The sequence below is a fragment of the Trachypithecus francoisi genome, unplaced genomic scaffold (genome assembly GCF_009764315.1).
Source record: "Trachypithecus francoisi isolate TF-2019V2 unplaced genomic scaffold, Tfra_2.0 Contig00275_ERROPOS151986, whole genome shotgun sequence".
Lineage (NCBI taxonomy): Eukaryota > Metazoa > Chordata > Mammalia > Primates > Cercopithecidae > Trachypithecus > Trachypithecus francoisi.
In genome coordinates, this window is record NW_022680537.1 from 68,641 (window position 1) to 140,729 (window position 72,089).

The following is a 72,089-nucleotide window of genomic DNA, read 5'->3' on the forward strand; positions in this document are numbered from 1 at the left end:
CCTGCTGGCTGGGCAGTGAGGCCTGGTATGAGGGGAACCTCGGCGCTATGCTGTGGTGTGTGGACCTGTCGCGGGACCTCCTGGAGCCCCCGAGCCTGGCTGAGGCCAGCCTCATGCAGCTGAAGGTGACGGCGCTGACCAGCGCTCGGCTCTGTGTAAGGAGTGCAAAGATGGGGGTGCCAGGAGGGCACGGCTGCCCACCGGGCTCCTCTCACCACCCCACCTACCACCCCATTTCAGAAGGAGCTAGCCTCATGGGTCAGAAGGCCAGGAGCCTCCTTGGAGCTGAGCCCCGAGAGGCTGGCTGAAGCCATGGACTCTGGGCAGATAAGGATCTCAAGCGGGACTGTCGGGGACAGAGTGCCTTGGACTCAGATGCGGCCACAAGGCACGCCAGATGTTCAAAATGTTCACGGCCACCTCCAGCCTTGGAACAGCCAGCAGAAATGCAGCTGTAGCTCCCAGGCATGGTAGAAATGGATGGAATCAGGGTCATCTGGGTTCTCAGGGAGGAGCCTGGAGGCTGGAGGCTCTCAGACGAGGGACTGGGATAGAAGCTGTTTATCAGCTAGAAAGAGGTACTTCAATGTGTCCTCAGTCAACACAGCCACACGGGTGTGAGCTGGCTGGGTGTAAGTTCTGATTAGGCCAATGGGATCTTAGTTTGTTCATTCAATCATTATTTCCTTTTTATCTCTATATTCTATTTCAACCCTACTCCATCTTTTTTTCTTTCTTTCTCTCTCACTCCTTCTTTTTTCTTTGTCTCTCCTTCCTTCCTTCCTTTCTCTCTCTCTCTTTCCTTCCTTCCTTCTTTTCTTTTTCCTTCTCTCTCCCCTCTCTCCCTCCCTCCCTCCCTCCCTCCTTCCTTCCTTCCTTCCTTTCTTCCTTCCTTCCTTCTCTCTCTCCTCCCTCCTCTCTCTCTCTCTCTCTCTCTTTCTCTGTCTTACTGTGTTGCACAGGCTGGTCTCTAACTCATGGCCTCAAGCAGTCCCCCAGCCTCAGCCTCCCGAAGTTCTGGGATTATAGGTGTGAACCATCACACCCAGCCTCCTGTCTTGTATAATGCATGTCTTTTTGTTTCTATGATTTTGTTTTGCCAGGTGTATACCATTCGTGGGTGACATATTTTCCCCAATATTCTATTATAAAAATTTTCAAATATACAGAAAAGTAAAAAGAATTGTACATGAACATCCATGTACCTGCCACCTTTAACTATACTCACTTTAAATCATATCTATCCCACTATTCCTCTCTCCATCCATCAGTCCATCTTATCTTTTGGTGCATTTCAAAATAGATTGCAGATATCAGTACGTTTTCCCCCTGAATGCTTCAGGATGTGAATAATGGGCTCACTAATTAGAGCCCAATAATTATTCCCAGTACTTTTTTCTTTCAAGGTAAAACAATGAACTACACACATTGTAAATGTGCCCCTTGATGAACCTTGACCAAAACACACACTTGAGCAATCCAAATCCCTATCAAGATTTAAAACATGGCCAGGAGCGGTGGCTCATGCCTGTACTCTCAATACTTTGGGAGGCTGAGGCAGATGGATTACTGGAGGTCAGGAGTTCAAGAACAGCCTGGCCAACATCGTGAAACCCTGTCTCTACTAGACATACAAAATTAGCCGGGCATGGTGGCGTGCACCTGCAATCCCAGCTACTGGGGAGGCTGAGGCAAAAGAATCACTTGAACCTGGGAGGCGGAGGTTGCAGGTTGCAATGAGCCAAGATCATGCCATTGCCCTCTAGCCTGGGCAAAAAGAGCAAAACTCTGTCTCAAAAAAAAAAAAAAAAAAAAAAAAGAAAAAGAAAAAGAAAAAGAAAAAGAAAAAGAAAAGAAAAAGAAAAAGATTTAGAACATTTCCATCACTGCGAAGTTCTCTCCTGCCCATCTCCAATCAATCGAGAGAATGTTTTAAATTTACACAAAAGCATTGTATCAGCTATCTCACCCTACTTCTTATTTTTTCCACTGATATTAAGATCCACACAAAGTTTTGTTTTGGTTTTGTTTTTGTTTTTATACAGGGTCTCTCTCTGTCACCCAGGCTGGAGTGCAGTGGCATGATCACAGCTCACTGTAGCCTCGAACTCCTGAGCTCTAGCAATCCTCCCACCTAAGCCTCCCAAGTAGTTGGGATTACAGGAATGAGCCACCACGTCCAGCTAATTTTTAAAATGTTTTGTAGAGAAAGGGTCTCACTGTATTGCACAGGCTGGTGTCTCAAGAATTCTTGTGCCACTGGCTGCTGCATGGTTTACCTCTCCTGGAGTGAACCCCTGGGTGGCCTCTGTGTCTCCACCCTCCCAAACAATGCTACAGTGCACATGCTGATGTTTCTTTTTCTACTTTTTTATTTGTAATTTTTATTTATCTATTTATTATTATTATTTTAAGACAGAGTCTTGCTCTGTCGCCCAGGCTGGAGTGCAGTGGCATGATCTCAGCTCACTGTGACCTCCGCCTCCCAGGTTCTCCTGTTTCAGCCTCCCGAATTGCTGGGATTACAAGCACCCGCCAACACGCCCGGCTAATTTTTGTATTTTTAGTACAGATGAGGCTTCACCATGTTGGCCAGGCTGCTCTCGAACTCCTGGCCTCAGGTGAAACGCCCGCCTCAGCCTCCCAAAGTGCTGGGATTATAGACGTAAGCCACTGCACTCAGCTCTTTTTTTTTTTTTTTTTTTGAGATGGAGTCTCGCTCTGTCACCCAGGCTGGAGTGCAGTGGCCGGATCTCAGCTCACTGCAAGCTCTGCCTTCTGGGTTCATGCCATTGTCCTGCCTCAGCCTCCCAAGTAGCTGGGACTACAGGCACCCGCCACCTCGCCCGGCTAGTTGTTTGTATTTTTTAGTAGAGACGGGGTTTCACCGTGTTAGCCATAATGGTTTCGATCTCCTGACCTCGTGATCCGCCAGTCTCGCCCTCCCAAAGTGCTGGGATTACAGGCTTGAGCCACCGTGCCCGGCCTCATGTATTTCTATATACTATCACTACACAATTAGAAACTGAAATTTAAAATAAAACATTTACAACAGCACAGAATATAAAAATATGTTAATATTTTGTGTAAATACAAGATGTGCAGAATCCTTATAGGAAAACTATAAAACCCAACTGAAAGAAATCAAAGATATAAATAAAGGAAGAGACATGCTGTGTTGCTAGATAGGAAGATTTAGTATACTAAAAATGTCATTTAAAAAATTAACCTCCAGTTTTAATGCAATTGCACTCAGAGTTCCAACAGAAATTTTTGTAGACACAGATATGCTGATTCTATAATTTACACAGAAAGGCAAAAGAAGGAAGGAGAGTAGCCAAAACAATGTGGAAAATAAAAACTTGAATTGGAGAACTCACACTATGTTATTTCAAGAATTACTATAAATCTACAGTAACTATAAATCTATAGTAACATGTTTGTGTCTACAGTACAGACGCATATATCAGTGGAAAATAATAAATGGTACAGACCAGACCCATATAAACATGCCCAATAGATTTTTGAGGAATGTGCAAAGGCAATTCAATGGATCAAGGATAATGTTTTCAACAAATGATGCTGAAATCATCAATATGAACTGCTGCCAAAACCTTAAACCTTAAATGAAGATGAATTAAAAGTGGTTTATAATCTAAATATAAAACAAAACATTTAGAAGAAAACATAGGAGAAACCTTCATGACCTGATGTTAGGCAAAGAGTTCTTAGATATGATACTCAAAGCACAGTCTATAGAAGAGAAATAATTAACAGATTGGATTTTATCAAAGGTAAACGTTTTTTCTCTAAGATGTCATTAAAAGAATGAAAAGATTACTGGCCAGGCACAGTGGCTCACACCTGTAATCCAGCACTTTGGGAGGCCGAGGCAGGTGGATCACGAGGTCAGGAGATCAAGACCATCCTGGCTAACACAGTGAAACCCTGTCTGTACTAAAAATACAAAAAAAAAAAAAAAAATTAGCCAGGCGTGGTGGCAGGTCCCTGGAGTCCCAGCTACTCAGGAGACTGAGGCAGAAGAATGACGTGAACCCAGGAGGTGGAGCTTGCAGTGAGCCGAGATCACGCCAGTGCACTCCTGCCTGGGGGACAGAGTGAGACTCTGTCAAAAAAAAAAAAAAAAAAGAAAAAGAAAAAGAAAAAGAAAATATTTCCAACCACACATCCAACAAAGAGCTCATATTCAGAATATATTAAAAGAGAAATACTCTAACATCTCAATACTAAGTGTATTACTCTGTTCTCACACTGCTATAAAGATACTACCCGAGACTGGGTAATTTATGAAGGGTAATTTATAACTCGCAGTTCCACATGACTAGGGAGGCCTCAGGAAACTTATAATCATGGCAGAAGGTGAAGCAGGCACATCTTACATGGCAGTAGGTGAGAGAGGGCAAGCGTGGGAGAACACAGGAAAAACAACCATTTATAAAACCAGCAGATCTCATGAGAATTCACTCAGGATCATGAGAACACCATGGGGAAACCACCCCCATGACCTAATCGCCTCCCACAGGGTCTCTTCCTTGACACATGGGTATTACGGGGATTACAATTCAAGATGAGATCTGGGTGGGAACACAGCTAAACCATATCAAGAAAACAACACAGTTTAGAAAATGGATGAAAGAATTAAGCAGACACTTCATCCAAGAGGAGATAAGGATGATAAATAAGCACATGAAAAAATGCTCAGCATCATTTACCATTAGGATAATGTAGATTAAAATCATGATCAGCTATCACTACATGCCTATTAAAATGTCTAAATTTTTTTAAAAGCTGACAACATCAGGTGCTACTGAGGGTGCAGAACAACGTGAACTTTCATACATTGCTGATGGGAATACAAAATGGTCCAATCACTCTGAAGAAAAATAGCAGTTTCTTATAAAGCTACACATGCACTTACTACATGACCCAGCAATTCCACTCATGGGGACTTACCCGATAGAAATGAAACTTATATTTCTACACGCTCCTGTACATGAATGTTTATTGTGGCCCTACTCATAATTGCAAACTTGGAAAGAACTCAAATGTCCTTCAGAGAAAAGGGCTACTGATAAATGGAACAACCTAGTTAAGTATTGCATTATGCTGAGTAAATGAAGGCAGTCTTAAAAGATTACATACTGTTTGGTTTTGATTCCGCTGATATAACATCTTAGAATAGGCAAAAGTACTGTGATAGGAAACAGATCAGTGGTTGCCAGGTGTTAGGGGTTGGGGCAGGATGTAGCTACAAAAGGAAAGTGTGAGATTTGGGGGAGTGATAAAACTGTTCTCTATGCTATTGTGGTAGTGATTACACCCATCTACAGATATATTAAAACTCCTAAAACTCTATATCCATTCAAAAAGCCAATTTTACTGTAAAACAATTTTAAAAATTTGTTTAGGTTATATTTATAGATCTATAAAATTCACACTTATAGACTTACAGATCACATCTATATAGCTATATAAATGTCCAAAAACCAAAATTTGGAGCAGTTATTTTATTTCATCAACTATCCATAACATAAAAGACTGATTAACTCACATTTTTCTGATCAATAATAAGCTATTTTTACCTTTTTTGCTGAAATATTCAGTGGTATTTTTTAGTGTTAGATATTTAAATAAACATAAAATTGATTTATTGAAAATGTATTTACTGAAGCAGCAGAAACATAAAATTAAAGTGCCAGTGTCTTCATGTGATAGAAGTCTAACTCTGAGATTTATTCTTCTGTAGAAGAGAGACACAATAATGTCCCCCACACAAAAGCTTGACAGATCAAACTTTTCAAGGAAAAGAAGTTACGTGATGAACAGTTTCGCAATCATAGTTGCGTACAGCAGTACATTACCATGTTTATCAAGTCGCTGTGTTTGGGTAAAGAACATCCCAAGCAGAGGAAGACTGTAGGCAAGATTCCTCAGAAACCAAAAAGGCCATGGGCTGGATCCCCCAGATGGAGGGGCAAGATGATGCCAGAGGGTGTGGGAGGACTGGGCAGAGGTCCAATCACACAAGAGCCAGCTGACTCAGCTAATGGTCTATATTTCATCCTAAGAAGAGTAGGAAATTTTTTGACAATATTTTCAGTAACTTAATTAGATTTTTGTGTGGTTTATTTGGTAAAATATACAGAAGCATAAAATTTACCATTTTTAAGCATTCGGTTCAGTGACATTCAGTACATTCACATTTTTCTGCAACCATCACTACTATCCATCTCTCAAGCTTTTTATCTTCTTCTCATACTGAAAGTCCTTACAAATTAAACAATTGCTCTCAATTCTCTCTCCCCTCAACCCCCAGCAACCATCATTCTACTTTCTGTCTCTAAGAATTTGACTAGCAAGTACCTCATAGAAGTAGAATCCTATTTTTCCTTGGTGATTGGCTTATTTAACTTAGCATAATGTCTTCAACATTCATCCATGTTGTCAGAATTTCCATTTTATGACTGAATAATATTCATATCTCTGTGTGTGTGTATCACATTTTGTTTGTCTATCATCCATCAATGAACACTTGGGTTGCTTCTACTTTTTGTCAATTATAAATCATGCTGCTATGAGCATGGGTGTACAAACACCTGTTTGAGTCCTTTCTTTCACTTATTTGGGGTATCTACCCAGAAGTGGAATTGCTGAATCATAGGGAAATTCTACATTTAATTTTTTGAGGAACCTCCATAGCATTTTCCATGGTGACCAGATTTGTTTTTAGAAGATTATCCCAGCTATAGTTTGGCAAACAGACAGATGGGTCAGGAATGTTTACAAGGAGACACTCAAAAGGCGATTGCAGGAGCCTAGGTAAGAGATGATGGTGGTGGCTTGAAAAGCCAATAAACAGAGAGAGAAATAGACAAACTTGGGAAATATTCATGAGGTAAAAGTAACAGAACATGGACACGATATGAATTGTCCACGGATATGAATTGCCTGGGGAGAGGGATTATGTAAGGCATCATGAGCCATGTGACTTTATTCTTGGGTCAAACAGTAATGTCCAGTGACCATGTGAGCAGGGCAAACATAACACTAGGGGACGTCACTGGATGCTGCGTGACCATCCAGGCTACGGTTGGCTGCCTGGGGTATGCCATATACTGAGTCCTTAAGGAGATTGCAATCTAGTTAAATTTCAACATTTTCTTTACCAAACGCTATGAGTAAAAGGAAGAGTAGAAAGAAACCGACTTATTTTTGAAAACCTACAAGTAGGTACCACTTAGCCTTTCCCTTGTCAAGGTGCAGTGGGGCCCTGTGCACAGCTGCCCCCTGCCTCAGGGACCTCTGACCACATATCACAGAACATTTCTCAGAAAGAGGCACATTCACAAAGAAAGATAATTCCCAGAAGGGTTAGCAGGTTACCCAAGCTGTTGATGAAATAGGCCAGGTTGCCACAGTTGCCCAGCTGTGTGTGTTTGTTCCTCATTTGAATATGTACAAGCGTTGCCATCGTGCTATAGGAGGGATGGAGTAGGCGGAACTCTCAGCCACAGGGCAGGTCTCCCCCTCACCTTCCCACGTGCAGACTCTTGATCAGAGAGAGAGACCCAAGAAAGCAGCCATACACATATCCACACAAGGTCAGGCAGTGTGCAGCAAAGTTTATATGTCTATTTGTTTAATCTTCACAATGACTTCATGACATTATTCTGATAGCCTCATTTCCATCATTATAAAGATGAGAGAGGTGGAAGTTCAGAGACAGCAAGTTATTGCTCAAAATAACATACCTCGGTGGGGCAGCACCAGGTCCCCTGACCCCCAGGCCGTCCCTCTCACTCTGGCACTCTGCCAAATGACTGGTAATGAGAATAAATGCTCTGAAGGAAGATATGAAAAAAATTGCTTCCATTGAGGGTGTTCTGGGACACAGAGGAAGTGGGATCTTAAAAAGAAGGCTTTTCATTGGTGGAGTAGAAGAACAATAGCAGAGTGAGTGGTATTTGAGGGGAGTGGGGGAAGAGGATGCCTGGGCATTTCAGATCAGGGGCAGGAACTCAGATGGAGCTCTGTTGGCAGTGAGGAGCTTTTGAAGGACTTTGAGCAGGAGAGTGAAGTGAGGCAAATACTACTTAGAACCCCCTAAAAATATAACAAGGAATGATAGTCTCTGTTTCAGCTGAGGTCTGATAACAGATGTCATAATCCAAAGTGTGGGGTGAGAGCATCTTTTATGACTTACAAAGAAATTCACCAAAAATTGGGCTGTGACTCTTCATGCCTCACCCCTGCTGAGATGCTAACAGGTCAGACATAGAGAAGATTATTTTTAGGAGAAAGCTGTCAGCCTTTATAATGGGGTTGAGAGGTGAGGTTGTCAGGGCAAAAATGTATGTGTCTTGCCTGTGGCTAGACATGGGCCACATGGAGAGACATCTGCCTGGGTCTTCTTCCTCCCACCCATGAGAGCTGCCCCCAGTGGAGGGGGAGCTACCAGAAGTCTTGGGTGCCCAGGAGCTGAGGAGGGAACCATGCTGTGAGGCCAGTTTTAACCACCTGCCAAGTCTGAAAGTGCTAATTGAGTAAGCATTTCTGTCCCTAATTCCCCATCCCTCCCACTGAATCATGGGCAGCCTGGGGAGCAGGAGAGAAAGTGTAGTAACTCAGCCCCGTCCTAATGCAAGTAGACACCATGTAGTGGGAGAGGCAGGGAATTAGCTTTGTATCAGGGTCAAAGTTTTAGTGATTGTGGTGGTGAATTTTATCTGTCAACTTGGCTAGGTACCTTGGCCAGACACCAGTCTAAATGTGACTATGAAGATATATTTTGGATGAGACTAACATTTTAATCAGTAAACTTTAAGTAAACCAGATTACCCTGCATAATATGGGACGGCCTCATCCACTCCATTGAAGGCCTTAGGAGAAAAAGACTGAGGTCTCCCAAAAACAGGGACTTCTGCCTCCAGACTGCCTGAGAGCTCTGGGTCTCAGGCCTGCTGGCCTACCCTGTGGATTTCAGGCTTGCCAGCCTCCAAAACTGTGCAAGTCGATTCCTTAAAATATTAGGTTGGTGCAAAAGTAAAATTGCGGTTTTTGCCATTGAAAGTAATGGCAAGAAACACAATTATTTTTGCACCAACCTAATAAATCTCTCTCTCTCTACGTGTGTGTATGTCTTCCTATTGGTTCTGTTTCTCCAGAGCACCTTGATTATTACAATTATTATAGTGGCCTGTGTATTAACCACAGAACTAACACTTTTGTGATCAGAAGATTTTTTTTTTTTTTTAATCATCTAAGAATACAAGGACAGGCTGTGGGGTCTGCTTAAAATTTAAACCAAGGGCTGTGGAAGAATTAGCATCATAGAGTAGATTTGAATGGATGGGGGAAATGGATTTTTTTTTTAATCCTAATAGTTTATTGCATCAGAATAAAGGAAAATCCAATCAAATGAACTATTTAAAGGAGGATGGGGCAGAGATCCAGTTCAGGGGCCTGCTACAGTAGCCTACACGTGGCTCAGTAGAGATTTCTGCTTCAGCAGTGACAGCAAGAATGTAAAGGTGTGTAAAATGGAAGAAACCCTGGGGAGAATATCTGAGAGGGTATGACGGATTAGATATGAGCCATACAGTCAAAGAAGTTGAAGAGAGAGAGGGGAGTGATGATATCAAAGAGGTAAACTGGGAAGCCAGAAGCTCTAATGGAGCAGGGAACTGAGAGGATGACCAGGAGACAACATCCAACTAGCATGAGCAAGCAAAGGTCTGGAAAAGAAAAACAGGCCTCAGTATCATCAAGAAGGTGTTACAACGGGAAAGGCACAAATTGTTGAGGACTCAGAGGGGAAGGACTAGAGGTAGATACAGAGTGTATGGGGCCTGGGACTTTTAAAATGTGGGAAGGCATCTTTAAGAAAAGAATGCGGGCACAGTGGCTCAAGCCTGTAATCCCAGCACTTTGGGAGGCTGAGGCAGGTGGATCACCTGAGGTCAGGAGTTTGAGACCAGCCTGACCAACTTGGTGATATCCTGCCTCCACTAAAAACACAAAAATTTGCCAGGCATTGTGGCACATGCCTGTAATCCCAGCTACTCAGGAGGCTGAGGCAGGAGAATCGCTTGAACCTAGGAGGTGGAGGTTGCAGCGAGCCGAGATCATGCCACTGCACTCCAGCCTGGGTGAAAGAGTGAGACTCTGTCTCAAAAAGTAATAAATAATAAAAAAATTAAAATAGAAAAGAACGCATGCAAATACAACATGAAGTATAAATGTGAGTAATTACTTAAAATCAAAACAAGTTACACATTTTCACACAGTTGATAACTACAATCTATACCACAAGATTTTTAAAGATTGCATGATATTTTTAGGATAAATTTTCTGACATAGCTTATAATAGTTTTTTTCCCATATTTTTGGCTACACACTCCTGGAACCTCTTCACAGGACAAGAATTTTGACATAGTATCATTTTCTATTGATAGAATAGAAAGATAATTCAATTTTTTGGCATGGTTGATCAAAATTTGTTTAACTATTGGTAATTTACAAACATTTCCTTCAACATCATGATTGTACTTAGTAATGTCTAGCTCAGACAAAATCTGTAACTTCACCCACAGAGACACTCATAGGTGGTTGTGTGTATATTTCCACAAATACAGGAATTCTGAGAAATAATCTTTCTCTCAGTTTCCATCAAAATTTTTAAAATGTAATTGTATACATTTTACTTTAAGTACTTTAAGTATCCCTAATAGGCAAGACTATCTAGTCAAATTGTATACATCTCATGACTGGGAGGGTTTTCCAGGGACACGCAATTTAGCCTCATAAATCACAAGCCATGCTTCTTCTCTGGTAGTCACATACTTACAGAACCAGGTGCCCCGGGACACATTCACATCACCATAGGACTTTTGGCCCTACACCTTTGTGTCATGAGGTCAGTTGACTCAGCAGAGAGAAGGGAAAATGTAGCCTTCCACTCTGTGGTGCTAATTCCTCCACACCAGGTCAGTTGACAACAACTTCATTCACAGAAACGGCTGTAAAACATATAAATGGATCTGACTAAATTCATATGACCGTATTCTCAGCTCAACCTTCTTTAGCTGGATTCCAAAGGTGTTTTTGCTCACTTCACCACTTTCTGACAAGAAGAGAAGTGGAAGGGAGGAGATAAGTATCTTGCAAATATTGCAATGTCAGGTGACCATGTGAACACATCACCAGGCCTCCTCCCACAGCCTGGGAAGGAGGGTATGCAAGGAGGAGCCCTGAGGCTCCAGCTCCATTCATTTCATGGTAAATCTGTGACTCATTAGGACAGAACCTAGAGGTACAACCACACTTCAGAAATGAGAGACAGAAAGAGTACCATAATTAAATTCTAATTTAGAATTATCGTTTCTTTCAGGTAGGTTTAGAAAGTAGATTTTCCTTTCCTTTTAATTTATGCATCAACCATCCATTGACCCTTTGCTAGGCACTGAGGTTATACAAATAAACAAGAATAGGTTCCCTTTTATATGAGATACATAAACAAATACACTAGGGTGTGTTCAATGATGGAAGCCCCAAGGAGAGAACTGTGCTCATGGCCAGAGATGCCAGGGAGATCCAAGGAAGGCTTTCTAAGGCTGGTACTCCATTTGAATACTGAAGGGATCACACGAGTTTGCCAGATGGACAAGGAAGGTAAGTGCTTTCCAGGCAGAAAGCTAGGTGCAAATGAACTCAGGTGAGATGCAGCAGAGCAAGTTCAGGGAAGGGCAATTAGTGTGCAAAGCCCAGAATTTATGGTGCATGATGCGGCTTGCCTAGAGAGGAGCCCAGTGCAAAAAGAAAGGCATGATGAGGTAGGCAGTATGAGGACAGCTGGAACAGGGACCCCGCAGACAAGAGGTCCAGGGAAGACAGAGCTGCCTGAGCTAAATCAGTGATAGCAATCATGTGCAACAGCAATCAGGATTTGGTGATAACTGACTACATATTGAACTTGAGGAAGAGATAAGAGTTCAAATATAAAGATTTCTTTCAATCAGAACAGTAATAAAATCATTTTATTAGAGAAATTTTCAAGGACGAAGGAAGGGTAAGAGACTAGTATGATAAACTCCCATGTACCCATTACCCAGCTTCCATAAGGATCAACATCTTGTCAATCTTGTATACATATCATTCAAAATTAATTTATAAAACTCCAGTCATTATAAAAGTACAGCAACGTTACACTATACTAAATTTGGCCTGAAGATACCTCCATAATCGAGTTCTTATGTAACAAACTGCAACCTAACTGAACTACCTGAAAGCCTAACTAGGAATATACTCTTATAACAAATAACTGAGTCTCAGCCAAGCACATCAGGTGAGCTTCAGTCAATCACAGGTGGCTGACTGGGCATGGTTACTCATGCCTGTAATCACAGTTCTTTGGGAGGCCAAGTCAGGAGGTGTGCTTGAGTCTAGGAGTTCAAGACCAGCCTCAAAAAAACAAAAAAACAGATGGTCAACTGATCCAAATAGGGCAAGATACCGAGCTTCGTCTCTGAACTTTAATTCTGTTTTATGCCCATAAACACTTCCTGACAACATGACAGATTGGAGCTCTTAGCACCTGTTCTGGTTCTGAAAGTTGCCCAATTCTTGAATTGGTCTTTGTTCAAACTCTGTTAAACTTATCTAAGCATTTTAGTTTTAACAGTAACAATGTATGAATTAATACACTTTCTCAGGTAATTGAGGAAGAAGACATCCAGTGAATAGTGTGGGACAATTAGTTAACTATATAGTAAAATATTAAGTTAGATTCATACCTCATACTATATTTAAAAGGTAAAATAGGCAAAAATTCTTTAAATGCTGTTAAACATTAAAATAAAATACAGCTGAATATTAGATAACTAATTAGGTAATTAATTAGACAACTAATTTTATAGTTGGAAAGAACTTTCTAAGCATAAACTTAATAGAAAAATAATTGCAAAAAGATGTACAATTTTAACCAAATGACTTTTGTAAAACCTTCTGCATGTCAGTGGTAATGAAAAATAGTTGAGAGAAAAGTGGCAGACTAAAAATATGTGTATATATATTACAAAGAGTTTATTCCTTTGCATTATGAAGCACCCTTACAAATTAACAAGAAAAAGACAAATATGAATTTAACAATATAGCAAAGAACACGAACAATCCTTAACAGAAACTACTTAAATCACTTTAAAGTTAATCGCTATTTAAATATAGAAGAAAAAATCAATCTTCCTAATCAAATAAACTACAATGAAGCTGAAAGTCCATTGTTGCTTATCAAATAGACAAAATTTCCTTTTAAAGAGCATGCTTAGAGTTGATGAACTACTAGAAACTGGAAGCCTTATATACCAATTATGGGAGTAGAAAGTGCTACCATCTTTCTGGAGGTCAGTTTGACAGACAATTTCTACCAAGAGTTTTACAAATATTCAGGCATTAACCCATTAATTCTATTTCTAGTAATTATATATATATATATATTTATATTTGAGACAAAGTCTCACCTTTGTCCCCCAGGCTGGAGCACAATGGCACGATCTCGGTTCACAGCAACCTCTGCATCCCGGATTCAAGCAATTCTCTTGCTTCAGCCTCCCAAGAAGCAGAGATTATAGGCATCTGCCACCACACCAGCTAATTTTTGTATTTTTAGTAGAGATGGGGTTTCAACATGTTGGCCAGACTGGTCTCGAACTTCTGACCTCAGGTGATCTGCCTCGGTCTCCCAAAGTGTTGGGATTACAGGCATGAGCCACGGTGCCTGGCCCATTTCTAGCAATACCTGCCCTCACACTTCCACCCATCTTCCTGGGATGCTCTTGCCAGGCTTGCCCCCTGCACTCTCAGACCTCCACTCAACTACCACCTTCTGTCCCCTTCATCTAAACTCAGTCCCACGTCACTCCATGACCTCATTTCATTTGTTTTAATGCACACATATATATAATAATTACATTACATATATATGTTACTACCTGCAATTATAATGCAATTATAATACATGTTACTATTTGCAATTATAATACAATTATAATTGCATTACATATGTAAGTTACTATCTGCAATTATAATATAATTACATTACATTATAATTGCATATATATATGCAATAACATATATATATGTTACTACCCACAATTATAATTTACATTTATTTATTTATTATCTCTCCCTCCTTTTAAAAAATCTCATTAGCCACTGTACTTCCAAACTCTAGAAGCGTGGCTGGCACATAAAAGGTGATGAATCATGTGTTGGAAAAATGGATCTTGTGTGTAGAATTTTGTAATATTTCCCCTCCTAAGTGCAGGGTTTACTTTGATCTGGTTAAGTTTTATTTCTAACTGTTTATTTCTCTGCTCACTGTTCACTTGTAAATATTATTTTGAATATTACTTTGTTGTTAATCATATTAGACATTTCTCTCAGCTGTTGATCATGAAAAATGTAAGTACTCCCTATAGTTGTATCAAGGAGCAAAAAAAGTAAGTTTCTAATAAGCTGTAAAATATGCAAAAAATTAGTTATGTGTGTTGCCTATATCATATCTATGATTATATAGGTATGAATATATATATGTTATGGATTGAACTGTGTCCTCCCCACAATTCATATGTTGATGTTCTAAACCCTCGTGCCTTGGAATGTAACAGTATTTGCAGACTGGGTCTTTAAATAGGTGATTAAGTTAAAATCAATTCATTAGGATGGGCCCTAATTAACCTGACTGGCATCCTTATAAGAGGAGGGGATCAGGACACAAGAGAGATACCGGGGGTGTGCACACAGGGAAAAAATGCATGCAGAGAAACAGAGAAAAGGTGATTAACTAAAAGCCAAGGAGACAGGTCTCAGGAAAAACCCTCCCAACTCTGTCATCTGGAACTTCCAGGATCTGGAACTGTGAGAAAGTAAATTCACCTTGTTTAAGCCACCAAGTCTGTGAAGTTTTGTTGTGACAGGCTGAGCAGACCAGTATTAGACGTAAAATCAGGATAATACACGAAGGCCTGCTTCAGAAAAGAAATCAAAGGTCAGCATACTTAGGGAAGCAGTAGGAACCGTGAGAAAAGGACAAGGCTCCACAGTCCTGCCTTCTCTCTGCCCCATCCCATCCCTTGTTCACGTGGTCTGGGGAAGCTAGAAGCTGAGGGTTGGCTGCAAACTAACCAGATGTCCTTTATGCCGTCCCAGAGACAGTCCCAGCCTCTGCCCAAGCTTGGAACAGGGGAAAAGGGGGATTTGGAGAGCACATAAGAGGGATATTTTACAAATGTCTTAAGAAGCTAAAGGAGACTAAAAAACTGCGAGTGAAAAGTTATGCAATTAGGCTAAGGTGCTGTTAAACATTTCTGAAACTCACTGGGGAAAGAAGGATTTTAAAAGTATAGTTGGAAGGATTTCATAGGGGGAGACGTCATGATTATACCTCAGTGAGTGGAGACTCTTCAATTAACCAGTGACACCTATTGCATAGACTAAGGACTTTTTTTCCTACCAAACTGGAACACGAGAAGGAGACAGGGCAATTTGTAGGTAGTATATTACCTGCCATCACTCATGCTTTGCTTATTTTTTATACTCCACTAATATCCTCCCTTGCTGCAGCTGTCTGGGCTCTTTTGGTTTACATATTTCATGGGCATGTAGGCACTGGATACAAGGATTAAATTTGATGACAAATGAGAAAGTAGATTACAGTGGGGGGATTTTCACAAGTATGAAGCCACCACCCGACCTGCTGAAATTGCAAAGGCAGGAATTAATGGCATAGAAGATACCACCAAATATTCCTTGGTCACTTTTCATTTGTCCTTGGAAGAAGTTATCAGCTCCCTGACAACCTTATGCAAACGCATGAGCAATCTGGGTGATATTCACAGAACACTGAATGATATTGTCCAATCTGGAAGCATGGGAAGCGGCACTCATGAAGACTTAAATCAGTTTATCATACCCAGACCAAAAAGAAGGAAGCAGATAGGACACAGACATTGATTTAATATGAGAGGCTTTACATATGTTCCCTCCTTTAATCCTTACAACAACCCTCAATTTTCCTGAATTCTATTTTTAAAAAAAGTGAGGCTTCTAGAGGTTATTATTTGCCAAGGTCACCTAGCTGGTATATGACAATGTCAGGATTTTGATCCAGATCCATGTGACTTCAACCCTTGCTCTTTCCAATATACCCATTCTTTCTCCCTGAGTGTTTCTTTAGATGGAGACTTTTGCTTAACTGCAGCCTCCAACAGGCATGAGTAATTCACAGGGAGGACTTTTAAAGGAAGGGGTGGAAGGCAATGCCTCCTGAGTATTTGTATGTGAAAGGCATTCTGCTCAGCACTGCAAAGAACACAGAGAAAACCACCTAAAGGTGCTTAGAATCTCATGCAAGGGCTGATTTACATGTCGTTTTTCTTTGAAATATTTTTTTTATTGCTGTAAGGGCACTTAACATGAGACCTATCCTCAACAAATTTTAGGCGTACAATATATTATTGGTGATTATAAAAATATCATATGTCACAATTCTCAGGATGGCTATTATAAAAAAAAAATTTGTCACTCGAGACAACACAGATGAACGTGGAGGACATTATGTTCAGTCAAACAAGTCAGGTACGGAAATACAAATACCACACACTCTCACTACTTACATGGAGAATCTTAAAAGTTGAACAAATAGAAAAAGAGAGAGAAAAAGAGACTGGAGGTTAGAGGATTGGAGAGATGTTAGTCAAAGAACACAAAATTTCAGTCAGATGGGAGGAATAAGTTGTAGAGATCTATTGCCTATCATGGTGACTAGAGTTATATACTTGAAAATTGCTAAGAGTAGAATGTAAGCATTCTCACCACAAATAAAAAAAAAAGTAAACGTGAGGTAGGGCATATGTTAATTAGCTCAATTTAGCCATTCCACAATGTGTACATATATCAAAACATCATGTTGTACACCCAAATATATATATAATTTTTATTTGTCAATTAAAAATTAAATTAAACAAAAAAGCAAGTGTTGGCAAGGATGTGGAGAAATTGGAACCAGTGCATGCTGTTGGTAGGACCACAAAATGGTACAGCCACTATGGAAAACAGTGTGGAAGTTCGTCAAAGAGATAAAAATAAAACTACCACATGATTCAGCAATCTCACTTTTGGGTATATATCTGAAATAATTGAAATCAGGATCTAAAAAAGAGATATTATCACATCCGTGTTTATCACAGTGAGTAAGAAATTCACAATAGGCAAGATAAGAAAAGGACCCATATGTTCATTGACAGGTGAATGGATCAATAAATTGTGGTATATACATACAATGAAATACTATTCAGCTTTTAAAAAGTGAAAAATTCTGCAATATGCAACAATATGGATAAACACTGAGCGCATTATGCTAAGTGAAATAAGTTACACACAGAAAAACAAGTACTGCATGATTCCACCTCTATGAGTCATCCAAAATGGTAAAATTATTAAAATCAAAGACTAAAATCGTGGTTACCGGAGGCTTGGAGGAGAGGCAAATGAAATGTATTAATTGGTTTTTTTTGAGAGGATCATGGCAGGCAAGAGGCAGGACTAGTTTGCAGCTCCCACTCGGATGGACAGAGCAGTGTGTGGAGTCTCACATCGTGAACTTTTGCTCCAGAACTACTGCAGAAATAATTCAGGAAAGCCAAGAGAACCCACAGACCCTCTGAAGGAAGCAGATTGCTCCTGCAGGACCCAGGAGACACCCCAAATACTGTGAGTGCCCAAACTGTGGAAGTGAGAAAGGGAGATCGTCTGCCTCTGAACACACACCGTCACTAAAGAACTCAAAGGTCTACATCATGGAAGAAGATTCTGACCTTACCTGGGGCTGAGTCAATTTAGAGACACAAGTGAAATACAAGGGTAGAGGAAGCAGCGGGAAAAGTCCCGTGGGTTCTCTGCGTCCCCTGGGTAGCCACTTCCGCCTTGCCTCACAGGGGTCCTTGGGGAGGACTGCCAGAAAAGGACTGGGAAAAAGCCACAGGGAGAAGGAAATCTCCAGCTGAACTTTGTAATAATTCCAACCGAACGAGAAGTCTCCTGGCCAGAACTCAAAGGAGGGCATGAATCCTGTGTGTAGACTCCACAGGTGGGAAGCACAAAAGCCCTACTTGCTTTCATAGCTGGGAGGTGAGTAGCCTGGGGCTAGTTCTCAGCCCTGCTCACCCACTGCCTGGAAACAGACTCACTGCTGTTGGGGGGTGGGTACAGTGAGAGTGAGACCATCTTTTTGGGTTGCATGGGAGCTGGGTGAGGCCTGTGACTGCCGACTTTCCTCAACCTCCCTGACAACCTACATGACACAGCAGAGACAGCTATTATCCACCTAGGAACATAACTCTATTGACCTGGGAACCACACACCCATCCCCCACAGCAGCCACAGCAACACCCTCCCAAGGAGAGTCTGAGCTCAGACATACCTAGCCTTGCCTGCACCTGAGCTGAAGACAAAGGGCATATACTCTGGGGAGTTCTAGGGCCCTGCCCACCACCTGATCCTCCCTATACTACCACAGCTGATGTTTTCTTGAAAGTGCCACCTCCCTGCAGGAGGCCAACGAGCACAAAAATAGTGCATTAAACAACCCAAATTAAGGGCCTTCACAGAGTCCATTTCACCCCTGCCAGCTCCACCAGAGCAGATGCTGGTATCCACAGCTGAGAGACTCACGGATGGTTCACATCACAGGACTCTATATAGACAATACCAGTACCATTCCAGAGCCTGGTTGACCTGATGGGTGGCTAGATCCAGAAGACAGATTACAATCATCACAGATTTGCTCTCAGGAAGCCAAATCCCTAGGAAAAGGGGAAGTACTACATCAAGGGAACATCCCATGGGACAAAAGAATCTGAACAATAGCCTTGAGCCCTAGACCTTCCCTCTGACACAGCCTACCCAAATGAGAAGGAACCAGAAAACCAACCATGGTTATATGACAAAACAAGGTTCTTTAACACCCCCCCAAAAAACCACTCCAGGTCACCAGCAATGGATCCAAACCAAGAAGAAATCCCTGATTTACCTGTAAAAAGAATTCAGAAGGTCAGTTATTAGGCTAATCAGGGAGCCACCAGAGAAAGGCCAAAATAATCATTTTACAGTGACTCAAGATACCTTCAAAGAATTGGCTTACCAAAGATTAGCAAGTTAAGAGTTCACGGGAGACGTCTGCCATTAGAAAGGGCAGTATTAGACATCACTGCTGCTCGTTAGAATTTACCAAAACTTGAATGCATGGCAGCCACAAGAAATCTTGGCAGGAGGCATTGGAGACTTCAGGAGGAGATATGAAGAGACCTGAAGGGCAATTGCCAACATAGCTGCCAGGAAACACACCTGCAGGGAGGTCTATTGTTTAGCAACTTCATATAGTATTGAATGTTTAAGTGCTCCTATATTCAGGTAGAATAGCTGCTAAAATTGGGGAGTATGTGTGTATTCATACAGACAATATTGACAGAAACAATTGCCATAATACTAGGCAAAACAAAACCTAACAGGTTTCATTCTATGGTATGATCATAATTATCAAAAACAAAAGCACAGAACTATACAAATAACAGAGATAAGATGGAAATACACAAATCTTTGAATGGTGATTGCCTTGGCTGGTAGAACAATAAGTAGAGTTTTCTTCCTTTTCTGTGACATCCAAATTTTTTTGAATAATTATGTGCTTTTACAATAAAATAAACTTACTTTAAAGGGAGGAAATGTCCTTTGTTTGCTTTCTCTCTGTCTGGAAAACACACTATTTTCCTCTCAGGAGTTGTCTCACCTGCTGTTTTCTGGTATTCCATTTTCCATGACGCAAGCCAACACACAATGTTGAGCAAATGAAGAAAACATGAGGGAATTGGTGAGATAAGAGTTAGATTTGGGGGAATCCAAATGACTAAAATAAGCAGTTAATTCTTTATCATGTAGCCATTCTGCCTGGCAAACACTAGGTATGCCAATAAGTACTAACATAGTGCCTATCTTTTTTCAGTATTATTTTAAAATGTTATAACACCTGAGAAGCATTATGGAAACTGTTTTTTTTGAAGTAAAACTCAGGATACAATAATGAACAAAGGACTTCCAAGCTATCTCTAGGAGCAAGTTTTATACACAAATATATATAATTGTTTAATAACCTCATAATTTGTTCATAATTTACTCATAAATAACAAATATACACATAAGTATAATGTAAATATACTTATCCCAAATTAGTGATATTTGGGGAACATTTTGATGGTTCATGTGAAAATAGGACATGTTGAATTTGAAGTGGTTATAGGACACTAATGTATTTGTTAATTGTACTTAATATGCTAAAATGACTCTGAAGGTAGCTGTTTATTGCTTAAAAATAAATATGTCCATTACTTGCTAGAATAAGAGGTATCAATAGCAGTAGCAGCAGTATGTATTACATTTAAGAGTTGATGTAGGAATCAGATTGCCTCAACTCAAACCAAATTCCATAACTCCATGACCAAGCGTAAGTTACCAAATCCTTCAAGTCTCACTTTCCTGATTTGTAAAATAGAGTACTCAGAGGTTTGAAATGATTAAATGAAATAATTAATATTTATATAGTACCTCACCCATAAGAGGTCTTAATAAATGTTATCCATTAGTGTTATTGTCCTTACTATCAAACATGTACCAGTAGAACACAGGCTCAGTTTTTAAATCAGTCCTTTGCTATTGAAGCCACAAGATAGCTGCATCTGAGAGGATACTGCCAGGTACTGCCAGGAAACCATGTGCACCTGCAGGAGACCAGCATGTGTTGTAGCAGGAAGTTAGAACTCAGAATCTTAAGTTGCTAACCATATTAAAGAATTCCTTGTGCACTCAGTTTTCAATGATGGGAAGAGCAGCTTGAACATTTTGGGGGTGTTAGGTACAGAATGTAGATTTTCCAGCCCTGTGTCCTTTGGAATACAAGATGCTACTTGTTGTCAGTGTTGGAATGAAGGTTTATTTTGGCAAGGATGAGACTGTCTTCCTTCCAGATTCCTGGGAATTTAACATGCCAGATACTAGTGGGCTCAGCTCTCAGTGAAAAAGCACAAGAATGGCATCTGGTGGATCCCCATATCCTTTCCAAGAGACCCATTTACCCTCCCTCTCTAGCTCTAATTCTTTTATAGAATAGGATTTAAATAAAATGTTTCTGCATTCCCAAATATTTTAGTCTCTATGGTGTAGGAATTCCGATGCTGAGACCTCAGTATGAAAACTAGTCATATTTATGGGAAAATTCCCAAGGTATCTGGCACAAGCAAATGTAGAACCACTCGTTAGCAACATTTCCTCAAATAAGATTTTATGCAGTTTCCATAGTGTTAATAATCCCCACTGAAAGTTCACAATGAAAAATTATGAACTATATAAGGAAACAAACCACCAGGAAGATTATAAGTACAATATCAGAAAAAAACAGCATCATTCAAATTCAAATTAATAGAATGTTAAGAGGTTACTAAAATATGTATTTTTAAAATTATTAAAGAGATAGAAGAAGGCAAAATAACAACGAAGGAACAGGGCATAGTAAAAATAATCAGAGAAACTGGAAAGTGAAACAAATGGAATTTCTACAAATGAAAATATAGTTACCAAGATTAAGCTCAGTATAGAAACGAAATAGCATATTAAACTAAGGTAACAAAAGAATTACTGAACTGGAAGCTAGAACTAAAAAGAAGGTAAACAAACAGAATATGTAAAAGTTTTAGAGAGACATAGAAGATAGAATGAAAATTTTCAACATTTATCTAGAATGAGTAACAGAAAACAATAGTAGATAGAATAAGAGTAATACAAGTTCTTTGGAAGACAATGACTTGGAATTTGATTTTAAAAAGATATTCTAGAATTGAAAAATATGAAAAATATGAATTCTCAGTTTGATGAAGCATACTGATGACAAAGCAAGATATGCAAGCAGGATAAAGAAAAAAAAATTATCTAGACACATAATAGTAAAACTGCAGCACCTCAAGATGAAGATAACATCTTTTAAAAAAACCAATGAGAAAAAAATAGTTCCATGCAAAAGACCTACAATTAATATGGCAGCAGACCTCTCATCAGCAACAATAAAGACCAGAAGACAATGAAATAACTTTTAAATTCTGAGAGTAAAAGAAAATCAATCTTCTACATTAGACTAAACATTTTCTACTAAAAAGTCCATACATATATATGTGCTCTTTTAATACTTGAGGTGAAATAATAACAAATAATAATTTTCAGACACATTTTCATAAAGTTTACTATCAACAGATCCTTACTGACAGACCTCTAACTCAAAGACATACTTGGGTCAGAAAGGATTAAACCAAGAATTTAGGAGTGATATAGTAGGAAATAGTAATAACCAAAAAAGAAAAGAAAAAGCTAAGTATGTAAGTAAATCTCAATAGTATGGGCAAATACTACTACTGCTGCTAATAATAAAAGTGACTCATTTGGATTTGAATTAATAAAACTTAAATTTTATTAAATTTAGTGAAACTTAATTTTCATTAATTAATTTCTATTATTTTTATTAACTAAGTTTATTTTAAAATATAAGAAAGATCACCAAGCTTTAAGTCAACAGATCTTGGTTCTATTTGCTTGTGTAATCAGCTATGTGACTTTGAATACATTGTTTCCATTTGTAAAATGACATTCAGATAAGATGAACATTAAGTTTTCTTTGAAAATCTAAAATTCTTATTTTATTCATATCATATATTACTGTGCTGCTTGCTGGTCATGTTTTCCCACAAGAAAAGAATACAAGAACCCATGTAATAATTATAGGGAACCAAAGAAATATGTTTCTTTGGCTCAAATTCCTGGCTATTGAGCTACATGCATATTTGTTGCTTTCCAAAGAACATGTGTAACTGGGGCAAAATCCCCTTGAAATCCTCAAACTGATTCACAAGATTTATACCAACAGTATGACAGGGAACACTCACTTTTGATGTTGTTCCTGTTGAACATTTAATGAGAACTTGCAGCGTGCTGATTCACCACCAAAACCAATCTGCCCTCCAGTCACTTTACATGTTACATAAAACAGTGCTGCAGTGAAACTCTCCCGGGGCCTTACAGGAGCCAGAGATGCTTCCTACAATTACTAGGAAATTTTCATAAGGGAAAAAGACGTTGGAAAAAAGTAACCTATTCATTCTGTATTTATAGAGGGAAAAGAATATGAAATCTATTTTTCCCAAGAAGACAGAACAGAATGATTCTCTCTGTCCTAGAATGATCCTAGAATCAGATAGGAATGACTTCTGCTCTGAAGGAAGTTTGCAGTCTGAGGTCTGAGAATTATATTACGGATGAGCCCTTTCTTCAAATGCTCCTTTAACTTCTGTTAAGTTTCTTCAAGTTGGGAAACTATTTCTCTGGTCCTAATCTGCTTAAGAACTCCTTGAGTTATTGTTCTAATACTAAGTAAGAATGGTGTCAAAATGCCTTAGATTCTTATATACAAATTGCTGCAAACCCTGCTTCTATTCCACTATTCCATTATTTATAGGGGCACTTGATGGTCTATGTGCTGACTATATGCACAGACATTCCTCTGTCAACCCTTCTCTCTGCAGATGTCAACGACTGATGATTATCCCAATATACTCATACCTGAGTGCATGTGGTTCCATCTGCCTGGAATTTACTTTCTCCTTTCTTCAAAACGCAGCTCCTCTTTATTCTTAAAGATGCTGCTTCTTTCAAGAAACTGCCCCCTAACCTCTCTTAATCACACACTCTCAGATTCTTGCTCTTTTGTGCTCTCCTCAACCGAACATTATGCCTATATGGTAGACATCTCTAATAATCACCAACTTACTGAAATCCCCTCTCCTTCCCAGCACATTAAAGAGTGTATTTTTCCATTAGTTTGAAGTTAGGCAGGCTATGTGACTTACTTTGGCCAGTGATATGCGAGTGGAAATAATTAGCTTCACTTGCAGGCTAAAGAATTTAAGAAATGTAGGTGATTTTCACCCTTCTTTCCCTGCCTCTCACATCAACTGAGGTCACATGTTCCCTGAAGGTTCAGCACAGTGGAAGTTCCAGTGTCTTAATTTGCCAAGGTGCCACATGAAGAACAGTTGTCATGGAAAAATGCCTAGACCCACAGAGCTCTGATTATGTGTGAGCAAGAAATAAGCCTTTCCTTTGGTTAGCCAATAAAACACTGGGGCTGTTTATTGCAGCATATTCTAACCTTCCTGATTAATATAGTATCCCTGTAATAGAATTTACAGCATGTATCTATTTTCTTACCTGTCTTCTTGGGACCGTGAGCTTAGACATTCATTTATGTATTCCCCGCACCCAAGATAGTGACTGACTTATAGTAGCTGCTTAACAAATTTCTTGAATAGTGTGACAGTAGGAAGAGTAGCAAGAAGACTTACTGGATTTCTTATTATTTGGCATCTCATCACTTTGTACAGCTATAGTGTCAGGCCTGGTTAGCAGACTGACAACAATGTAGCAAAGAGTAGACTGTTTCCCTTAAATTAGGCCAAAAATGTCAAGCACTGCCAGCTGAGTTGCACAATTTTGTGCATGATCCAATTTTACCTTTGAGCCTCCATTCACCTGTAATTGACTGCAGAGACAAAAATCATCATAAACTTTGAAATTGTGTACAATAATCTTTGAAAAAGAAAAGCAGTCACAACTCGTTTGTGCCTTGACTACCAAGGAAGTCAAAACCAGGGAGTGCAAGCCTTCCAACATCTTTTCTTCCAAAACTGTCTCAGTTATTTTAGGTTGTTTGCAATTCCACATAAATTTCAGAATTGACTTATCAATTACACAAGAAAGAAAAAGCCTATTGGTATTCTGAATGGGATTGTGCCGAATCTATAAACCAATTAGAAGAAAATAATATCTTAATATTGATTCTTCTAATTTATGAATATGGTTTGCCTGTTTTATATCTTCTTTAATTCCTTAATGTTTTATAATTTTTTATGTAGAAGTCTTACAGAAATTTTATTTTCTGACTGAAAATTATCTGTAATAATTTTCTTTTTATCTTATTTAAATGAAAATGCACAATTTATTTCACCTCCCAATTTTTTGTTGCTAAAACTTGAACATATATTTTATTTTGTATATTGAAATTGTATCCCATGACCTGCTAAAAACACTTATTTCTGTAACTTAAAAATATTCCTTAGATTTTCTAAACACATGATTATGTCGTTTACAAATAAATACAGTTTTTCTTTTCTTCCTTTCCATTCTTTAAGCCTTTTATGTCTTTTTCTTTCCTTATGATACTAGCTAGGACTTTCAGAAAAATGTTAAATAGAAGTGATAAAGGTGGACATCCTTGCCTTCCTTCTGGTCTTTGAGGAAAGGCATACCATATCTCACCACTAAGTATGATGCTAACCATAGGTTTTTAGTAAATGCTTTTCACCAGATTAAGGAAGTACTCTTTATTCCTAATTTCCTGAGAGTTACTATCATGAAAAATATTGAATTTTCTCAAATGCCTTCTCTGAATCTATTGAAATGATTGGATTTTTTTATTTGTTAGGTAAATATGGTATATTTACTTGTTTTTAAATTTTAAAAATTTTGCATTCCTGAGACATACTTCCCTCTTTAATATGATGTTTTATTCTGTCTGTATTCTAAGTGATTTGATTTGCTTATATTTTCTTAAGGATTTTTGTGCATATGTCCATAGGAGATATTGACCTACAATATTCTTTCTTGTCCTTGTCTGATTTGGGTATCAGGATTGTGCTGACTTCATCAAATGAGGTGGGAAGTTTTCTAGTTCTTTTGTTAATATTTTATTTAAAATTTATGAAGTTCACTACTATTTCTTTCTTAAATGTTTGCTACATTGCATCAACAAACTTGGATTTTTCTTTGGGAGAAGGTTTTTGATCAAAAATTCAATTTCTGTAGTAGTTATGGGTTTTTCATACTTTTATTAACTCGTGTATCAGTTTTTATAATTTTAGTTTTTCAACAAATTTGTCAACTTCCTCTGAGTTTAATTTATGGGCATAAATTCACTCATAATGTACTCTTGTAATTCTCTTAATGTCCATAGAATCTGTAGTAATATCCTCTCCTTTATTCTTGATACTGGTATTTTTAATTTTCTTTATTTTTCCTAGGGTTTTATCAATTGTATTAATCTTTTCAAAGAGCTAACTTGTGTCTTTGTTAGGTTTCTCTGTTGTTTGCTTTATATTTTATTTATTTCTGTGAATCTTATTTTTTATTTCCTCCTACACAGGCAGGAGAGTACGGTCTGGAGGCAGGGAACCTAAGGCCATTCATGCTGACTTTCTAGAACTAAATCAAAAGGAAAAATCCCAACTTTCCACACCTAAGTAACAAAAGGACCAGAGGCTAGTCCCGCCTGTTGCCGCCTGTTTTTCTGCATGGCAGATGGAAAACTGAAAGTGTCTCTGATTGATTGCTTTCTACAACCAATCAAATTGATTGCCAGGCACTACTTCATTTGCATAGGGTGTATACCAAGTAAACAATGGGAAACATCAAGAGGGTATTTAAGCCCCAGAAAATTCTGTAACCCAGCTCTTGAGCCCCTATAGTTTGCCTGTTCCTCGTTTGTGGAATGTACTTTCATTTTCAATAAATTTCTGCTTTTGTTGCTTCATTCTTTCCTTGCTTTGTGTATTTTTTCCAATTCTTTGTTCAAGATGCCAAGAACCTGGACACCCTCCACCAGCAACACTACTTTTTCTGGGTTTGATTTGCTCATCTCTTTGAACTTTTCCAAATGGGAATTAAGATCACTGAACTTAAAACTTTTTCATTTTCTAATACAAGCATTTAAAGCTATAAACTTCCTTCTGGGTGTTGCCTTACTTGCATCCCACAGTTCACATATTTTATTTTTATTTTCATTTTCGCTCAGTTCAAAATTGTTTCTAACATTCCTTCTTCTTTAACCTATACATGATTTAGAAGTAGGTGTTGCTTAATTTCCAAATATTGGACTTTCTCAGATATGTTACTGTGATTGATTTCTAAGTAATCTTCCTTTTGATGAAAGAACATGTTCTGTATGATTTCAATGTTTTTAATCTTACTCAGACATTTAATTTTCAGCACGTAATCTATTTGGATATCTGTTCCAAGTGATGTAGTCTTATTTTGATGGATAATTGTTCTATAAATGACAATCTGTTTGTGGATGATAGCATTGTTCAAATATTCTACATCCTTACTGATTATTTCTCTACTTTTCCCACTAATTACTAAGAGTTGTGTTAAAAATCGCCAATTATGATTTCAGAGGTATCTATTTTTTCCTTTGAGTTCTGTCAGTTTAAGCTCTCATGTTTTGAAATTTGATGGTTGTCTGAATACATATTTGTAATTGCTATACTTCTTTGATGAATTAACCTTTTCTTCATTGTCCCTCTATACTTTTGGTAATACACCTTGTATATATGTCTACTTTTTCTGATATCAATATAGCCTTCTTATGATTACTATTTGCATAGTATATCTTTTTTCAATCCATTTACTTTCAACCTTTTTAGGATTAAAATACAACTCTTTTAGTAGTTTACAACTAAAATGCAGCATGTAGTTGGATCTTTCTTTTTTAACCAGTTTGACAATCTGTGCCTTTTAATTGGTATATTTGGCTTAAAATTCTTTTTCGCTATTTCTTTTCTTCTCATTTCTTCTTGTTTTTCTTTTTTCTTTTTTTTAAGACAGGTTCTCACTCTGTCCCCCAGGCCAAAGTGTAGTGGCATAATCACAGCTCACTGCAGCCTCGACCTCCCCAGGCTCAAGTGATCCTCCTGCCTCAGCCTTCCAAGTAGCTGGAACTAGAGGGATGCACCACCACAGCTGGCTAATTTTTGTATTTTTATGTAGAGACAGGGTCTTGCTATGTTGCCCAGGCTGGTCTTAAACTCCTGGGCTGAAACGATCTGCCCATTTCAGACCCACAAAGTGCTGTGATTACAGGCATTACACCCAGCCTTCTTTTTTTATTGGTTTGTTTCTCCTTTTCTGTCTTCTTTGGGTGAAATGGATTTTTTTTTTTAGGATTTCAATTCCTCTAACACTTTTTTTTTTGAGCTATACCTTTCTTGGTATTTTTTACCATTTACTTTGGTTTTACAATATATATCACTGATTTATCGCAGACTGTGTAGAGTTAATATTGTGCTCCCTTCTATAAAGGTAAGACACCTGCAAGAGTGTAGTTCTGTTTGCACCCCTCACACCATGTACTGTTGTCATATATTTTACATCAATATATAGAATGTTGTAAATTTTGCATTAAACTACTATTGTATTTTAAAGAATTAAACAGAGGAACAAAAAACACTTATTTATATCTACTTACTTATTTACCATTTTCTGTGCCCTTTATTTCCTGCTGTAGGTCTAACTTGCTATCTAGTGTTAATTCCTTGAGCATAAATAACCTCTGCATTAGTTTTAACAAACTATCAGGTGATAGGTGCACCAAAATCTCACAAATCACCACTAAAGAACTTACTTATGTAACCAAACACCACCTGTAACCAAAAACCAGTAGCTTAAAGCAACACAAATTTATTACCTTATACTTCCATGAGACAGAAGTCTGAAATGAGTCTCACTGGGCTAAAATGAATATGTCAGCCAGGCTGCGTTTCTATCTGGAGGCTCTGGGGCAGGAGTCCTTAACCCTTAGGCCACGGACTGGGACTGGTTCGTGGCCTGTTAGGAACTAGGCCACACAGCAGGAGGTGAGTGGCAGGAAAGTGAATGAAGTTTCATCTGTATTCATGGCCACTAACCATCGTTATTGCTCGCATTATGGCCTGAGCTCCGCCTCCTATCAGATCAGTAGTGGCATTCATTTCTCATAGGTGCCCAAACCCTATCGTGAGTGTGCATGTGAGATATCTAGGTTGCACATTCCTTATGAGAATCTAATGCCTGATGATCTATCACTGCCTCCCATCACCCCCAGATCAGATTGTCTAGTTGCAGGAAAACAAGCTCAGGACTTCTACTGATTTTACATTATGGTGAGTTATATAATTATTTCATTATATAGTACAATGTAATAATAACAGAAATAAAGTGCACAATAAATGTAATGTGCTTGAATTATCCTAAAACTTTCTCCTACCCTGACCCTGATCCACGAAAAATTGTCTTACACGAAACAGTCCCTGGTGCCAAAAAGATTGGCCACCATTGCTCTAGAAGACAAGCTTATTTAGTAAAGGTTTTATTTTAGATATTATACTTTTCAGTTCTAGAAACTAAATGGGTTCTTTTCTATAGTGCTAGCTTTTCTGCTGAAATTCCCAATCTGTTCAGTTATTATGATAGTCTTATCTTTTAAGTACCTAAATATTTTTATAACTTCAGAATCTTTGGCTGGGCGTGGTAGCTCATGCCTGTAATCCCAGCACTTTGGGAGGCCGAGGCGGGTAGATCACCTGAGGTTAGGAGTTCAAGACCAGCCTGACCAACATGGTGAAACCCCAAATCTACTAAAAATACAAAAGTAGCCAGGTGTGGTGGTACATGCGTGTAATCCCAGCTACTTAGGACACTGAGGCAGGAGAATCGCTTGAACCCAGGAAGCAGAGGTTGTGGTAAGCTGAGATCACGCCATTGCACTCCAGCCTGGGCAACTAGAGTGCAACTCCACCCCCCCAAAAAAAGAATTTTTTTTAATTAATTCTGATATATTGATCATCTTAATTTCTGTTCTTATTGACTGTTTTGTCTTTTGATTATGGGTTATAATTTTCAGCTTTTTTTACATATGTAGTTTTTCTAATTATTTTTGTTGTATATCGGTTATTGTGAAAGATACGTTTATCTAGCCATCAGTTTACTGGATGAAAACCTTGAACTTCTGGAGGCTTGGTATTATATTTTGCTATGGTGCTTCTTTTTGGAATTTTTTCTTAGTTATAGAAAGAATCTTTAGTCCTGATAAACCTGATACATAGCATTTACCCTTTTTTTCTTTCTTTCTTTCTTTCTTTCTTTCTTTCTTTCTCTCTCTCTCTCTCTCTTTCTTTCTTTCTTTCTTTTTTTTTTTTTTAAGATGTACTCTTGCTCTGTAGCCCAGGCTGGAATGCAATGGTATGATCTCAGCTCACTGTAACCTCTGCCTCCAGAGTTCAAGCAATTCTCCTACCTGAGCCTCCTAAGTAGCTAGGATTACAAGCGTTTGCCACCATGCTCAGCTAATTTTTAGATTTTTAGTACAGACAAGATTTCACCATGTCAGCCAGACTGGTCTCGAACTCCTGACCTCAAGTGATCCACCTGCCTCGGCCTCTCAAAGTGCTGGGATTACAGGCATAAGCCACTGCACCTGGTCGGCATTCACAATTTTTGTTTGCTTGTTTTGAGATGGACTTTCCCTCTGTCACACAGGCTGGAGTGCAGTGGCACAATCTCAGCTCACTGTAGCCTCTGCCTGGGTTCAAGTGATTCTCCTGTCTCAACCACCTGAGTAGCTGGGATTACAGGCATATACCACAAAGCCTGGCTAATTTTCATATTTTTAGTAGAGATAGGGTTTCACCACATTGGCCAGGCTGGTCTCTGACCTCAAGTGATCCACCCGTCTCAGACTCCCAAAGTGCTGGGATTATAGGCGTGAGTCACTACGCCCGGCCAGCATTCACTCCTAAGGCATTCCCTTCTGAAGTTTCAATGGAAAGCCTAAGGTGTTTACCAAGCCTCTATACTTCAATAGATTCAAACTTCAAACTGTTTCCCCTGTAATGAGTTGCAGTGTTCTGCTTTTTAGCACTTCTAGCTTTTGCTTTCTTTTCTGCTATTTGAAGCCTCTCCCATACATGTATAGTCACAGATTTGAAGGAAGCTCATATACATATTTAAAGACTCTCCCATCCATAGGTTTTCCTTTTCAGGACTTTTTCGTCTTCATTTATAGCTGTTCTGGAATCCCTAAGTTCTATTCTCTGAAACAGTAAGCCGATAACACCGCCACTTTCTTCTTGAATTCTCTCGGTCCCATGTCATGGGGACTGGTGAATACCTTTATGAACAAAGCTGTATCAATGAAGACTTCATCTAGTTTTATTCCCTTTTCTAAGCATCTAATCAAGCTCATGCCTCTTTTTGGATACTCTACAGTACCTTCAAATAGTTGGGACTTTTTCTTTTATATTTTATCCAGAGTTTATCATAGATATTCAGGAAAGGGAATTTTCCTAGACAGGCTACTCTGCCATTGCTGAAACTGAAATTCCTCCAATATTCTTTTAATAAGATATTTTCTACTTAAATCATCTGGGGTTGGTTTAGTTAGAAATTTTGCAACTAAAATCTGTGGCCAGATCTAGTACTGATGCAGGACTGATGTTTAAGGTTGATGTAAAAGTTATATATTTATAAACAAGTGTTTATTTCTTTAAAATGTAATTCCAATAAGTATTATCTTTTGGAATCACTGTTTAGCTATAGCTTTTAAATGCCCTTTTTTTTTTTTTTTTCTGAGATGGAGTCTCTCTCTGTTGCCAGGCTGGAATGTAGAGGTGTGATCTTGACACACTGCAACCTCTGCTTCCCAGGTTCAAGTGATTCTCCTGCCTCAGTGTCCTGAATAGCTGGGATTACAGGCTTGCACCACCATGCCTGGTTCATTTTTGTACTTTTAGTAGAGACAGGGTTTCACCATGTTGGCCAGGCTGGTCTTGAACTCCCGACCTCAGGTGATCCACTCACCTCAGCATCCCAAAGTGCTGGGATTACAGGCGTGAGTCACCGTACCCTGCCACTTATTTTAAATATTTATAAAAATGCATGAGTAAATGTACTTTCATGGCAGCTTATCCTTTTTTTATGCCAGAATTGTCAAACAGAGTTTAAAATAATGACAGAAACACTACTTTTCTGACAAGGTTTACATCAGTTAGGACTCTTGGTGACAAGTTATAGAAAAATCAGCTTAGACTCACACTGACCAGAAAAAAAAAAAAAAACTCTTGTCTCTCAGGATTCATGGTACAACTGAAGAATTAAATTGTCGTCAGCAGAGATGAATTTGAGCCTCAAAACAATTGAAGCCAGGTCAGTCAAGAGTCCAAGGACTCTGCCATGTTGGTCCACCTACTTCTTTCCAGCCATTGCCATTATTCACTCACCACCTGAGGAAACTTGCCTACCAGTAGCTGCTGATTGAGGAGAGACAGATTCTCTTCTTTGACACAATACAAAAATTCTGTAGATAGATTCTGATTACTTCATTTGGGTTATCCCTGCATTAGTCACTACAGAACAAAAAGGACAAGGTTGAGAAAAACCATCTCAAACAGATGTAAAAAGGAGATCGGGGGCCTTCCCAAGAGAGGGAGAAGGCAGGATAAATCCCTTAAATTTCTCCTTCAGGAATCATTTCTAAAGATTTACTAAATGCAGGAAGAAATAATTTGAGGTTTAGAAAATACACTTTGAAAAGTAGATAAGTTTTCTATCAAAATAAAACACAATACTTTTTGAGTGCTTAATATGCGCCCACACTGTATCATCTATGCCTAAATATTTATTTGTTATGTGAAACCTGCCTGGGGAAATCTGAAGTAGCTTAAGGAGCACAGGTTATGGCTACAACTGACCCAGGTTCCAGTCAGCTAAGCTGGGTAGGCACAATTATTAACGATTTGACTTTGAGCAAGCTAGATAATCTCTATCCTTACAAGCTCTTTACTTCTGTATACCAAAAGTGATTTTGTAGGGTTTCTGTGGAGACTGAAGAAAATGAGATAAATAAAACAGTAGAGGTACATAATAATGTTAGCTATTTTAAGTCATTGAGAGTCAGAGCCTGTTTACTTATACAATATCAACAAATTTACTTTCTGAACTTTAGAAAATAAAATCCATTATTTGACTTATTTGTACTCTGGAGGAAATAACATAGAATGAGAACAAAACAAAATGTCAATCTCCGTCTGGCTTTTTTTGCAATTACAAACCAGGACAAATGCAAATTCCAATAAATACTCATGGAAGGTCTTTGATAGCAATTTAATTACATTATTTATTAAGCATTTAATAGTGGGGCTTCACATAATTCTCATTCTGCTCCCCTTTCCTCCTCTTCTTCTTTTCCTCCTACTACTTCTTCTCCTTCCTCTGCTACTCATCCCAACTAAAAGTCATCTGAAGGCAAATTAGACTTAGGATATTCACCAGAATGACTTGGGAAGGTTGCCATAGATATCTCTTCCCCAGACCTTTAAACAAATTGATTACATTACATTACATCATTTACCCCAAGTTTAAGAGAAAATCTTAATTTATCTTGCTAGGTAGAAAATGTGGACACAAAGAAATTTCCTCACTACACAAGAGTCCTCCATCATTAATGCCTCCTTAATAAAAACTCTTCTTAAAGCCACTTTACTTCCAAAGGAAGCTGGAGTCATTCACTGAAAGGGCCATCAAAAGGCATCAGATCCCATTGCTTAGGGCAACGCTTATGCTGATAAGGTAGCTAAGGAAGCAGCTAGCATTCCAACTTCTGTCCCTCACGGCCAGCTTGTCTCCTTCTCATTGGCCACTCCTATTTACTCTCCAATTGAAGTTTCCACCTATCAATCCCTCTCCACTCAAGGCAGATGGTTCTTAGACCAGAAAAAAAAAAAAAAAAAATCTCCCTCCAGCCTCACAGGCCCATTCTATTCTGTCATCATTTCATGACCTCTTCCATGTAGGTTACAAGCTGTTAGCTCACCTATGAAACCTATTTCCTTTCCATCATGAAAATCTATCCCCAATCTGCCACTCTTGACTCCCTCTTGGAGTGGATAGATGATCTTTGCTGACAGGACACTCCAATACTTTCACCCTGATGAAGTCCTATTCTTTACTTTTATACTCATTCTTACTCTCGTTCCCATTCTTATGCCACACTCTACCTCTCCCCAGCTCTCTCCACCACACTATCCATCTCATTCACTCTCTCCTAGCTGTTTCTAATCCTTCTATCACAAACAATTGTTGGCTTTGCATTTCTCTTTCCTCCAAAATCACGGAGGCCTCGATTTACTCACTGCTGAAAAAGGAGGACTCTGTACATTTTTAAACAAAGAGTGTTGTTTTTACCTAAATCAATCTGGCTTGGTATATTAAAAAAAAAAAAAAAAATGGAAGGATAGAGCCCCAAAACTCACCAACCAAGCAAATAATTATGTTGAACCCCCTTGGACACTGTCTAATTGGATGTCCTGGGTACTCCCAATTCTTAAATCCTTTAATACTTATTTTTCTCCTTCTTTTTTTTGGACCTTGTGTTTTCCATTTAGTTTCTCAATTCATACAAAACTGCATCCAGGTCATCACCAATAATTCTATATGACAAATGCTCCTTCTAACAGCCCCACAATATCACCCCTTACCCCCAAATCTTTCTTCAGTTGAATCTCCCCCACCGTAGTTTCCCACACTGCCCCTAATTCCACTCGAAGCAGCCCTGAGAAACATCGCCCATTATCTCTCCATACCATCCCCCAAAAACTTCACATTCCAACACTTCACCACTATTTTGTTTTGTTTTTCTTATTACTATAAAAAACAGGAATGTCAGGTCTCTGAGCCCAAGCTAAACCATCATATCCCCTGTGAGGTGCACATATCCATCCAGATGGCCTGAAGCAACTGAAGATCCACAAAAGAAGTGAAAATAGCCTTAACTGATGACATTTCACCATTGTGATTTGTTCCTGCCCCGCCCTAACTAATTCGATATAGTCTCCCCCACCCTTAAGAAGGTACTTGATAATATTCTCCCCTGCCCTTAAGAATGTACTTTGTACGCCTATCCTAAACCTATAAGAACTAATGATAATCCCACCACCCTTTGCTGACTTCTTTTTTGGACTTAGCCTGCCTGTACCCAGGTGAAATAAACAGCCTTGTTGCGTACACACACACACACACACACCACACACACACACAAACAAATGTGTGTACATTACTGTTCCTACAGATGTGAAGGATAATTTAATAAATTCTACAGTTGAACTTCTATATTGTTTCCAACACTTTACCATAATAATCAGCACCTGAAATAAACATATTTGTATACATTTTAATTAATATTTTATCAATAAAATTATTTACAATGAGAAAAAAAGAAAATGTGTTTTTACTATATTCAAAGAAAGTAAGTTGAAAAAAAAAAAGAGATAATATAAAAGCACAGAGACAAATTGTTTGTCCTGCCTGGAATGAACACTCAAGCTGTATTAAAAATGGAACCAGCATTTTTATATTGGGACATATTATTTTTCTAGGACATACAGTGTGAACAGTAGAGTGAAGGGCCAATGAATGAGGCTGTTCATCCAATCAAGGTCCATTGATCTTTAAATGATGAGATTTGGGAATCATAAATCTCACCAAGAAAATCAGGCCACCTCCCAAAATTGTGATGAGTATTATTAATGTATTCATTGCTCTTACGCATCTCCTTGTCTACATCTTTCTAATGTGGCCTCCTTCACCAGCTGGTTTCTAACTGCATCTCCAGGTTTGCCTTAAACTGTGTCATTTAGACTCCCTACACTTCACCAAACATCCTCTCCAGGGCCTTCCTTGATTCCTCCAAGTATTCCTGAATTGGCTAGGTTCTGCATCTTGCCAAAGCCCTTCATAACTGCACTGAACATGTGCATTATAATGATATGTTTATCTGCCTATCTACTGCTAGGCAAGGAGAAATTTGAGAGCAAAGCCTTCATGTAACTGTTTTCTAAAGACAGTTGTATCATGATATAATTAACACATAAAAATCTGCACATATTTCAAGTTCACAGTCTGGTCAATTTTGACTCACACACACACACACACAGACATGCACATATACACAAAACTATCACTAAAGTTAATATAATAAACAAATCCAGTACCCACAAAAGTTTCCTCATGCCCCTTTGTCCTTCCTCCCCCAGTCCCACCTATTCCTATAATCCCCAATCCCTAAACAATCACCAATCTGCTATCACTATGTTGCATTATCTAGAATCTTGTATGAATGGAATCATACAATATGTATACTTTTTTTTTGGTCTGCCACTTTTTACTCACTCAGCAGAATAATTTTGGAATTCATCCATGTTGTTGTATGTGTCAGTGGTGTATTCCCTTTGTAATGTTGAACAGTGTGGATACACCACAGTTTGCTTGTCTGTTCACTGTTGATGCCACTGGGGTTGTTTCCAGTTTGTGGCTATTAAAAAATAAGCTACTATGAACATTTCTGTACAAGCATTTGTATGGACATATGCTTTTATTTCTCTTGGGTAAATACCTATTCATGGGTCATATAGTAGCTACGCGTTTAACTTTTTAAAAAAACTTTAAAACTGTTTTCGATACTGTATATTTCCACCAAGAATATATGAGAGTTCCAGTTGCTCCTCATCCTCATTAACACTTGATAGAGTCCATTCTTTCAGATACCTAATAGACATCCTGATGGGTATGCAGTGCTATCTTACTATTGTTTTAATTAACATTTCTGTAATAACTAAGGATGTTAAGCATTCTTGTGCATGTCTTTTGATGAGCATGTGTAAGCCTTTCTGTTGGAATTGCTTGGCCAGGAAGGATGTACTAGGTCAGCCCTAGAAGATATTATCAAACAGTTTTTAATTTTTATTTATTTATTTATTTTTTGAGATGGACACTTGCTCTTTCACCCAGGCTGGAATGCAGTGGCACAATCTCCGCTCACTGCAACCGCATTCTTCTGCCTCAGCCTCCTGAGTAGCTGGGACTACAGGTGCCCTCCACCACGCCCGGCTAATTTTTTTTTTTTTTTTTTTTGTATTTTTAGTAGAGACAGGGTTTCCCCATGTTAGCCAGGCTGGTCTTGATCTCCTGACCTTGTGATCCGCCTGCCTCATCCGGCTCATACCATATAAAACCCCCACTAGCAGCGTATGACAGTTCAAGTTGTTCTTCATCAACACTCGGAATTATATGCTTTTCTTATTTAGCCATTCTGGTACATATTGTATGATTCCATTTATATAAAATTCTAGAAAATGCAAGCTACAGGAGTATCACACTGAGGTTTTAATTTGCATTTCCTTGATAATTAATGAAAATAAGCTATTTTTCAAATGCTTATTTGTCACTTAGCTATACATGATTGACATGCCTGTTCAAGTCTATTGCTCATGTTTTTATTAGGTTGTCTGTCTTCTTATTTTTATTTGCAGGAGCTCTTAATATGTGAGATTTAATTCTTATGTCAGATATTTGAATTGCAAATATTTTCCCCATTCTGAATGGCTTCTTCATCCTCCTAATAGTGCCTTTTGATGAACAGAAGTATCTAATCTTGTTACAGTTAAGTTTCTCAATTTTTTTTTTTTTTTTTTATGGTTAGTGCTTTTTGAGTTCTGTTCAAGAAACTTACTCCCAGTTTATTAGGATTTTTTTTCCTTCCAGAATATTTATTATCATTCACATTCAGATCTGCAACTCATCTGGAGCTGATTTGTGGCACCTTTTTATTATTTGTCATTTGCCATATTCCATCTTATTAAAAAACAGTATTTCTGATTGTTCCTTTTGTGTTAAGCCCTAGTATGGCTCAATATGGTGACCACTGATCCTGTCTTTATTCAAAATTTTGCTATTTTGTTCAGAGTGCATTTTTGCATTATTTTTTATTTTTAACACATTGTATCAAAATTATTTATCTTGATCGGTACGTTTATGGAGCCACAAATACTTGGTACCCAAGGCAAGTCCCTCACTCACTTCACTCTAGTCCCTGCCATGCCTTAATACCTGAACTGAAGCACCTGGATCTTCCTACAATCAGGCCACTATCCCCTTGCTTCAGAATAGCTATATGGATTGCTTCTAGAAGCCTCAGACACTCATAAGACTAGAGATCTTATTCTCTTCCTAAGTCAATAGAAATACTCTAGTAGCCTGAACTTGTTCACCATAATAATAATGAACTGCCTTGCAAAGATCCTGTATGCTCCCCACCCACCTTTTGCAGGGAAGAAACTGGCATCCCAAAGCGACTTACCCTTTGAAGGCCCATCCAGAGGATTTTCTAGTCCCTTTCTCTGAAAAGCAGAAAAGAAAAATAAAAGAATATATTAACTCTTCAGTGAGTCATCTTACAATGAACAGCATTGGATTGGACTAAATACCTCTGAGTGAGGCCGCGTGCAGTGGCTCACGCGTGTAATCCCAGAACTTTGGGAGGCCGAGGTGGGTGGATCACCTGAGGTCAAGAGTTCAAGACCAGCCTGGCCAATATGGTGAAACTGCGTATCTACTAAAAATACAAAAATTAGCCGGGTGTGGTGGCAGGTGTCTGCAATCCCAGCTACTCAGGAGGCTGATGCAGGAGAATCGCTTGAACCCGGGAGGTGGAGATTGCAGTGAGCCAAGATTGCGCCACTGCACTCCAGCCTGGGTGACAGAGTGAGACTCCATCTCAAAAAACAAACAAACAAAAAATACCTCTGAGTGTCCAGGTCTCATCTGTATAGTGGCAGCATCAAGGAGTGCTCACAACTAAGGCAGTGACAAAAATGAAGATTGGAGCAGCCACTTTCAGAGAAGGTCCTTCACTGCTCAAGTCTACTGACAGTCCACACTACAATCAGTACCAGTTATCTAAAAGAAGAAATTAGGAAGGCAAAGCAAGCCTAACATGCATCACCCTCGGAACATACAGCAGATTAAATTCTTCCACTGTTGCAGCCTAGGAATTTAATTTGTGCCTGGAGCTAAGGCGCTGAAAGACGAGTAAATATTTATGTTGAGATGGACCTGCCTTCCTAACACAAAATCATACACTCAGAAAAAGAGGAGGATATAATACACATTTAATTTCTTATCTACCCTCTAGCATTTGGTCTTTTAAGCTCTCCACCTCAACTTCACAATCAGCTTAGTACATACCTACTCATCGATTTGAATGGTGGCCCGGGGCTATGGGATTTGCAGATAGCAAGACAGTGTTTTGGTCACTCTAATGCTAAGGATTGTTTTTGCTGTGGCTTTTTCTTGCAGCAATTTCATTTCATTTCTGTCAGTACACCTGATTAAACACAAAGTCTCCCATGGCATGCCAGGTAATGGCCAGTACACAAAAGTAGCTAATAGCTCCAGGTCAGTCCTTGCTTTCACTGGACTGGTTGCCCTTCCTCTCAAATCACCAGTTCCAATCCTCTGATTCTGATGCTTGTACACACAGTTTCAAAGACCACCCTTTCTTTTGCTTTTCAACAAAGACTGAATTTTCATTCCAGCCCTATCACTATTCGATTGAGTGTCCTTAGGAAAATCACTTTACTACCATCTATGCCAGCAGTTCTCAACACAGGCTGCTCATTAACATACTGTTGCCTGAGCCTCAGCCCCAGCCTCAGAAGTTCCAGTTCAATTGGCCCATGGTTAGGATATCATACCTAGGTGATTATAATGGGCAGTCAGAGTTAAGAACCACAAAACCTGTAGTTCCTAATCACCTGAGAGGTGGTTAAAATATATATTTCTAGCTCACCCTCCTTCCCCACTCCCTGAGTCTGATTTAGGTTACTCAATTAGAGACCAAGCATTTTCCATTTTAATGAAGCTGAAACTGGTGGTCCAGGTAACAGTCTTTGAGTAATACTGATTTTATAAAAGAGGTGGCTGTATGATATGATCTTTCGGGTCCATCTCAGTGTTAATGTTTGATCATTTGGAGTTGCTGCCCTTCAGAAGGAGTGGATAATCCCAATGCTTTGTACCTGTTTAGTCTTAAGAAAGATAGGTTTTCTTTATCTTAAGATAAAGGACATGTCTGTTTCTTTGTTTTTTTTTGTTTTTGTTTTTGTTTTTGTTTTTGTTTTGCTGACTACCTTTTGTAAAATTCCTTATATTGGTTTGAACCTCGAGAGTGTGCCAACAGACAACACAAGGTGTGGAGCAACAGGATGTTTTAATGAGAGCCTGTGTGCAGGCAGGCTGAGGCCTAAAATGGCATCAGTCCCAAGTGAGGAGGGGCAAAGGTTTTATAGTCTCGTGTAAACAGGAAGTATCCTAGTGTGATGTAAACAGGAAGTGTCCTAGTCTGATGTAGTTGTACCTGGATGGCCTCTTTCTAAATCTTCAGGGTTACGTGTCTTCCGGCCAGACTAGGTGTCTTCTGGCCGGCTCTCTTCCTGCTTCTGCTATCTCGCTGTCAGCATGCTGCTGGTGCAAGTAGCCTTGTTTCTTGGGACTGGGCCTGAGAAGGGAGAAGTTACTCATCTCCTTAAGCTTTCAGGCCCCAGGGAGAATCTTATACCTTCCTCTCCCCAAAACTGGAAGAACTTGATGTCCGTGGATGAGCTCAACCTCTCCTCCTGTTCCCACACTCTCTTCTACTCTAGAGGTTTTGGAACCAGTACTATAGGCGATAGGATTTAAGAAGCACTGAACACCATGGGACTTAGCACCAAGCTGCTTCCTTTGTTCACCCCCATCCTAGACTAACATTGCTGCCCCAGTTACTGCACTTTCATCCTGACGACTCAAGATCAAGTCCTCCCACCTTCGACCTTAATTATGTCATTGGACCCTGACATTGCTGCCTATGCCTGATTTATTTGAATCATTGTCTTCCAAACAGCTGAGATCCAGGCCATCTTGCCACCTTCCACAGCAGTATGTCATGCCATCTAGGGACTTCTTCTCTCAGAGCTGACCCAGTGCTTCATATCCCGGATTTCCACCACATGCTTGTTTCCCTTGCTAGGGCCTCTCTGATACTAAATGGGGGCCTAGATTACCTCCTATTATGGTCATCCTTGTTGGCTCCTGGGTCCACATATTGACCAGTAAGTCTGACTTCTTTCTGCTACCCACTCACTGCTGGTATTAGTTTCAGGTCCCTATGGTTCCCAGTTCACCATATTGCTGGACTTTGATGAACATTTGCTACTTACCTAGCACTGTGCTAACAAAATTGCATTCACTATCTCATTTATCCTCATAAAACCCAAATGAGCTACATATTAATTTAATCCTCATTTTACAAATGAGGAAACTGGGGCACTTAAAGTTGTTAAGATTACACAGACTGAAAACTAAACTCTCAGTACACTGCAAACATAATGAGACAAAAATAAGCACACTGGCACCTTCCAGCTGCTGAAACCAAGTCTGGCTTTGTGATATCGTGAGGTTAGGAGTTCGCTTTCAGAATCCTGGCTTTTTAGAATCTTTCTCCCCACCACATAGATAGCTGAAAGCATGTGCCTTCAAGATCTGGCTTCATCACAACCCACCTCACCAATACTTGCTTGGAGAAAGGACTCATTTAATAATTTTCAATATATTGAAGTCAATATGTTTGTTTTTCCACAAAGAATATTCACTCCAAGCCTAAAATCACAATGCAAAAAATATATATTTCTTATTTAAAGAATTTTAGCAAATAGATATCCTGCAAGACCGCAGGAAACCTTCAAATTTTATTATATAGGTGGCCAGCCCAATATGTGTGGTGAGATCTTGGCAAAGCCCAGGCAGGACAGAGATTAGAGAAAAACAGTTCAGGAGGGTTGGTTTGATACACAACAATTTTAATGATTGTATATAGTTACCTATTGCTACCAAAACAAATTACCACAAACACTCAAGTCAAGATCTCAGCAGGGCTGATTCCTCTAGGCTCTGGGAAAGAACCATCCCTTTGCGTTTCCCAGATTCTAGAGGCTGCCCACATTCCTTCACTCATGGCTGCAACACTCCAACCTCTGCTTCTATCCTCACATCTCCCCTAACTCTCCTGCCTCCCTGTTCCCCTATAAGGACACTATGATTATAGTGGGTCCACCCAGATAATCCAGGATGATCTCTTCATCTCAGGATCTTTAATTTAGCCACATCTGCAAAGTCATTTTTGCCATTTAAAGTTGCATATTCACAAAGAATGTGAACATCTTGGTGGTGGGGGGACATTATTTTGCCTACAACAGACTTAATGACTCAAATACAGGAGACAATCAAGGACAGAGGGGAAGAATGGAAAGTATCAGGATACTTTTGTTAATTCATATGACAATGACCGAAAGTCAACTGAAATTGGCTTACTTAGGCCAGAGAGGAGAATTTGGGGTCACCCATAGGCAAGCCTACAAAAGGGAAGAGTGGGAACACAGCCTCCAGGATAACTGGATATGGGCCTCCAATACTAACAACTCCCTGTTTCTTTTGTTTGGTCTGTCTTTTCTGCATCTTATTGCCAGCTGCTCCTCAATGCTGAACCATTAACAAAAGTAGATCTAAGTGTGCACCCTTCAGCTTCATGACCAGGGAAACATAGTGTCCTTCCTCTAGCTCCAGCAAGAAAAAATTTCAGCAAGTTCCATGATTGGCCAGAATTGCATCCTATACCCATCACTGATCACTAAGCCAACCAACAAAGTTGACTGAACATTGGGATTGATCTACGCAGGTCATTTGATGCCCCACAAGCACTGTGATTTACAGCCCTCACCAGAACCACCATGTTAGACATAAGAAACAGTTCCTCAAGTGAAAAAAGGACTTGGAAAATGATAAATGCCCACTAAGAGGATGGCAGGTGTTATCCAAACTTTTGCAGCATTAATTCCTCTCAAACTGAGAACTGAATAAAAACTAGCAAGAAAAATGAATTATTAGTCTGGAAAACATTGTGAGACTCTGTCTCTACAAATATATTAAAAATTAGCCAGCACAGTGATGTACGCTTGTGTAGTCCCAGCTACTCAGGAGGCTAAGGTGGGAGGATCACTTTACCCAGGAGTTTGATGCTCCATCAAGATATGATTGTGGCACTGCACTCTAGCCTGGGTGACAGTAAGATTCTGTCCCTAAAGAGAAAGAAAAGAAAAATGAGTGAGCTGAAACTTCTGAGAATTTTTGCCACTGATAAAAGTTAAGCATGGCGCTACTGTCTTAGTTAAAATCATTTGTATCTTGAGGAAACCAAAAAAATTACTGCACAAACTTTCCCACCAGGCTGTAACCTTCATCCAGAGACTGTTTTCCTGATAGTTACTCTACTCAGACTGAGAGATAGCAAACAACCTAGTCAATTATTTAAATCAAAACTCCATCCCTTCTCTGGATCTGCCACTTATAAAATGAGGGCACAGGATTGAATGAACTTGGCAGCTCCTCTCTGCTCATAAAGAACAACTATCCAGATAGTCTCCGTGTTTTAGGTGCACGTTTTTAGGTCTTTCTGAGGGTGATGGCAGTTGTGGTGGTGGTGGTTTGGTTTTTTAAAATCAATCCCCGTTGAATGGCCTCTTTCTTTCTTTCTTTCTTTCTTTTTTTTTTTTTTTTTTTTTTTTTGACACTCAGTCTTGCTCTGTAGCCCAGGCTAGAGTGCAGTGGCATGGTGTGATCTCGGCTCACTGCAACCTCTGTCTCCCAGGTTCAAGCAATTCTCTGCCTCAGCCTCCTGAGTAACTAGGATTATAAGGTGCCTGCCACCACGCCCAGATTTTTTTTTTTTTTTTTTTTGTATTTTTAGTAGAGATGGGGTTTCACCATCATGGTCAGGCTGGTCTTGAACTCCTGACCTTGTGATCCACCCGCCTCAGTCTCCCAAAGTGCTGGGATTACAGGCGTGAGCCACCACACCTGGCCCTGACTTTCATTTTTATGTGTCAGATGCCAGGAATTGCTGGTAGACTCTTTTCACTGTCTAGTTGAGCAGGAAATGCTGTGGCCAGAGTGATTAAACCAAAGAGAATCTTGAAGGTGAATTCCCACTTTTTCTTTTCCAGTTAAGCAACTGAGGCCAATATCATTGTTTTGTCAATATTAGGCACACAATTCCCAATTAGACCTCTGAAGACATTCTCTCAAGTCAACAGTGTAAGCAGTCCTCACTGCTTCTGTTTTGCACCGGGTCTGTTTGGGCTGCCATGTGACCCACACCTTTATTATTTCCCATTCACATGAACTTTTCAAGTGAAAGAAAACTAAATTACCTTAATTTTTAACCCAACCTTGCAAAGTAGCCACTTGTCAGATGCCAACAATGGCACATGCCGATGCCAAGTTAAGCCTTGTGAAAAGGAATTATTTTTTCCCATTTTTAGCTTTCCCTAGAGACAAAATAGTAGCTCAAACCTTTGGCATTATTAAATCTTAAAAGTCATCTGCCAGGAGGTTTGAGCTAGAAAGGAGAAGACACCTTTCTCCTAAACTCCTAAGGTAGTTCTGTATGGTTACCTTTTTACCTATTCATGTCCCAGTCCATCAATTGGCAAGGACCACATCATGTCTAGCTTTGTGTCATTTTGTTTTCCAAGCCCACACCAAAGGGACGGGAAGGATACGTAAAAAGTAGCATAGTAGGCACTTAAAAAAAATTAGCATTTTTTTTGCTTCTGCTTTTCTCGCATTTTGAAGAAACAAAACCTTCTCCCAAATAATTCAGGAGATCCTGAAGGACATTTTTCATGGCTCAGTCTCCACATACCCACCACGTTTCTCAAATCCTTATCTGCCTATTTGGCCCTGCAGATGAGCTTTCATCTCCTGTATCTGTCTCTCTCTCTCTTTCATGTTTCTCTTTCTCTCCCTCTTCTTCCTCTCTCTGTGTCTCTCTTTCGTGTCTCTCTCTCTCTCCTCTCTCTCCAGCTTTAGGCTTGCCTGGCTTCCTGATTAAGCCAATATGTCTCCCCTACATGTGTTTCAACAGTGTAATCCCAAGTAAGTACAACAATTATTTTCCACCCCTTTGAAGGCCGTTCTTTGCTAAAAAATGCCTCTGAAACTCTTACATAAATTCCAGTAAGCTCTGTTATTATTTACTTCATAGAAGAGGAGGCACTGCATTGTACTCAAAATCACTCTTCCTCTCTGATTTTCCCAGTTTTCCTAAGAATACATTTGTAACTCTTCCTTTGATGCAATTTGTTTTCTAAAAATACCTAGTGTTCTACTTATCTGATCTTTAAGACATGCCCAGCTTGGTCTCAATCTCAGGGTGAACACAGCAAGCATAGGCTGATAAGTCAATATTCCCAGTACATGATTAGTTCCCAAAGTTCTGAGAATTTACTTTCTCATAAAGAAAAAAAAAAATCTCCATATTGGCTTCTAGTTGACATATATTCATCACCATTATATAAAGAGTGCCTTCTATGGTTCACACACATACTGAGCAAAAATTGGAGATATAGTGTTGAAAAAGACAATAAACCATGCCTTCACTCAACAAACTATAGTCCATTAGAAAGACAAAACAGACCTAGAAACCATTAGGTATAAGAGTGTAACAAGTGCTATATAAATTTATATTCCAGGCATAGTGGTAGCCGCAAGTCTGCAGATCAACTCTGCTTGTGAGTGGAGAATTGGGGGAAAATGTGAAGTTTCAACTATAGTGTGAAGGACCATGGCTGGTCAGGAGGTGTAGGTGGGTAAGTGGTACAGGCAAAAGCAAGAAGGCAAAGCTCAACAAAGCTTGCTCAGGGACAGGTAAATAGGTGTAGCTCAAGTACAGGACACAAAAATTGTGGGGTGGCAGAAGATCAAGCTACAGGGGTAGACAGAAAGCATATTGTGGGGAGTCTTTTATGCCATACTAAGGAGCTGAACTTCATCCTTTCTACAATGGAGAGCCACTGAAGGATTTTAAGAAGAGAGGAGTGGGTGTGGCAGGAGTAATCAATATTATTATTATTGATAATAACTTGGAATGTAAATGTACTAACCTTTCATTCTACTGGAACTTGAGAGGAGAAATGGAAAAACAAATGAACTAAGCTCTTTAATCAAAAGACATAGAGTGGCTGAATGGATTAAAAAAACAAACAAACAAACAAAAAAACAAGACCCAGCAGTCAAGGAAACACATAGCCTGAAAATAGAGGATAGAAAAAGACATCCCATGCAAATGGAAACCAAAATGAAGCACGAGCATCTATATTTACATTAGACAAAATAGATTTCAAGACAAAAACTGTAAGAAGAGACAAAGAAGGTCATTATATAATAACGTGGTCAATTCAGCAAGAGGATATGATAATTGTAAATGTATATGCGCCCAACACTGGAGCATCCAGATATATAAAGCAAATATTACTAGAGCTAAAGAAAGATATATACCCCAATACAATAACAGCTGGAGACTTCAACAACTCATTTTCAGCACTGGTTAGATCATCCAGACAGAAAATGAACCAAAAAAACATCAAACTTAATCTACACTATAGATCAAATGGACCTAATAGATATTTAGTGAACACTTTATCCAATGGCTACAGAATATAAATTCTTCTTCTCAGCACATAGATTATTCTTGAGGATAGAAGATATGTTAGGCCACAAAACATGTTTTTTAAAAATAAAAAAATGAAATTATATCAAGTGTCTTCTCTAACCACAGTGGAATAAAACTAGAAATCAATAACAACAGGAATTTTGGAAACTATACAAACACATAGAAATTCATATGCTCCTGAATGAACACTGAGAACATGGAAATTAAGAATGACATTTTAAAATTTTCTTGAAACAAACCATAATGGAAACAAAACATACCAAAGTCTACAGGGTATAGCACAAGCTGTATACTTTACTAAGAGGAAAGTGTATAGCTATAAGCACCTACATCAAAAAATTAGAAAATTTTCAAATATAAAACTTAACTATGCATCTTAAAGAACTGGAAAAGCGGCCGGGCGCGGTGGCTCAAGCCTGTAATCCCAGCACTTTGGGAGGCCGAGGCGGGCGGATCACAAGGTCAGGAGATCGAGACCATCCTAGCTAACACGGTGAAACCCCGTCTCTACTAAAAATACAAAAAACTAGCGGGCGAGGTGGCGGGCGCCTGTAGTCCCAGCTACTCGGAGGCTGAGGCAGGAGAATGGCGTGAACCGGGAGGCGGAGCTTGCAGTGAGCTGAGATCTGGCACTGCACTCCAGCTTGGGTGACAGAGCGAGACTCCTCTCAAAAAAAAAAAAAAAAAAAAAAAAAAAAAAAAAGAACTGGAAAAGCAAGAGCAAATCAAGCCCAAAATTAGTACAAGAAGAGAGATTATAAATACAAAGCAGAAATAAATGAAATTGAAATGAAGAAAACAATACAAAAGATTAATGAAACAAAAAGTTGATTTTTTTGAAAAGAGAAACAAATCTGACAAACCTTTAACCATACTAAGAAAATAGAAGACCCAAATAAATAAAATGAGAGATGAAAAAGGAGACATTACAATCAATATGACAAAAATTCAAAGGATTTTTAGAGGCCTGTATGAGCAATTACATGCCAGTAAATTGGAGAACCTAGAAGAAATGAATAAATTCCTGGACACATATAACCTACCAAGATTGAACCATGAAGAAATCCAAAACCTGAACAGACCAATAACAAGTAATGAAATCAAAGCCATAATAAAAATTATCTCAGCAAAGAAAAGCCCAGGACCTGAAGGCTTCATTGCTGAATTTTACCAAACATTTAAAAAAGAACTAATACCACTCCTACTCATACTATTCTGAAAAATAGAGGAGGAGAGAATACTTCTAAATTCATTCTATGAGGCCAGTATGACCCTGATACCAAAAACAAAGACACATCAAAAAAAGAAAACAACAGGTCAATATCCCAGTGAACACTGATGCAAAAATCTTGAATGAAATACTAGCGAATCAAATTCAAAAACACATTAGAAAGATCATTCATCATGACCAAGTAGGATTTATCCCCGGGATGCAAGAATATTTCAACATATGCAAATCAATCAATGTGACACAGCATATCAATAGAATGAAGGATAAAAAACTTATGATCATTTCAATTGATGCTGAAAAAGCATTTGATAAAATTCAACATCACTTCATGATAAAAACTCACAAAAACTGCATACAGAAGGAACATACGTCAACAGAATAAAAGTCAACATGACAGACCCACAGCCAGTATCATACTGAATGGGGGAAAAACTGAATGCCTTTTCTCTAAGATTTAGAACAAGACAAGGATGCTCACTGTCACTGTTGTTATTCAACATAGTACTGGAAGCCCTGGATAGAGTAATTACACAAGAAAAAGAAATAAAAGGCATCCAAATCGGAAAGGAAGAAGTCAAATTATCCTTGTTTGCAGAAAATACAATCTTATATTTGGGAAAACCTAAAGACTCTATCAAATAACTATTAGAACTGACAAACAAATTTAGTAAAGTTGTAGGACACAAAATTAACATACTAAAAAATCAATACCATTTTTATATGCCAGCAGTAAATAATTTGAAAAAGAAATCAAGAAAGTAATCTCAAGTAGCTATGAATAAAATTAAATAAAAAGAAAGATCTCTACCAGGAAAATTATAAAATATTTATGAAGGAAATGGAAAAGAACATAAAAAATGGAAAAAAAATTTATATTCATGGATTAGAAGAATCAATATTGTTAAAATGTCTATACTACCCAGAGCAATCTACAGATTCAATGCAGTCCCTTTCAAAATACATTCTTAACATAAATAGAAAAAAATCTTAACATTTATATGGAACCACAAAAGACCCAGAATAACCAAAGCTATCCTGAGCAAAAAGAATACAATGAGGAGGCTGGCGGTGGTGGCTTATGCCTATAATCCCAGCACTTTGGGAGGTAGAGGTGGGAGGATCACTTGAGGTCAGGAGTTTAAGACCAGCCTGGACAACATGGTGAAACCCTGTCCCTACTAAAAATACAAAAAAAATTCGCCGGGCATGGTGGCAGGTGCCTGTAATCCCACCTACTCAGGAGGCTGAGGCATGAGAATCACTTGAACCAGGAAGGTGGAGGTTGCAGTGAGCCGAGATTGTGCCACTGTACTCTAGTCTGGGCGATAAAGCAAGACTCCATTAAAAAAAAAAATAAAAATAAAAGAAAAGAAAGAAAGAAAAGAAAAAGAATACAATGAGGAATCACATTACCTGACTTCAAATTATACTACAGAGCTGTAGAAACCAAAATAGCATGGTACTGGCATAAAAACAGACACATAGACCAATGGAATAGAATAGAGAACCCAGAAAAATATACATACATTTACGGTGAACTCATTTTTGACAAAGGTACCAAGAACACATATTGGGAAAAGACAGTCTCTTCAATAAATGATGCTGGAGAAACTGGATCTCCATATGCAGAAGAATGAAGCTAGATCCCTATCTCTTGCCACATACAAAAATCAAATCAAAATGGATTAAAGACTTAAATCTAAGACCTCAATCTATGAGTCTACTACAAGAAAACATTGGGAAAACTCTCTCGGACATTGGACTAGGCAAAGATTTCTTGAGTAATACCTCACAAGCACAGGTAACCAAAGCAGAAATGAACAAATGGGATCATATCAAATTTAAAAAGCTTGGTACAGCAAAGAATACAGTTGACAAAGTGAAGAGACAACTCACAGATGGGAGAAAATACTCACAAACTCTCCATCTGACAAAGAATTAATAACCAGTATATATAAGGAGCTCAAACAATTGCACTTTGGGAGGCTGAGACGGGCGGATCACGAGGTCAGGAGATCGAGACCTGGCTAACACAGTGAAACCCCGTCTCTACTAAAAAATACAGAAAACTAGCCGAGCGAGGTGGCGGGCGCCTGTAGTCCCAGCTACTCGGGAGGCTGAGGCAGGAGAATGGCGTGAACCCGGGAGGCGGAGCTTGCAGTGAGCTGAGATCCGGCCACTGCACTCCAGCCTGGGCGACAGAGCGAGACTCCGTCTCAAAAAAAAAAAAAAAAAAAAAAAAAGGAAAAAATTCTAATAATCCAATTTTAAAATGGGCAAAAAATCTGAATAGCCATATCTCAAGAAAAGACATACAAGTGGCAAGCAGTCATATCAAAAGGTTCTCAACATCACTGACTATCATAGAAATGCAAATCAAAATTGCAATGAGATATCATCTCACCCCAGTTAAAATGACTTTTATCCAAAAGACAAGCAGTAAATGCTGGTGAGGATGGGGAGAAAAGTGAACCTGCATACACTGTCGGTGGGAATGTAAACTAGTACAACCATCATAGAGAACAGTTTGGGAGCTCCTCAAAAAACTAAAAATAGATCTAGTGTATCCAGCAATCCACTGCTAGGTATATACCCAAAAGAAAGGAAATCAGTATATTGAAGGTATATCTGCACTCCCGTGTTTATTGCAGCAGATATTAGCAATAAGCAAGATTTGGAAGTAACTTAAGTGTCCATCAACAGGTGAATGAATAAAAAAAGTGTGGTACATACACAAAATGGAGTAGTATTCAGCCATAAAAAAAAGTGAGCCTGTCATTTACAATAACATAGATGGAACTGGAGGGGAGGTCACTGTGTTAAGTGAAATAAGCCAGGGACAGACATAATTTGCCTTTTCTAAATTATTTGTGGAAGTTAGAAATTAAAACAATTGAACTCATGGGGATAGAGAGTAGAATGATGGTAACTAGAGGCTAGAAAGGGTTGTGGGGTTGGGGGAAGTGGAGATATTTAATGTGCACACAAATATAATTAGCTATAATGAAGAAGATACAGTATTTTGTAACACAACTGGTGACTACAGTCAGCAATAATTTATTGTATATTTTGAAATAACTAAAATTGTATAATTGAATTGTTTGTAACACAAAGAAAGGATAAATGCTTGAGGTCATGAATACCCCGTTTACCCTTATGTGATTATTACACATTGTATTCCTGTATCAAAATATTTCATGTACCCCTGAAATATACACACTTACTATGTACCCACAACAACTAAAAATAAAAATTTTAAAATAATAAATAAATAGCATTAGACTTCATGTTTAAGATCCACATGCTTTTGAGACTTTTTGCATTACACCAAGAGCTTCTTGAGATCAGGAATGATCTCTTTTTCATGATAGTTTGACCTGGGACATAGAGAGCTCAGCACACCTGAGGTGTTCAGGGGTAATTACTGGAATGGAATGAATGAAAGTAAGCATGAATGGATGGATAGACAGATGCCATGAGCCTAATGGGACCCTGCAGTGCAAGTACACACTAAGCATATTCTGCAGGTTTGAAAATGTGATTGCCCAGCTAAGATTAAAGATGAAGAGTGAGCCCTGGTCTTAACTTAGGAGATGTGATTGCCTTGTTCTGTTGGTTTTTGCTATTGCCCAAACCAAGCAAAAGCAGGTCCTACCCATAAACATAATTATGCCAGATGGGAAACTGATTAAACAGGCCATCTGACAGTATCTATTCATCTTAATTAGGCCATAGCTTAAAGATGACTGTCTGAAATTCAATTGATCATAACCAGAAGCAATGGAAACTGCCAAATACACTGTTTCATAACTAAGAACTGAGTCTGGGATGACTGTAATGTCTTTTAAAAACATATTTCAGAAGAAAATTGATCTCATTTGTCAGGGTATCATTTGAGGAAGTTCCAAATTACAGGAGATAAATATGGAAAATGACAAAATCAATCAGAAGTTGATGATATAGAAAGAAACTAGGGTCCACCCTGTATCTCTTAAGGCTTAGAATTTTTTAAAGAGAAATGAGAGTCTGCATAAATATTATGTTTTTTTTTTTTCCCCCTAGAGTGCCAAAATCCATGATTTTCTAAAATAAACAGTGTATTTACTTTTTGGTCCTGTTCAAGCTCAGCCACTTACTAACCCCATAAGACCTAGGGCAAAGTAATTAATCATTTTGAAACTGAACTTTGCAATGCATTAAAAAAGTAAGAAAAATGCACAACCTAGTGAATGAGAAGACAAAAGTTGTGTGTTAAATAGATATGTAAATCATCAGTGCCAGGCACTCTTCTAAGCCATCTACATACAGTAACTTCTTTAACCTGGTTGAGACGAGTGCTATTACACAAGAGGATTCTGCAACATTAAGACGTTAAATAACTTCCCTGGGGTCACGTGGCTAGCAAACAGATCATTTGTCATTTGAAACCAACAGCAACGGCAGCAAAAGCCAAAATTGACAAATGGGATCTAATTAAACTAAAGAGCTTCTGCACAGCAAAAGAAACTACCATCAGAGTGAACAGGCAACCTACAGAATGGGAGAAAATTTTTGCAATCTACTCATCTGACAAAGGGCTAACATCAGAACCTACAAAGAACTCAAACAATTTACAAGAAAAAAAAACAAACAACCCATCAAAAAGTGGGCAAAGGATATGAACAGACATTTCTCAAAAGAAGACATTCATACAGCCAACAGACCCATGAAAAATGCTCATCATCACTGGCCATCAGAGAAATGCAAATCAAAACCACAATGAGATACCATCTCACACCAGTTAGAATGGCAATCATTAAAAAGTCAGGAAACAACAAGTGTTGGAGAGGATGTGGAGAAATAGGAACACTTTTACACTGTTGGTGGGATTGTAAACTAGTTCAACCATTATGGAAAACAGTATGGCGATTCCTCAAGGATCTAGAACTAGATGTACCATATGACCCAGCCATCCCACTACTGGGTATATACCCAAAGGATTATAAATCATGCTGCTATAAAGACACATGCACACGTATGTTTATTGCGGCACTATTCACAATAGCAGAGACTTGGAATCAACCCAAATGTCCATCTGTGACAGACTGGATTAAGAAAATGTGGCACATACACACCATGGAATATTATGCAGCCATAAAAAAGGATGAGTTTGTGTCCTTTGTAGGGACATGGATGCAGCTGGAAACCATCATTCTTAGCAAACTATCACAAGAACAGAAAACCAAACACCGCATGTTCTCACTCATAGGTGGGAACTGAACAATGAGATCACTTGGACTCGGGAAGGGGAACATCACACATCGGGGCCTATCATGGGGAGGGGGGAGGGGGGAAGGATTGCATTGGGAGTTATACCTGATATAAATGACGAATTGATGGGTGCTGACGAGTTGATGAGTGCAGCACACCAACATAGCTCAAGTATACATATGTAACAAACCTGCACGCTATGCACATGTACCCTAGAACTTAAAGTATAATAAAAAAATAAAAAATAAAAAATAAAAATAGGTAGTCTTTCCCAGATCTCTCTGCTATACTGCCTCATCTAGCTGGTTTTCCAGAAGTATTTGTTGGATGGATAGATGAGGAAAAGAGAAGAAAGGAAGAAAGGATGGAGGGCTTAGCTGAGGGACACCTCTTAAAATCAATTAAGTAATTTTCTACTTTTCCTAATTCAGACTTATCTCAAAGTCTTCTGTGCATCAGCCCATCGTGGAGATGGGTGGAGAAATTATGTAATCAGGCCAGTTCATCTGTGTATTCTACTGGAAATAAGAGTGTTCATGGCAAATTAACAAATTCACATTGATGTTTATTTATCAGTCTCTAAGCTTGGTTAATGTGAGTCAGTCCACGAGAGGAACCCATATTAGGAAATTGAAACTCAATGTCCCATTCCCCAGTTTAATGTCGAGACTTCCCTAGAACCTAATACAGTTCCTTGTATGAAGTATACGCTCAATTAATTTTTACTTGCATGTTGAATTGAGTTGAATTTCTATTTCCTAATGCACAAAAAAAGTAAAGAAAATGCACGATCTAGTGAATGAGAGAACAAAATGTGCACGTTAAAAGGGTATGTAAATCTTCAGTGCCAGGCACTCTTCTAAGCCATCTATGTACAGTAACTTCTTTAACATGATTGGGATGAATGCTATTATACAAGAGCACTCTGTGGGCTTCCAACCCACATTTGGAAGACAAGCCAACTTTAAGAGCCTATAAGATTAGACTGTGGACCTTGGTGAATCTACCTTGGTAATACCGACCTTTGGAGTCTGTACAGCCTGCCAGCCTAGACACAAGCTATCCTTCCACTTCCTTTAGGGCCAGTACCTTGTTCGTGTATTACCCAACCTCTGTTGCAAAGAGCACTTGCCCTGTGAGATTTTCTGTGAGGAAAGAGTCAAATAATTCACTTTAGAACACTAAACAAATGTTTAATTCCTTTAAAAAAATTATTCAAATAAAATTCAACACTTCCCAAACTTCTTATCAACAGAATCATTTTTTTCCACATAACTTTCATTAATATATACTAGAATAGTAATTTATCTGGCCTAATTCAATTCAACATGCAAATAAACATTAATTAGCATACACTTCATACAAGGAACGATACTAGTTTCCAGGAAAGTCTCAAAATTAATCTGAGAGATGGAATTTATATTTTGAATGCTCAAGGTTTGTAAGATACTTTAATCTTGTTGAATTTAATCTTCACCAAAAAAAGTCTCTGAAGGAGACATTGTTAGCCTTATTTCACAGTGAGAAGACTGAGATTCAAAGAGAGGTCAAGTCTTTTGCTCAGTGTCACCCAGATTTGAAGCCTGGGTTTGAAGCCATGTTTGATTTCAATGTAGATTAGATACTCTTATAGTTCTTTAACATAGACCTTTTCTTAAGTAACTTGCAATATTGGGTGGAATATAAGACACGTATATGGCTGTATAACAGAAGCTAGAAAATGCAGAGAGGGACAGAAAGTGTGTTTTAGAGCATTCAGTGGAAGTTGACATTACTTTCATCTGGGAAGATTCAAGAAATATTTTATTTGTGGTGTAGCATTTGAGTGGAGCCTCAAGGGAAAATAAAAATAACACCATGTGGTAGAAATATGGCAATAAATTTGGAAAATCTTCACCTGTATCCAGAGAGAACCACCAAAAACCTATATCAGGGTAAATGTTGTTCTCTTTGAAAAAGTAGTAAAATCGTTGTGTACCTAATAGTCCAAAACATGATGGTACAGAGATAGACAGGAAGTCCCTGACTTCAAGATGGTTCACCATACAGTACAACAATCTTCCCTGAATACTACAACTGGAAACACAGAGGAGGTCTAGCTTGGCTTCAAGTGGAGCAAATTATGAAGAGCTTCCTGGAAGACAAAGAATTTAGATTGGAGATGGATTTGCACACAAGATGCTAGAGAAGATCATTCCAGGCAAAAACAACAACAAAAATCCATAGACAAAGTCAAAGAAATAGACAGAAATGAAACACTGAGACTAGTCAGAACAGTCTGGAATTTGGAATAAGTGCCTGTGTGGCCAAAGCACAAAGAAGACAAGGCATTCGAGTTCTGAATCCTCCACCATTTTTAACCGGACCAATTTTGCATTTATCTGTTATATTTTGAAGTTCTGTATAAGGTTTTGTTTTTATTAAAAAGGATTGTTTTGCTTAACAAACAGCTCGAAACTGGAACTTGGTCATAGGAATCGGTTGTTAATGGTAGACAAGATTGGAGGAAGAACGTGACTTGCTAAGGAACTAATAGAAACGATCTCAGCTTGGGTAAAATATTAGGGTATGAGCTTCCCATTAACAGGAATTTTGTTTAATGGCCTTAAATGTCATGCCATGGATTCTTTTTTTTTTTTTTTTTTTTTGAGGCGGAGTCTCGCTCTGTCGCCCGGACTGGAGTGCAGTGGCCGGATCTCAGCTCACTGCAAGCTCCGCCTCCCGGGTTGACGCCATTCTCCTGCCTCAGCCTCCCGAGTAGCTGGGACTACAGGCGTCGCCACCTCGCCTGGCTAGTTTTTGTATTTTTAGTAGAGACGGGGTTTCACCGTCTTAGCCAGGATGGTCTCGATCTCCTGACCTCGTGATCCGCCCGTCTCGGCCTCCCAAAGTGCTGGGATTACAGCCATGGATTCTTGATTGATTTCATAGGTAATGAGTAGCATTATTTTTTAAATAAGGGTGAAAAATATAGAAAAATGCCTCGCAGTTGGTCATGTCCAATACTTTCTTGCTGGAGAATATTCTACCATCTGGAGCTATGGAATCACTCTCCCTTATAATTTGCTGCTTGTCACACCCATAATCTTTGTGTGCCAGCAAAAACAAAATGAGGCCAGGTCACAGTATTCCTGTATGTCCTTCTTCATTAGACAACAGTTACTTCTCAGCCATTATTACTCCAGCAAGAAATAGAGGACCAATGTTATAAAACAGGACTATCCAGCTAAACTAGTGAGCATTGCAGGAATATAGTAGGATACAAAATTTACCCTCTTTAATGTCCCTCTTCTGTATTGAATTCCTTAGATTAAAAGGGAGAATAGGTATCTTTAAAAAGAAAAGAAACTGTGCAACCTAAGTTTACATTTTTCTCTATGAAAAAAAGTGCTTGCTAGGGAACTAATAGAAACTATCTCAGCTTGGGTAAAATATTGTGGTATGAGCTTCCCATTAACAGGAATTTTATCTTATCTAATCTAGCATCCCCACTACCTAATTCAGTGGTGTTCCATAAATTATCATGATTAAAAGGGTATCAGTAATGGAAAAATTCAATGCCATTTGGCTCTAGACACACTTTAAGAATTGCTACCAAATAACTTGGATATTGTAAGTAGGAATAAAAATTTCTATATCAGTTTCAAACCTGCTATCTCTGGGGGATGAGAAAATGTCATAATGAGTAGAAGCAGAACGTCCCAGCAGGGTTCCAAAATGCTGAGATTTCAACCCACGGGCACCAATGCCAATATTAATAAAGTCACCAATATGAGAAAATTTCTGCTCTGTTTTGAAAGATCATATTCAAAGCTGAATAAAAAGCCAAAACCAGAGGACAAATGAACTAGTTTTCAATCCTAAGAAACATGAAATTTCAAGTAAAGTAAATAAAATTAACTCAAACATGAATTTTCAAGTGAAGTGCGTAGATTAGTTCACTAGTACAGCTTTGTTATAAAATATATGCATTCTACAGAGAAATAGCCTGGCCATACCACATTCCAGCTGAATAGGTCTCCTGGTTATTTGCATGTCATCTCTCTAACCCATACCCAACTTCTCTATTCTCCTCTACTAGGCTAGGTATGTGCAAACTCCATTTCTGAGACTCCCTCGCCTGTTTACTTCCTGGTCGATTCTATCAACAGGAGGCATTGGCAAGAGATAAGAAGACTGGAAAAAGAGATTTCTGCTTCTGACTCTGACAGAATGGCAGTTGCTGGAGATTGCTAAAGCGATTTCATCTGGGTCATTCTGGAATCTGCCAGCCTGAGCCAATTCCAGACATAGTTGCAGCGGTACCTCATTGGTGGATTCAGGACTGACTTCTCCAGTGTCCTTCTCCTCTGAGTATCACTTTTTCCTGCTTTTACCCTCCAGCCCTCCAATTTCTTTTTTTTTTTTTTTTTTTTGAGACACAGTCTCGCTGTGTCGCCCAGGCTGGAGTGCAGTGGCGCCATCTCAGCTCACTGCAAGCTCCGCCTCCCGGGTTCCCGCTATTCTCCCGCCTCAGCCTCCGAGTAGCTGGGACTACAGGCGCCCGCCACCGCGCCCGGCTAGTTTTTTGTATTTTTAGTAGAGACGGGGTTTCACCGTGTTAGCCAGGAGGGTCTCGATCTGCTGACCTCGTGATCCACCCGCCTCGGCCTCCCAAAGTGCTGGGATTACAGGCTTGAGCCACCGCGCCCGGCCCAGCCCTCCAATTTCTTTGTCACCAGCTTCCTGATTTGTGATGGAGCCAGTGGCTATCTAATCTTTCTGAGTTGCAAGTTCCTCAGTTCTGAAAATGGGTTAATTAATACACAGGGGTAAAAGTGTATGAAATTAAAACTTATAGAAATCATCTGCACTAGAAAGGTGGTAGTAATCCCTTATGTAATTCAAATTTTAAAAATAATAAATGTAAAAAATCCATAAAATTCTGATTTGTAACAGAATGACTATTTTAATGCTATTTTAAAAACATCAAAAAATATATACATATTGGTGCCCTTGTTTTGCTAATATCCTAATTACATACTTTGTCTGCCTATTGTGTACCAACCTATTATAGCACCCACCTTACAGGGTTGTTTGGGGGACTGATAATAAAGTATATAAAGCTCCTAGGACAGTGCCTGTCCTATAATTAGGCACTGAATACCTGGCAGCAATCATTATTTTTTTTGTAGGTGATTTTAACAGCTAACCATATTTTTCTCTGATACTTCCTTCACTCTCTAATATCACTGTTAGTACAACATCTCAGATTATACCATCATTATACCTCTTCACAGCTGAGGTAGACCTCAAGTAGAGATTACACAGCTAATAAGAGCAGAAATCTCTCTTGATTTATTAAAATTTGTTATAAGCCATAAACAGGAAACACTCTTCCTAATAAAATATATATAGCCTATTTAATCTTAAGGGGAAATTAACATTTATTGTTGCCTATTATACGTCAGGCAGTTTGCTAGGTACCTTCATCTGGATGATCTCATTTAGTCTTGTTTAACTAGTCAGAAGAATATTTGCTTTATTAATTGCATGAACATAAACAAAGACAATGGGTACTGTCTATTTTAATTGACAGGTGAGTAAGTATTATATTAGGAAGAGACTCACCCATGTAGCAAAGATTTATTGTATGCTTACTGAGTGCCAGAAACTGTACTAGAAACCAAGGATACAGAGATTAAAATAAAAAGCCACAACGGAACTCACTCTCCCCCCACCCCAGCTGCTTGAATAGAGGCTGCCAAAGGCTCACAGGTGGGTTCAGCCAAAGGAAGCAGCCTCATCCAGAAAAGCCTGTGAGGTCATGCCTTCCTCCACGGCCAGCTCAGGACAATGACGTGGTACAAAAAGCTTAGCCCCTTGCCTCAATGTGGGGTAAGTCTACAGTGTTATTTACATTTCAGAGTACCCCCCAAAAATCACAGTGAAGTTAGACTCCAGTGCAGCCACAACATCTTTGCTTAGCTTCTTACTGTAGCCTGTCTTGCTTTCCTCCTTTCCTTCCAGGTTCTCCCTGAGAGCACTCCTTCAATGACTCACTCAACAACAATCCCCATTCCAGGCTCTGCTTCTAGGGAGCCTGGCCTCATCTGTCTTCAAGGAGCTTTCTGCCTAGTAGAGAGCCATACCTGTAAACATACAAACAAAATGTAAATCATAATGTGAAGTCATGAATGTGAATGTACAAAACACTGTAAGTTCACAGAAGAAGAAGCGTGGCAGAATCAGCACTCAACTCCATGCCCATGGTACATGGGTAAAAGCAAGATTAAATATCCACCTCAAATTCAAGTACAGTAACGGATAGATTCTACAGCAGAGGTCAGCAAATTTGTTCTTAATGAACATATAGTAAATTTCCTAGGTTTTTCAGGAGCATAGGATAAATTATGTATATTGTATAGGTCCTCATAAAACCATTTCAAATGTGACCACAGGCAGCTGACTACACTTGACCTGTGGGCATATCTAGAACAGTGTTTTTCAAACATTAATATGCACAGTAACCACCAGATGATGTTGTGAAAATAGATTCTGGTCTGGTAGGTCTAGGGTGGGGCCTGAGAATCTGTATTTCTAATGAGCTCCTAGGTGATGTTGATGCTGTTGGTCCACGGTCCACACATCAAGAAACAAGTCTTTAGAGAGATAAGTATGGTAAAAGGATAAATCCTAAAAGAAAAGCAATTGAGCAAAGCTGCAGGAGTGTTAGGAGCAGAGGAAGCAATAGCAAGGGCTCTAGGCTGAGGTCAGGGGGAGTGCCAAGGAATTTAATTAATGGACATTTATTGACAGTCAACTCACTTCAAATCATTGCTCTAAGTGCCACAAGGAAAGAGGCCAAGCTTTCACAACCTTGAGCATACTTTGTTAAAGAATCAGCTAGAAGACAGAGCAGCAGAGGAGGAAGACTTGTGTAGTAGTCCACTGTGGCAGAAAGAGCCAATCATCCAGCAGAAACCTGCTGCATCAAGGGCTCAGATATACATGAATGGAACTATAGAACTCAACAAATAGATGCTTTATCTGCCCAGCAACCACCTGTCCAACTTCAGATTGCCGTAACCCTTGCTACTCATCTCTGTAGCCAAGGCTATTTCTTTTAAAACAACTATGTAATCCTCCTTTTTTCCTTTAAAAAACATGTGTGTTCTTGTAATCCTAGCACTTTGGGAGGCCAAGGTGGGTGGATAACGAGGTCAGGAGTTCGAGACCAGCCTGGCCAACATAGTGAAACCCCATCTCTACTAAAAATACACACACACACACACACACACAATTAGCCAAGCATGGTGGTGGGTGCCTGTAATCCTAGCTACTCAGGAGGCTGAGGCAGGAGAACTGCTTGAACCTGGGAGGTGGAGGTAGCAGTGAGCTGAGATTGCACCACTGCACACCAGCCCGGGCAACAGTGCAAAACAGACTCTGTCTCAAAAAACTAACAAACAAACAAAAACTCCTGTGTCTTCTTTTACCTCCCCGAATACACACATAGTTTACGATGGCATGTGTATTCCCATTGCAATGCTCTATTTCCAAATAAACATCATTTTCTTTTAAAAAAAAAAAAAAAAGGCCGGGCGCGGTGGCTCAAGCCTGTAATCCCAGCACTTTGGGAGGCCGAGACGGGCGGATCACGAGGTCAGGAGTTCGAGACCATCCTGGCTAACACGGTGAAACCCCGTCTCTACTAAAAATACAAAAAAAGCTAGCGGGCGAGGTGGCGGGCGCCTGTAGTCCCAGCTACTCGGGAGGCTGAGGCAGGAGAATGGCGTAAACCCGGGAGGCGGAGCTGAGATCTGGCCACTGCACTCCAGTCCGGGTGACAGAGCGAAACTCCGTCTCAAAAAAAAAAAAAAAAAAAAAAAGATGTTTCAGAGGCAGACAAACCAAAGCACATAGATTTAAATTCCACTTTCAAACCTTGATTAGCTCTTTGACCTAATATGTGTCATCTAACTACCCTGCTATGGTTTGAATGTTTGTGTCCCTCCAAAACTCATGGTAGAACTTAAACCTCAAGATGGTGGTATTAAGATATGGGACCTTGGCCAGGCGCGGTGGCTCAAGCCTGTAATCCCAGCACTTTGGGAGGCCGAGACGGGCGGATCACGAGGTCAGGAGATCGAGACCATCCTGGCTAATACGGTGAAACCCTGTCTCTACTTAAAAATACAAAAAAAACTAGCCGGGCGACGAGGCGGGCGCCTGTAGTCCCAGCTACTCGGGAGGCTGAGGCAGGAGAATGGCGTAAACCCGGGAGGCGGAGCTTGCAGTGAGCTGAGATCCGGCCACTGCACTCCAGCCTGGGTGGCAGAGCGAGACTCCGTCTCAAAAAAAACAAAACAAAAAAAAAAAGATATGGGACCTTTGGGAAGTGATTGGTCTGTAAGGGTTCCACCCTCATAGATAGGATTAGTGCCCTTATAAAAGGGCTTGAGGGAGTGAGTGTGCTCTTTCCATCCTTTCACCTTGTGAGAACACGGCAAGAGGTACAATCTGTGAAGCAGAGAGCCAGCCTTCACCAGACACCAAATCTGCTAGTCCCTTGATCATGGACTTCCTAGCCTCCCGAGCTGTGAAAAATAGGTCTCTACTCTTCATAAGTTACTTGATCTAAGACTTTTTTTTACAGCAATGTGAATGGACTGAGACATATTCTGACCCTCAGATTACTACGCTGAACATGCAGGTATCAACTTCAGCGAGGCATTATGAAGATTAAATGAGATAGGATGTATTGAGGCAGCTGGCACATAATAGTTGAATGAAGATTGGTTCCCCCTTTTTCTTCCCTTGGTGAAGACATTGGCATAGTCACTTGCTTGTGAAATGTGCAAAGATGGAACCAGTGGTTTTAAGAGAGGATTGTGCAATTCATATGAATATATAAGCTCTCTCTGGAAGAATACCCAGTAAGTTGAAAACACTGACGGCATTGAGACAGGTTAATGAATGAGTAAGGAACAAGAAAAAGAGAAAAACTTTTGTATATATGGATTCTTTTTGATGTACATATTTTGCTCATTAAAAACATGGAATTACAGGGCCAGGCCACAGTGGCTCATGCCAGTAGTCCCAGCACTTTGTAAGGCCAAGGCAGGCAGATCACCTGAGGGCAGTTGTTTGAGACCAGCCTGGCCAACATGGGGAAACCCCATCTCTAATAAAAATAGAAAAATTAGCAGGGCTTGTCGGTGCACACCTGTAGGCCCAGCTACTCAGGAGGTTGAGGTGGGAGAATCGCTTGAACCCAGGAGGCAGAGGTTGCAGTGAGCTGAGATCACACCACTGTACTCCAGCCTAGGTGACAGAGTGAGACTCTGTCTCAATTTAAAAAATAAAAATGAAAGATGGAATACACACACAGGCACATGCACACACATGCTGAGTGGATAAGTGATACAGATTTAGGAACTAAGTCTATTAGCAACAGGTATGAGTGAACGTAGACTTCAGCATAAAGTTGTACTTCTGTCCAGGAAACCAGCAAACTGTACTAAGGAGCTTTCTTTAACTTCTATTTCTAAATATCATCATACAGAAGAAAATTCATTAAGATTGATTATTCTAGAAGCTATAGAAGATACTGTTAGTTGATTCACTCAGCACCTATGTCAACCCTATTGCTTCTTGTTTTTTCTACTTCACAAAATTTGATTTTCCAGCCTTCCTTATAGCCAGAGGTGACCATACAACAGTTATAGTCTTTGTGACATCCACAGAAAGCTGTTGGTGCCACCTCTTCTGTTTTATTCTTCTGTCTGTCTTGCTGACTTGATGCCTAGAATTCCAACAACCATTTTACAACCAGGAGAAAGAAAGCCCACATGCTTGGGACACTGAAGAAGAAAGAAAGAAAATGCTTGGGTTTCAATGGTATCAGTGAGCTGTCTCCTGAGAGCTACCTCTGTATCTCTTGTCCCATTAAAAAAAAAAAAAAGAATTCCCTATTTGTGTAGCACTTTCTATTATATTTTTCTTTTAGTTATAGCCAAAATCAATATTTAATTATATAAAGAAGAATCAAGTTAAATAACTGGTGTTTCAGAGAAGGAAGTTCATGAGTGATGTGGAAGATAAAGAAAGAATCAATTTCAGAAGGCTGATATCAGATTAGTTGCATCTGAAATATAACCATAGTATATCTCCCTCTTATTTCTGTGATATATGAACACAGCCCCTAAACAAATATATGCATTTTTATTAGCCATCTCTGTTCTACTTAATTGTAAAATTAGGTTATATGCCTTATTTTTTGCCATTCTTATAAACCTGAAGCAAAGCATGTATTACAAAGATTTTGGAGAATAGCAAGGAATAAAGGAATAAAGGAAGGACTGAACAATTAAGCTATGGGAAGAACTGAAACACAGAAGTTCCAAGACCTCCAGAAGCTGGGGAATGGAAACATGCTTTCTATAGCATTGCCTAGCTTCATGCAGCTCTAACACTCTCCGTTTCTATGTATCTCAATTCAGGTTTTCTAATTATTAGAAGAGTTAATCTAACTGAAACAACTTGGTCAGATATCTCTATTTTGAGAACATATAGCTATGTCCAGGGGACAGAGTAGAACATGTAGGCTTATCCTTGGGGAAACTACATGGAGCTGAGCAACCGTCGCAGTTTGTGTCTCCTACATGCCATCAGTTGGCTGCCGTGATTGTGTACACACACACACACACACACACACACAGACACACACACTCTCTCTCTCTTTCTCTCTCTTCTCTCTCTTTCTCCTCTCTATACCCAATACATATATATTTTTCTCCATATATCCATAAATGCCTCAATTCAACTAAAAGTAATTAATCCATATATAATAACTAACACTCTCATCTTCTTCTAAAATAGGAAACAACCTAAATTCATGCCCAGCTATTAAGGTACGATGTCATGATACCACATTTTTTTGAAATCAGACTCCCTGGATGATATCCATTTGTATTATAGCTTTGTAATAATTTCATTTGGGCATTCTGTAACTACACAGCCTATGAAGGGGAAAAAAGTTAGGGAATCAATACTAACATAACTATAGACCTAGTATAGGTTTAGTATGCAAAGAAATACAAGTGTAGATTTTTGTATTTGCTGCTGAAACTGGTCATGAGGTTTATTGTAGTCCATTTAGGTTGCTACAACAAAATGCCATAAACTCAATAGCTTATAAACAATAGAAATTTCTCATGGTTCTGGAGACTGGGAAGTACAAGCTCATGGTGACAGCAGATTCAGTGCCTGGAGAGGATCTGCTTTCTGGTTCATAGATTGTACCTTCTCACTGTCCTCATGTGGTGGAAGGAAAGAGTTAACTATCTGGGGTCTTTTTTATAAGAGCATTAATCCCACTCTTGAGGGCCCTGACTGCATGACCTAAGCACTCCCCAAAGGCCCCACCTCCTAAGAGCATGATATTGGTGATTTGGTTTCAGCATATGAATTTGGGGGCACACAAACATTCAGACTATAGCAAGGTTATAGCTAGTATTTATGACTTCCATGTTATTCTTACCATTCCAGGAACTCAGCTACTCAGAATTATTTGCCCAGTGAAGTTACCCAATAATGCAGTCCTAACTGGTCTAGGCCCTTAGTGTTTCAACTTATATAATGTTGCTGTTAATCTTCGCCATTGAGCATGGTAGTGTAAGGTGGTTTTTTTCTCTCCAAAGAATTGCTGTTAATATAATTCAACTCTACTACACTGTGACCTCTGTATATTCCTTTGCAAGTTGTAATTGCCTATAAAAGAGAATATTTTGAAGTCAGGTATCTACCCCTTGGATAAATTGGCCAGAGGCCTAAGATGAAAGGAACATTTCACCCCAGGAATGGTTATATACTGGTTGACCACCCCAGATTTTTCTAGGTAAATATCCTTTCTTTAACAGTAGCTATTTACAAGATTTATGTATGAAGAATGTGAATTTTTTAATGTAATAAAATTTTGTCACATATAGTTTATTCTTACATAAATTTCTAGAATACTGACAGAATATTCTGACCATTAGTATATACCAACTATTTTCATTTAATCTTTTCTTCTCAAATTTTATCTTAACCATGTATTCTACCCAGTTTATTAGATTGCCCCATGGTTAAATTTAGTAGGTAGTAAATCATCCTAAGCACACAGAGTGGTTCTTTTTGTGATCAACTCTGAAACTTAATTGAAAGAGCAAGGGTATGGGAATTAGATTAATCTGGATTTTATTTCTGGTACTTACTTGCTATCTGACTTTGGGCAACTTATTAATTGCTCTGAGTCTCATTTTCTTCATCTATAAAATGATCATAATAATAACTAATTCATTTGCAGTTTGGAAATGTGTAATTAAATGATTTATATAAAGTTCCTGAAACAGTTTCTGAAAAATAATAGACACCCAGCAAGTGATAACCATAATAATCAGAGTTTATTCTTCATATTAACTGGGATAAAATTTATCGGGAAATACAACATGGCAAAGCACCCAGAAATTCACAAGCATGTATTTCACTTGCCTTTTTATACAGAGCTGAAAATTTTCTCATCATTATCTCATCCATTGCCTGCAGCACCATCCTCCCCAAACTCCTCCTGAGACTTTCTGCTAAGGTGGAACACATTGAACCACATTTGACTCTGCCTTTTCTGACTATTTTTGCAAGATTTTTCTCATTAGAGTATTATTAACAGAAAGTGGGGCTGTTATCAAGGTAACTAGGAATGGCGCATTCTCAGTTCAGGCTCCAGCGGAACTTCTGCTTGATCTGATACAACTCCAGCTGTGCTCTTGGCTTTCCTCACTCTTGTTGTTTCAAGAATGTAAATATTCTTCCGTGTCTTTCTTCTTATTTTGTTTTTCTCCACAAGGTCTCATTGGACTATACATTTTCCCTTAAATTTTCTCAACTCATTTTATTTCTCCTAAATAAACTTGATACTTCTCCCTTTTCTAATGCAATAGATCTTCTTACTAATACTGCCCACTAAACATTTGTGTTTAATTTGTCCTTAATTCTACACACAAAATATTATCTCTACAAACATTTTACAACTATAGTGTATCTACAGAGAACATAAGAGGAACTTGCTCTAAAGGAGGAACTTCAACAACCAAGCCAAGAGTCTGATAATTTTCAACAATGTGTTATTCAAGAAGTGCAGCAAAAAATATTTTTAAGTTAACAGAGGAGAATGACATGAGCAAAATGGCAACATAGAAGTTTTCAGTATTTATCCCTTCACAGAAACATCAATTTGAACAACCATCTGTGAATGAAAATATCTTCATAAGAGACAAGGAATCCAGATGAGAGGTTACAGCACCTTTGTGGAGCAGAGAAATAAGAAAAGGTGCATTAAAGAGAATAGGAAAGAAAGTTTCATATTATCTGCATTACCCTGCCCCCAAACCTGGGCAGTGCAACATGGAAAGAGATACTATATATGTGGGGGAAGGACAGTAAAGTTAACACCTGACTTCATGGACTCTAATGCCAGGCACAATTCAGTGAACTCAGCACCCAGGCAGGTTCCTATAGCCATAGGCTACAGGACAGTCCCTGTAAACCCAAGCTCCAGGCTGTCCACTATGTCTCTAAGACCAACAGCTCCAACCTCCATGGCTCCTATGAACATAGGCTCCAGGCCTTCCCCAGAACCAGGCCATTTATGGCTGCCCCAGGCTCCACACTGGTCACTATAGACTCAGGCTCTGGGCCTGTCTTCATGGACTCAGCACCAGGCCCACCACAGTGAACCCTAGCATGAAGTCAGTATCCATGACTCCAGTCTCCAGGCCCAACTCAGTACCGGGCCACCCCCTGCAGCCCAGGATCCAAACTCACTTCAGCACCTGGCTGGTCCCTGCAGCCCCAGCCAGGCCCCAGGCAAACCCCAATGCCAGGCTGGCCCTCATGGCCCCAGCTCCCAGAGCCACCCACACAGACTCAGGTTCCAGGCCTGTTCCCATGGACCCAGTCATCAGGCCCACCTCAAGAGTTCCCAGTGCCATACCAGACTTCATGGACCCAGAACCCAGGCCTATCTATGCCCATGGACCCAAGCTCCATAGGCACAACCCCACAGACTCAGGTAATAGGTCAGACCCCGTGGACCTAGGTACCAGATCAACATGCACAAGGACTTCAGCAGCAAGCTCACACATGAACCCTGAATCTCTGGAAGTGCTGACTGGTGAAGGGTTTTCCCTGCCAAAATCAGTCTGTCAAGAATGAAAAAGGTGACTACTTCTTCAAATGTACAGGCATCAGAAACATGACCCTATCAAAGGAACAAAATTAAGCACCAGTAATCAACCCTTAAAAAATAGAGATGTATGAACTGCCTAACAAATAATTCAAAATAACCATCTCAAAAAATTTCAGTGAGCTATAAGAGAATACAGGTAGACAACTACATGAAGCCAGAAAAGTAATACATAAACAAAATTAAAAATTCAACAAAAATATAGGAACCGTTAAAAAGAATAGAAACTCTGGAGCTGAAGAACACAATGGATGAACTTAAAAATTCCACATAGAGCTTCAACTTCAGACTCAACCAATCAGAAGGTAGAATCAATGAACTCAATGATAAGTCACTCAAAAGTACTCAGAGAAATAATAAGGAAAAAACTTAAAAATTGAAGAAATAATATGGAAATTATGGTACACTATTATGCAAAGCAATATACTCCTTATAGAAGTTCCAGAAGGAGCAGAGAAAGGAACTTCTATAATGAGTATAAAACTTTTCAAATCTAAAGAGGGAAAGAAACATACAGATCCATGAAGCCCAAAGAACCCTAAATAAAGTAAACATAAAATAATTTTTGCCAAGACATATTATATAATCAAATTCTCAAAACCCAACGACAAAGAATTTTGAAAGCACTAAGAGAAAAGTTACTCATCACATAAAAGGAAGCCCTCATAAGATTATCAGTGGATTTTGCAGCTGAAACCTTGCATCCGGGAGAAATTGGAATAATATATATTAAAATAGTGAAAGAAAAAAAATGAATGCCCAGCAAAGCTGTCCTTCAGAAATGAAGGAGAGATAAGGAGCTGATGTGGTTTGTTAACACTAGACTTGCTTTATGAGAAATGTTAAAGAGAGTTCTTAAAGTTGAAACAAAAGGATTCTGACAAACAACACGAAAGCATATAAAAGTATAATACTCACTGTAAAGATAAGAACATACTCAAATTCATAATACTCTGATATGGTAATGGTAGTATATAAATCCCTTCTAAGTCTAGTATAAAAACTAAAAGACAAAGTCACACAAAAACTATAGCTACAATAGTTTATTAATGAATACACTATATAAAAAGATGTAAATTGTGACCTCAATAACAAAATGTGGAAGGAGGAAAAGTTAACATGTAGATTTTTTATATGTAGTTGAAGTTAAGTTGTTATGAGTTTAAAATAGATTGTTATAACTATAAGATGTTTTATGTAACCTTTATGGTAAGCACAAAGGAAAAAGCCTGTAGTAGAAACACAAAAGATAAAGAGAAATAACTCAAAGCATACCATTACAAAAAATTTATCAAATCAGAAAGGAAGACCAGCAAGAGAGGAATAACAGGACAAATAAACTACAAAATAGTAAGAAAACAATTAACAAAATTGAAACAGTATACTTTGAGCATAAATGTGTTATATTATCCAATCAAAAGACATAGAATGGCTGAATGAATTTAAAAACAATAAGATCCAACTATATGCTACCTATAAGAGACTCACTTTAGCTCTAAGGACACACAAAGGCTGAAAGTAAAGGGCTGAGAAAAGATTCTATGCAAATGGTAACGAAAAGAGAACAAGAGCAGTTATGTTATACAGATAGAGTTTAAATCAAAAATTGTCACAAGAGACACAGAAGTGATTATAAAGGGGTCAATTCATCAGGATAATTTAACAATTGTAAATATATACATACCCAACACTGAAGCACCTAAGCATATAAAGCAAATATTAGCAGAACTGAAAGGAGAAATAGACAGTAAGATAATAATAGTAGGGGACTTCAACATCCCACTTTTAACGATAGATAGATGATACAGATAGAAAATCAATGAGGAAACAGCTGACCTGAATGACACTATATATCAAATGAACCTAATAGACATATGTATCCTGCAAATTTACTAAATTTGTTTATTAGTTCTAAAAGTTTTTCGGTGGAGTCTTTACAATTTTTTATGTATAAGATCATGTTATATGCAAATAAAGATAATTTTAATTTTTTTATGTGGATGCCTTTATTTATTTTTCTCTACTAGTTGCTTGGACTATGACTTTTAGTACTATGTTGAATAGAAGTGACAAAATTGGCATCCTTGTCTTACTCCTGACTTTAGAGGAAAGCTTTGAACTTTTCACCCTTGAGTATGACATTCCACCCAAAAGCAACAGAATATGCATTTTTTCAAGTTCACATGAAATATTCTTCAGGATAAATCAAGTTAAGCCACAAAACAAGTCTCAGAAAATGTAAGAAGATTAAAATCATGTCAAGTGCCTTTTCTGATGAAAATAGAAATTAGTAACAGGGAACAATTGGATAATTTGCAAATATGTGAAAAATTAAACACACACTCCTGAAGAACCAATGGGTCAAAGAAGAAATCAAAAAGAATCAGAAAAAATCTTAAGACAATGAAAATGGAAACAACATACCAAAATTTATGGGACACAGCAAAAGCAATTCTAAGAGGAAACATTATAGCAATAAACACCTACATTAAGAAAAAAATAATCTCAAATAAACAACCTAAATTTATACATCAGGAACTAAAAACAGATGAATAAACTAAGCCCAAAGTCAGCAGAAGGAAGGAAACAATAAAGATCAGAGCAAAAATAAAGCAGAGATTTTTTTAAAAAACAATAGAAAACAGCAACAAAACTTAAGAGCTAGTTTCTTGAAAAGATAAGCAAAACTGACACATCTTTAGCTAGACTAAAAAGCAAACAAACAAACACAAAAAAAAAAGAGAGAAAGAAGACTCAACTAGATTAACAGAAATGAAAAAGGAGACATTCCAATTGATACCACAAAAATACATAAGATTATAAGGGACTACTGTGAACAATTATATACCAATAAATTGGATGACCTAGAGGTAATGTATAAATTCCTAGAAGCATACAACCTACAAAGACTCAACAAAGAAGAAATAGAGACTGGGCGCAGTGGCTCATGTCTGTAATCCCAGCACTTTGGGGGACCGAGGTGGGTGGATAGCTTGAGTTCAGGAGTTTGAGACTAATCTGGGCAGCATGGAAAAACCCTGTCTCTACTAAAAATTAAAAAAAAAAAGTTGGATGTAGTGGTGCACACCTGTAGTCCCAGCTACTCAGGAGGCTGAGGTGGGAGAATCACCTGAGCCCTGGATGTCAAGGCTTCAGTGAGCCACGACTGCACTGCTACACTCCAGCCTGAGTAATAATCCTGAGACCCAGTCTAAAAAAAAAAAAAAAACCTGAATAGACCAATCATGAGTAAGGAGATTGAATTAATAATTCAAAACCTCTCAACAAAGAAAAGTCCAGGACCTGATGGCTTCACTGGTAGATTCTACCAAAAATGTAAAGAATTAACAGCAATTCTTCTCGAATTCTTCCACAAAACTGAAGAGGAGAGAATATTTCCAAACTCATTTTACAAGACCAACATTATACTAATACTAAAGCCAGATAAGGACACTATAAGCAAAGAAAGTTATAGACCAATTCCTCTGATGAATGTAGATGCAAAAAATCTTGAACAAAGTACTCAAAAATTGAAACCAATAACACATTAAAAGAACCATTCACCATGATCAAGTTGATCAAGTGAGATTTATTCCTGGGATGCAAGGATGTTTCAACATATATAAATCAATCAATGTGACATAACGCATGAACTGAATGAAGGATAAAAGTCATATGATCATCTTATATCACATTAACAAAATGAAAGATAAAAATCATGATCATCTCAAAAGATGCAGAAAAAGCATTTGAAAAACTTCAACATCCTTTTGTGTTAAAAATTCTCAACAAATTAGGTATGGAATAAATATACCTCAACATAAAAAAAGGCATATATGACAAATCCAGAGCTTATATCCTATTCAATGGTAAAAAGTTGAAAGCTTTTTCTCTAAGATCAGGACTAAGACAAAGATACCCATTCTCATCACTTACATTTGATACAGTACTGGAAGTCCTAGACAGAGCAATTAGTCAATAAAAAGAAATAAAAGGCATCCAAATAAGAAGGAAATAATTAAAATCATCTTTGTTTGCATATAAAATAACCTTATATATAGGAAATCCTAAAGACTGCCAAAAAAAATCTGTTAGAACTAACAAACAAATTCAGTAACCTGGCAATATACAAAATTAACATTAAAAATCTGTTGCATTTTTAAACACTAACAACTAGCTAAACAAAAAGGAAATCAAGGAAACAATTTCATTTAGAATAACAGCAAAAAATACTTATGATTAAAATTAACCAAAGAGGGAAAGATCTGTACATTGAAAACTATAGGACATTGATAAAAGAGGTTGAAAAAGACAAAAATAAATGAAAAGACATCCTGTGTATATGGATGGGAAGAATTAATATTGTTAAAATCTCCATACTACTCAAACTGATCTACAAATTCAATCAAAATTCCAATAACATTTTTCACAGAAATAGAAAAAAATCTATCCTAAAATTCTTATGGACCCACAAAAGATTCAAATAGCCAAAGCAATCTTGAGCAAAAAGAACAAAGCTGGAGGCCTCACACTACCTCATTTCAAAATATACTACCAAGCTATAGTAACCAAAATGGTATGGTACTGGCACAAAAACAAATACATAGACCAGCGGAACATAATAGAGAGCCCAGAAATAAACTTACAATCAATTCATTTTCAACAATGTTGCCAATAATACACAATGAGGAAAGGATGGTCTCATTAACAATTGGTGTTAAGAAATGTGTGTATCCACATGCAGAAGAATAACACTGCATCGTTATCTCACACCATATACACACAAATCAACTCAAAACAAATTAAACGCTTAAATGTAAGATCTGAAATTGTAAAACTAGTAGAAGAAAACAGGGGAAAAACCTTCTTGATATTAACCTTGCCAATGATTTTTTATATGACCCCAAAGCACAAACAACAAAAACAAAAAT

The 72,089-nt window shown here is 38.6% G+C and overlaps 1 long non-coding RNA gene and 1 pseudogene across 1 annotated transcript; one reads left to right on the forward strand and one right to left on the reverse strand.

Moving 5' to 3' along the window:
• The window catches only part of LOC117083015, a 1,578-nt pseudogene extending 848 nt beyond the window's left edge, over positions 1-730 (forward strand).
• A 23,786-nt stretch (positions 731-24,516) lies between these two features.
• LOC117083022 lies at positions 24,517-42,978 on the reverse strand. Its single transcript, XR_004436902.1, has 3 exons — positions 42,904-42,978; positions 38,165-38,204; positions 24,517-24,706 (listed from the first exon to the last, which is right to left on the reverse strand). It is a non-coding gene; the product is annotated as an uncharacterized LOC117083022 (long non-coding RNA).
• Between the last annotated feature and the right edge of the window lie 29,111 nt (positions 42,979-72,089).